The 64121-nt window shown below is 41.9% G+C and overlaps 2 protein-coding genes and 2 non-coding genes across 5 annotated transcripts; 3 read left to right on the top strand and 1 right to left on the bottom strand.

Moving 5' to 3' along the window:
- Positions 1-812: 812 nt before the first annotated feature.
- LOC141424403 (U6 spliceosomal RNA) lies at positions 813-916 on the bottom strand. The gene has a single exon (XR_012449340.1). It is a non-coding gene; the product is annotated as a U6 spliceosomal RNA (small nuclear RNA).
- Positions 917-13311: 12395 nt separating this feature from the next.
- Positions 13312-26514, top strand: Nanognb (NANOG neighbor homeobox). Its single transcript, XM_074077844.1, has 5 exons — positions 13312-13383; positions 20413-20427; positions 22378-22431; positions 24238-24439; positions 26177-26514. Exons 1-5 carry the CDS (start codon positions 13312-13314, stop codon positions 26512-26514), a joined length of 681 nt encoding a protein of 226 aa, XP_073933945.1.
- A 5359-nt stretch (positions 26515-31873) lies between these two features.
- On the top strand, positions 31874-32031 carry LOC141424339 (U1 spliceosomal RNA). The gene has a single exon (XR_012449289.1). It is a non-coding gene; the product is annotated as a U1 spliceosomal RNA (small nuclear RNA).
- A 7218-nt stretch (positions 32032-39249) lies between these two features.
- On the top strand, positions 39250-44643 carry Nanog (Nanog homeobox). Of its 2 annotated transcripts, none has more exons than XM_074075319.1 (4): positions 39250-39400; positions 42258-42526; positions 44064-44150; positions 44263-44643. In XM_074075319.1, the coding sequence occupies exons 1-4, from the start codon at positions 39250-39252 to the stop codon at positions 44641-44643; spliced, it is 888 nt and encodes a 295-aa protein (XP_073931420.1). The 2 variants fall into 2 exon arrangements, with proteins under 2 accessions (XP_073931420.1, XP_073931421.1); XM_074075320.1 differs by having other exon boundaries at positions 44314-44643.
- Positions 44644-64121: the final 19478 nt, after the last annotated feature.

Genomic DNA, 64121 nt, shown 5'->3' on the forward strand with positions numbered 1-64121 from the left:
TAGCTACTCAGGAGGCAGCAGAGGTCAGGAGGTTCACAGTTCAAAGTCAGCCTGGGCAAATAGTTCGTGAGACCCTATCTCGAAAAAACCCTTCACAAAAAAAGGACTGTCGGAGTGGCTCAAGGTAAAGGCCCTGAGTTTAAACCCCAGTACCACAAAAAAAAAAAAAAAAAAAGAGAGAGAGAAAGAAGAAACGCACATCTAAAAAAAAACAAAACCAGAAAACTACTACCTCTGACCACTTAACAAAGAGTAAGACAAAAGTTGGTTTACCTCTCTATGTATTCCATGCATTTCACAAATAAAAAATATTTATAAGATTTTTAAAAACCATTAGATTAATATTTAAGTTCTGGCTGAATACAGAATATACAATGGACTCTGAATGAGTTCAATTTAACTGAAAGAAATTTATGGAGTTCAATATAATAAATAATAATACCCAGGGTTGGAAGCTTGGCTCAAGTGGTAGAGCACCTGCCTAGCAAGCGTGAGGCTCTGAATTCGAACCCCAGTACTACCAAGTAATAATAATAATCATAATATCCACACAACAACATGACAACCTGATACCTGTTAGGTGCTTATCAGGCCACGGCCTGACTGCTCCAGGTGTGTTGAATTGTTTGGTTATCTCATAATGGCTACCCTGTCTTTGCCTCCATCCTTAAAACAAGGAAACTAATCCATAATTGGAGTGGTGAATTGACTAAATTATATTAAGGCAAAAATATTAATTATATTAAGGTTAGACCTAGTGGACAAGGGCAAGTAGTTTGGGTTTTTTTTTTTTTTGTTTTCTTTTGTTTTTTTAAAATATGGAACACTTCACGAATTTGCGTGTCGTCTTTGCGCAGGGGCCATGCTAATCTCTGTATCTTTCCAATTTTAGTATATGTGGTGCCGAAGCGAGCACGGGCAGGTAGTTTATCTTAAAGAGTTACACAAGGAATCTTTAAAATAATGGTGATAGTAATGTTAATAAGTGCTATTTAAGATGTATTGCTATAAAAAAGTATAAATAAGGTCTCCATACTAAAATGTCAAATTATAAAACATACTTGTAGTATTACATAAAGTTAATTATAAAAACTTTATCTGAAATAAAGTTAATTATAAAAACATAAATCCTAGCCTGATGCCAGCAACTCACATCTGTAATCCTAGCTACTCAGGAGGCAGAGATCAGGAGGAGAGAGGTTCGAAGCCAGCCTGGGCAAATAGTTCCTGAGAACCCATCTCAAAAAAAACTATCATGAAAAAGGGCTGGTGGAGTGGCTCAAGGTATAGGCCCTGAGTTCAAACCCCAGTACTGCAAAAAAATATAGATAGATAGATAGATAGATAGATAGACACTAATTCCTATGAAAACCACTCTTATCCCAGGAATTCTGTTTTCCCCTCACAGCATCTCTGGACTTGAAACTCTGACATTTGCATAAATTATTTCAGTTTTAAAAATTCTTTTAGAGATGGAGCCTGAGAAAGTATTCGTTATTTTCTGAGGGGCAGGGAGGTTTGGTGGGACTGGGGTTTGAACTCAGAGCTTCACACTTGGTAAGCAGGCACTCTACTGCTTCAGCCATTCCACCAACCTCAAATTTTTAAGTTTTATTTAATTTTTTAATTGAATATTTTAATTTTTAAATCTTTTTTAAAAATTAAATAATTTTTAAATTTAATTTTAATTTTTTAAATTTTCAATGCTTTTAAAACATTAGATTAAAGGAAGCAAAGATTTTCAAATCTTTTTTTTTTGACAATAAAAGCAATCCTTTAGAGCTATGTGGGTTTGCATTATATTGTTATGCGTGAAAGGAAAAGAGAACATGCCAAAGCTCTTCTGATTAAAAGCACAAACAACAAAATGACCAAAAAGTAGAAAAAGAAGACTCCATTTTGCAAGAGTTAATGACAGCCTGGACCAGGGAAAGTGAAGATGGTGATCAATTCAAAACATGTTGGTGAGGTGACTCCACAGACTTGATAACAGATTGGAAAGGGAAAATGGGAGGCAGCGATGATTCCAGGACAACTTCCAAGTTTCAGAATGTGTGACCAGATGGCCAGGGTTGCCTTTCATGACAGAGAACACAAAGCTGATGGATGGCACATACAGTCTATTCTAGAGCATGCAGTGAGAAGAAAACTTCTCGGTTAAATATTCTTACAATTCCAACTTATGTGTTGTTTGCAGGGGATGAGGAGGCAAATAAGAACGAGGAAAACGTGCAAAGAAGCTGGAGGAGAGCCAAGTGTCCTGGTTGATTCAGGCTGCTGTAAGGAATACTGGAAACTGAGTATCTTGTGACAACATAGATGTATTTTCACAGTCCAGGAGGCTGGTAAGTTCAAGTTAAAGGTGCAGGCAGGTTCATTGTCATACATGAGCCTTTCTGCTCATACATGGTGTCTCCACTTCTGCCTTCAAATGGTGGAAGGATGAGCTAGCTCTCTGGGGTCTTCTTTACTGGGGCACTAATCCCAATCCTGAGGGTGGACCCTTCATGACCTAAGCACCTCACAAAGGAAGGCCCATCTCCTGACACCATCCCCACCATTGGGATTTCATTTTCTCTATTTCTTTCTTTTTCTTTTGGTGATACTTGGTTTGTTTTAGGGGGGATTTTTGTTGTTTTTGGTTTTGGTGGTACTGGGGTTTGAACTCAGAACCTGGAGCTTTCTACGCAGTTGTTCTACCACATGAGCCACACCCCCAGGCCTTCTTTTCTTCTTTTGATGATACTTGGAATGAACTCAGGACCTTGCACTTGCTAGGCAAGAGCTCTATCACTTGAGTCATGCCCCAAGTCTTGAGGGTTAGGATTTCAACAGATGAATTTTTTTTTTTCATTTTTCTTTTATTATTCATATGTGCATACAAGGCTTGGTTTATTTCTCCCCCCTGCCCCCACCCCCTCCCTTACCACCCACTCCACCCCCAACAGATGAATTTTGAGAGGTGGCACAAACATTCAAACCATAGCACCGAGTGTTAAGGAAGCCAAAAGACAAAGTAAAGTCTTACATCGCTTCAAAAATATCTAGCTAATCAGGAGGCAGAGATCAGGAGGATCAAGATTTGAAGCCAGCCCAGACAAATAGTTTGTGAGACCCTATCTCAAAAAAAAAATCTTCGCAAAAAAGGGCTGGTGGAGGGCTCAAGGTGTAGGCCCTGAGTTCAAACCTCCATACCAGCTGGCAGAGTGGCTCACGTGGTAGAGCGCCTGTATAGCAAGCATGAGGTCCTGAGTTCAAACCCTAGTGCTGCCAAAAACAAAAAAAGAAATAAGACATAGCTAATCAAACCTCCATACCACCAAAAAAAGAATTTCAATGCCAGGCATTCTAGTGTGTAACTATAATCCCAGGACTCTGGAAACTGAAGCAGGGGTATCACAATTCAAGACTAACCTGGCCTATATAGGGAGACCCTATCTCAAAAAACAAAGCGAGCAAAAAAAAAAAAAATCCATATATTTGCAAAGTAACCATATTCAAACATAGTAATAGTTTTTCAGCTGATAAATTTTTTCACTCCTGTGTTTGCACTAAATTAGTCAATATTTTGTTGTATTTCACAAAGAAAATCATGGTATACAGATCTCTGCACCCAAAAATGTAGACAGAGTTCTGTAGGTTTGTCTCAGTGAAAATGAAATTTTATAATAAGGCATCATTAGTCCCATATGCATATGGGTAGGGGTATGATAACATCTATTATTTTATATCTTAATGAGGATTAATTAATAACGTCTTCTTTTTTAAATTTTTTTATTCATATGTGCATACAATATTTGGGTCATTTCTCCCCCCTCCCCTCCACCCCCTTCCTTACCCCCCACCTTCTCCCTCTCCCCCTCACCCCCTCAATACCCGGCAGAAACTATTTTGCCCTTCTCTCTAATTTTGTTGAAGAGAGAGTATAAGCAATAACAGGAAGGACCAAGGGTTTTTGCTAGTTGAGATAAACATAGTTATACAGGGAGTTGACTCACATTGATTTCCTGTGCATGTGTGTTACCTTCTAGGTTAATTCTTTTTGATCTAACCTTTTCTCTAGTTCCTGGTCCCCTTCTTCTATTGGCCTCAGTTGCTTTAAAGTATCTGCTTTAGCTTCTCTGAGTTGAGGGCAACAAATGCTATCTAGTTTTTTAGGTGTCTTACCTATCCTCACACCTCCCTTGTGTGCTCTCACTTTTATCATGTGCTCAAAGTCCAATCCCCTTGTTGTGTTTGCCCTTGATCTAATGTCCACATATGAGGGAGAACATAGGATTTTTGGTCTTTTGGGCCAGACTAACCTCACTCAGAATGATGTTCTCCAATTCCATCCATTTACCAGTGAACGATAACATTTCGTTCTTCTTCATGGCTGCATAAAATTCCATTGTGTATAAATACCACATTTTTTTAATCCATTCATCAGTAGTGGGGCATCTTGGCTGTTTCCATAACTTAGCTATTGTGACTAGTGCTGCAATAAACATGGGTGTGCAGGTGCCTCTGGGGTAACCTGTGTCACATTCTTTTGGGTATATCCCCAAGAGTGATATTGCTGGATCAAATGGTAGATCAATGTTTGGATTTTTAAGTAGCATCCAAATTTTTTTCCAGAATGGTTGTACTAGTTTACATTCCCACCAACAGTGTAAGAGGGTTCCTTTTTCCCCCGCATCCTCACCAACACCTGTTGGTGGTGTTGCTGATGATGGTAATTCTAACAGGAGTGAGGTGGAATCTTAGTGTGGTTTTAATTTGCATATCCTTTATTGCTAGAGATGGTGAGCATTTTTTCATGTGTTTTTTGGCCATTTGAATTTCTTCTTTTGAGAAATTTCTTTTTAGTTCACTTGCCCATTTCTTTATTGGTAATAACGTCTTAATGATTCTTGTAAGAAGTACACTGGTGAAGAGGTTTTCTAGAAAGTTTCTTTGATCCATGCAAAAGGAAAACAAAGACCAACTTTACCTGTCTCAGCTTCCTGGAACTGTTCCTTGGGGCTGGCGGAGTGACTCAAGCAATAGAGCGCCTGCCTAGCAAGCGTGAGGCCTTGAGTTCAAGCCCCAGTACCACTAAAAAAAATATATATTTGTATATATATATGTATGTGTATATATATATGAACTGTTCCTTGAGCTGAGTGATAGAGTGTCTACTATACTTGTGAGGCCCTGGGTTTGATACCCAGCCCTGCAAATCACTTCTTTAAGAGATACAGGCATGTCTTGAGTACTGAGTACACCAGACTTGTTACATTTTGGTTTTATTTGTTTGAAACAAGGTTTCACTATGTAGCCCAGGCTGGCCTTGAACTTGTGACCTCCAGCCTCAGCCTCCCCAGTGCTGAGATTACAGGTTTGGGACATTGCGCCCAGCTAGACTGTCTCTCACTATTTCCATTGTATATATAGTCATTAATGTTGACAGCAGAAGGGGCTATGTTCAATAAAAAGACAAAATAAATATCCCAACAAGTGGTAAATATCTTTGGAAAAGTTAATTAACTGCTGCCTCCCTACATCTAAACACCAAGTGCCACTGTCCCTCACCTCCAGTGGAATTTCCCAGAGTCTGTTGATGTAGGTAGTCCAGAGATAATTGACTCTGAAATGCTATTTGAACAAAATGCTTCTTCTTTTCTCTCTCTCTCTCTCTCTCTCTCTCTCTCTCTCTCTCTCAGGACACAGTCCAGAGTTAGAGCACTCACTCACGTAGCATTCCGAAGACCCTGGGTTCAATCCCCAGCACCATGAACAAACAAACAAACTAAGCATGTTTTCAATCTGAATGGCTGGTCCAGGAAGACAGAGCTGATTCCAGAAGACCAAAAAGATAAGGTTCTCAGATAAAGCTACCATTGTCTGTGAGAAAACATAACAGACTGGATTCCAAGGTGGCCCAACAAACCTAGATATGATTCTTCTCCTTGAGTGTACTTCTTAGATGTGGGAGAATAGGTCGCCTCTCAACAAGTGGGAGTTGGTGTGACTCAAGAGTGCCTGCTCAGCAAGCTCAAGGCCCTGAGTTCAAACCCCAATACCCCAAAAAAAAAAAAAAAAAAATTGGAGCCGGGTGCTGGTGGCTCACGCCTGTAATCCTTGCTACTCAGGAGGCAGAGATCAGGAGGATCTTGGTTTGAAGCCAACCCAGACAAATAGTGCCAAGACACTATCTGGAAAAAAAACCCATCACACAAAAGGTCTAGCAAAGTGGCTCAAGGTGAATGTCCTGAGTTCAAGCTTCAGTACCGCAAAAAAAAAGAAGAAGAAGAAGAATTGAAATGCTGTTGTTTTCTTGTTTAATGATTTACTATCAGATATCACCTATCAGTAGGTCATCCTCCCATCACATACACTACTTTCAGAAGATTCTAGCAGTCTACACATTGATGGGGAAGAGAAATATTGATGATGTCATAAGCAACAGTGAGAATTATGGGAGCAATGTTCTTGGGCCATCAGAGAGGGTGAGATCAAGTGCAGGGCAGGGGTATTACCTGAGAGAAGTGTGTGAGTTCAAGCACACACAGTGGACAGTTCAAGCAAACACAGATTTTCATTAACATGAGGATAATTTTATTCTTCCAGTCAATGTTTCAAAATATATTCTATTTCGATACTCCCTCCAAGCAAGGATAGCCAACCAGTACAAAGACAGGCAAGAGAATATGCTAATTGTGATAGCCAGTTTCTGTAGCTATGACAAAATGTCTGAGAAAAAATCATTTAAAGAAGGAAAGAATTTTGGATCACAGTTTCAGAGGTTTCAGTCCACAGTCAGTTGTCTGTACTACTTTTAGGGCTATGGGAAAGCAAAAGGAAAGATCATCACATATAGCAGCCAAGAAGCAGAGAGAGAGGGGGAGTGACAAGGACATATATATTCTTAAACACATGCCTTTAGCCGGGCACCAGGGCTCACGCTTGGAATCCTACTTGAGAGGCTAAAATCGGGAGGATTGCAGTTTGAGGCTAGTCCAGGCAAATAGTTCCTGAGACCCCTCCATCTTCGAAATAACCAGAGAAAAATTTACTGGAGGTGAAGTTCAAGCAGTAGAACACCTGCTTTGTAAGCTCCAGCCCCTGAATTCAAACCCCAGTCCCACCAAAAAAAAAAAAAAGCCCCCAAGTGACCTACTTCTTCCAACTAGGCTCCCTAGCTCCCACCACCTCCCACAGGCCATCAAATTAGGAATCTGTCAGTGGATTAATCCACTGCTTACATCACACATTCAAATCACTTCCCAAAAGCCCCACCTCTTCACATTGCACTGGGGACCAGGCCTTCAACACATCAGTTTTGGGGAGCTAATTATATTAAAACCACAACACTAATCATTTGTTCATTGGGTCCATCACCCATTCTCTTTTGTCTTCCAGATCACAAGGCTAATGGCCCAGCACCTTTTCTTAAATAATTCATCACTCGCAAGAACAGATTTATAACACACAACTTTAGCTATTTTTTTGTGGTTTTGGGAGAGGGAGCATTTCTTCTTCTCTTTCCAAGGTTCTCTTCGCTAACGGCTTTTTATTAAGATGACCTGCGTTCTTGAAGCTGAACACAGGAATGGAGACCATTCTGGGAAGCTCAAACCTGACAAGATGAAAAATTCAAATCAAAGACAAGTTTTCAAACATCGGAGCTTAAAATCTTAGTCCTCTGACAAATGAGTAAATGCTGGTTCTGCATTTCATACTGAACTGAAGAAGCAGACAGATAGCGCTAATAGGGGAAATGAAGAAAAAAAGCCATGAACCCGCAGGCCTGTGCCATAGAACGTCTCCGGATGCTGCTCAGTGCTTCTTGGCCAGCACAGGCGTCCAGCCAGGGAGTCAGACCTTGCTGCCCGGAACTGAGTCACAGCACAGGTCAATTTGCTCCAGTTTGCCTCTCAGATACATGACTTATTACTTCTGTTAATGGTATTTCTGGGAAGATAGCTCCATGCCCTAAATTTAATTTATATCGATTAATAAAGACATGATGTTTTTATGACTATAAAAACTAAAACAGCAGCAGTTAGTACTGAAGACCTAGCGGGAAGCCATAGATTTTAACTCCTTGCTTGAACCTATTTACTTCTCAAGTCCCTGTAATTGGGCACAATTTCTCATCTCTTTGTTGCATTCTTCATGAAGGTGGAAATAGATTTTGACAGGTGCTTGAAAGCATCACGATTGGAGGTAGAGCTGTGGCTCAAGTGGTACAGCCCACGAGTAAAAGCTCCAGTGTCACCAACAGCAAAAGCAATATGTCTGAGAAATGTGAATTCAAAGAATGTGAGGAATAAGTCAGGTGTGTAGTGTGTGCCTATAATCCCTGCACTCTGGAGGCTGAGGCAGGAGAATCATGAGTTCAAGGTCAGCCTGAGCTATATAGTAAGACCCTATCTCAAAAAAAGAAAAAAAATGGGGAAAAAATTTTTTTAATCAAGTATGTTTGCATATGTGTAAAAAAAATCATGGCTATAAGTTTTAATGTCTTGTATACTAAATAAAAATACATTTTTCTTACCTGAGATAAATTAAAATGGCATTGAAATAGCACACCTACTGTATTTAATAAGTAGAGTATTAGGGCTAGGAGTGCAGCTCAGCCTGCCTACCATGAGTGAGGCCCTGGCTTTGATCCCCAACACCACAAAAAATTAAATTAAATATATAAAAAAAAAAAGTGGTGTGACCAGGTTCTGGTGGTTTACATCTGTAAGCATAGCTGATTGGGGGTGCTGAGATCAGGAGTACAGTTTGAGGCCAGCCAGGGCAAATAGTTCAAGAGACCTCCCATGTCCAAAATAACCAGAGCAAAATGGACTGGAAGTGTGGCTCAAGTGATAGAGCGCCTGCTTTGTGAGTGTGAAGCTCTGAGTTCAAACCCCAGTTCCATCAAAAAAAGAAATGTGTAAATAAGTAGAGTATTGCTTTTGACATACTGTTTAAGTAAGGTTGGTCTTTACTGAATATAATTAAGAGAAGATGGTCTTGTTGGGTGCCAGTAACTCATGCCTGTAATCCTAGCTACTCAGGAGGCAGAGATCAGGAGGATCGTGGTTCAAGGCCAGGCAAATAGTTCACAAGACCCAACCTCAAAAATATTCAACACAGAAACTGGAACTTCTGGAATTTTGGCATTGGGTTTGTTTCTTTGGCTTTTTGTTTTGGTTTGGTTTGGTTTTTGACATAGAGTCTCACAGGGTCTCACTGTGTAGCCCAAGCTGGCCATGAACCCATGATCTTCCTGCCTCACCCTCCTAAGTGCTAGGATTACAGGTGTGAAATGCCCTGCCTGGCTTTTTAATCTACTCTTTCATGGGACATGTCTTCCTATGGCATCCCAAGGAATTGTGTCCCCATTTCTAACCCACCAGGACTGGTCAAGACCTTCTTACAGGCTGGTGTGGTATCTCAAGCCTGTAATCCCACCTATTTGGTGAGGCAGAGGTGGGGGAAGCATTGCCTTTCAAGGCCATCCTGGGCAAAAAAGTTCATGAGACCTCATCTCAAACAATGGCTGGGCAGGGTGGTACACATCTGCCATCCCCAGCTATTTAGGGAAGCACAAATAGAAGGATGGTCCAGGCTAACTGAGCATAACGCAAGACCCTGTCTCAAAATTAACCAACACAAAAAGGCTGGCAGTGTGGTTCAAGTGTAGAGCATCTGCCTAGCAAGTGTGAGGCCCTGAGTTCAAACCCCATACCACCAAAAAAAAAAAAAGATTACAAATTAAATGCATGATCCTCACTGCTGAAGGAAGTATTCTTATTCTTGACAATTTGACAATTCACACTACCCAAAACTTCCAGGACTGAGAAACCGTACAACATATCCAAGTGTGAAATATCCTAAAATGGAGGGCAACCCAATGGACTACAGGTCTTACTGCACAAAGCAGTCATAACACACCCAATAGGAAGCATGCCTCATGCCTGTGGACACTGACAGCCAGATGACAGGCACTTTCCTGGAATCTGGTCCCCATTTGGCTTGTCTGGTGTTTCAACTTGCAGTCCAGAAAACAAGAATATGCAATGAGGTCCAAGGGGTATGGTCCGGTGTCAAAGCAATCGCATAGCTTTCATGGGGACCAGAGTTCAATCCCCAGCACCACTGTATTGGTGATAGAATGCCTGACATAAACAACTTCAAAATTTGGCTTTGAAGTTTATTTGGCTCACAATTTCAGAGGTTTCTGCCCACAGTCCTTGGCTCTGTTAAGTCTGGGGCTATGATAAGGCAGAACACCAAGGCAGCAAAAGCGTGTGTAGACACTCAGGGTAGACAGGAAGCAGAGAGGAATGTAGAGAAGCCAGGCAAGATACAACCCCCAAAGACAGGCCACAGTGATCTACTTTCTCCAGCCAGGCCCCACCTAACTGCTGGGAACCAACCCTTCAATACATGAACTTCATATCCAAACAATAACAACCCCCCACCTCACACACACAGTGCAATGAGGACTGGTAAACTACAGCCCTGTGCTACTGTGTGTGTTAGATCCCTGGCATTCTTGGGGCAGGCAGAAGGTCCCGAGGCTAGCACCAAAACCAGACCCTGTGATTTATGACCACTTTTTCCTCCCCTGCTTGTTTCTCCCTGCCTGATTATTTCTCGGCATGCAAAACAACTCAGGAACTTCCAGTTACTCAACTAGCCAGGCATGTTGACCTGTTCCATCTGGTGATCACAGATGATCAAAGACCAGAGACTCTCTCCCTCCCCCATGGCTTGGCCCCTCCTATAAAGCCCACTACCCAATTCAGCCAAGCCACTTCACTCTGAACCTGAGAGTGACAGCCCTGCGGTCTGGACTAATAAATCTTTCCTTTCCACACGTGACGTGGTCTTTATTCAGCAGTACCTTACAGTGTGGACACTGTCTAGTTGACTATGAGAATGTAATAGGTAAGCCCTAAGAATTTCTCTTTTGTTGCTTTTTTCTTTTCTGTTTTTTTTTAGATGCTAGGGACAGAACCCAGATCTTTGAACATTCTAAGTGAAAACTCTATCACTCTAAGCTACATCCCCAGCCCTAGGAAGTACCTTTAAACCAAAAGCAACACCTCTCGCTCAAATTATAAATTGATATAATATGATCAGTAATGTGTGGTAGGTAACTATATTATTTATAGAAACATAACATCACAAATAACACAGGAACCAGTGGATGATACTAGAGTCATAAAATGGAATATCTGCACCCATTACAACTTTTGAAATGTTGAGCCTGGTAGCATATTCCTGTAATCCCAACTACTTGGGAGGCAGAGCAGGAAAATCTGGAGTTCAAGGCCAGCCTGGGCAAAGATAGCAAGATCCTGTCTCAAAGTCAAAATACAAACAAAAGGGATGGAATGTGATTTTTGACAAAGTAGCCCATAACATGCATTGGAAAAAAGATAAGCTCTTAAACAAATGGTGCTGGGAAAACTGGATATTCACCTATAGAAGCCTGAAAATAGATCCCAGGGCTGGCAGAGTGGTTCAAGTTGTAGAGTGCTTGTCTATAAGCATGAAACCCCAAGTTCAAAACCCAGTACCACCAAAAAAATTTTAAAAAGGAAAAAAGAAAAAGAAATAGATGACAGTCTCTCACTGTATACTAGTATCAATTCAAAGAAGATTCAAGATCTTAAGTTAGATATAAAATGGTGAAATTACTCCAGGAAAAACTTAGGTAATAACTAATAACTAAGGCATAGGTAATAACTTCATGCAGAGAACTCCAACAGCTCAGCAATTAGAGAAAGGATTGACAAACAGGGCAGCAAGAAACTAAAAAGATTTTCACAACAAAGGAAACAGTCACTAGACTGAAGAGACAGCCCACAGAATGGGAGAAAATCTTTGCCAGCTGTGCGCCTGACAAGGGATTAATAACCAGAATTTACATGGAGCTCCAAAAACTAACTCACAAAGAATCAATGACCCACTGAATAAACTGAAGTATAAATGGCAATAAATACAGGAAGAAATGCTCAGGGCTGGCCAAGGGGCTGAAGCAGTAAGAATGCCTCCCTCACAAGCAGGAGGCCCTGAGTTCAAACACCAGTACTGCAAAAGTAAATAAATAAATAAAATTTAAAAATAGCTAGACGCCGGTGGCTCACTCCTGCAATCCTAGCACTCAGGAGACAGAGATCAGAAGGATCACGGTCAGAAGCCAACTTGGGCAAATAGTTCAGGAGACCCTACCTCGAAAATACCTAACACAAAAAAAGGGCTGGTGCAATAACTCAAGACAAAACAAAACAAAATTTAAAATCGTCCTTACATGTATTCTTCGATTATCTGATCGTATTTATCTTCTTAAAAAAGAAATGTATTTTTTATCTTTTTCCTGGTCGTCTGCTAGGATCCTGCTGATTCAGCCCTCATACCTAACCCCTATAAGGCATTAACCGTAGCGTCCATCACGTCCTCTGGAATAATACCTTATCTTTTGTACAAAAAAAGATTGCCAGCCCAAATAAATCTTTTCTTCTTTAAAAAAAATGCTACTTACAGACCCTTCCCAATCATATTTAGATTCCTTGCCCCTGTATTTTCATATATTCGCTGCTGACACAATTGTTTCAATTACTAAGTATTTAGGCCAAAAAAGTGTATTCCTAAAGCAAAAATTAGGGCGGACATGAGGAGAAAAGTCACGGCTGCAAGGACCTGAAGGAGCTCGACGGGGCTCGGCAGGGCTCGGCGGGGCTCGGCATCTGCTCGGCTATCACTCGACAGCGTTCGGAGGGGCTCGGCGGGGCTCGGCGAGACTCAGCAGGACTCGGCGGGATTCGACGGGACTCGGCGGAACTCGGCGGGATTCGACGGGACTCGGCGGAACTCAGCGGGACTCGGCGGGACTCGGCGGAACTCGGCGGGACTCGGCGGGACTCGGCGGGACTCGACGGGACTCGGCGGGCACCGTCTCCCTCCGCCTCGCCCACGTCAGTTTGTACCGCTTCTCCTCGGCTCTGGGTTTTTCTCCTCTCTCCTGGAGGCGGCGGGGGCTGGAGATCACAGGCGGGGACTGTCTGAGCCGCTCCGGGTGGGGGACATTGACCCCCGAGCCTCAGCAGGGGGCGGAGCCCTGTACCCAGGGACCATGCTCATCTCTTCAGCTACAGCGTCACCCGCGACTCGGGTGGTAAATGGTGGTGGCCGCCACCGTCCACAGACAGGTTTCAACCAGCGTGACCTTACTGCTGTGTAGACTTCTGTGCGTGCATAACTATCAGCGCGAAACATGAAACACAGTAGACGGAGCATTGAGTCCTTCCGTCCCATCAAGGTCACCTTGGCACCTGACTAAAGATGCCACGTTCCAGTTCCAACGTGGTCCTCGTGCTTATTGGAAATAAAAATGACTTGGAATCTAGCAGAGAAGTAGAAAAAGAAGGTGAAACTTGCACATAAGAGTAAAATAAAATAAAATAAAAAGAAGGTGAAACTTTCGCAAAACCTGGACTTACCTTCATAAAAACTCCTGCTAAGATTGCTTCCAAATGTGTAAACGACTGGTTTTTTAGTCAGTCTTGCTATGTAGCCCAGGGTGAGCTCGAACTGGAAATCTCAGCCTCCACAGTGCTGAGATTACAGGTGTGCACCACGAGGCCCACCTGAAGAGGCATTTATTAATTCAGCATTAGAAATTTATGAAGAAATCCAGAGTCTTCGGCATTAGTAAGGAGACAGATGGCATTCACGTTAGCCGTCAGCATACTGCTACTGATGAAAAACAGGGAGGCCATTATGGAGGACTAGAGGCCTGGGTCTGCTGTTAAGTGTAATCTTTCTGCCTAGCTGCCCACATGGAACTCCTTGCTCACTCCCTCACTGTCTCTTTTGCCAACTAAGACGTGAAACTACCTGAAATAGTGAATAAATAGTCAATACTCACTTAAGACAGATTTTGGGGATTATCTTCAAACCTGCTTGCTCTTGATTTCTAGGTCCAATGATGTAATTGTGTACCACATTACATATTTATTGCCAAATGTGCCCTTTAACTATGAATTGAATTGTATTAAACACGACAGATTCAAAAATAACACCTTGTTATGTACCAAGTAGAAAATTAAGCTCTGGAAATAGACTTGTACTAGACCACATCCTAAAGCTGTGGGATTCTTGAGTTTAAAACATTTCTCAGCTAGGTTCTTTTGTTTGTTTGGGGTTTTTTGTTGTTGTTTTTGGGTTTGTTTTGTTTGGTTTGGTTTGGTCATAGTGGAGCTTGAACTCAGGGCATCATACTTGCTAGGTAGAGACACTACCACTTGAGCCACTCCACCAGCCCTGTTTTGTGTTGGGTTTTTCCCTTTTTTGTTTTGTTTTGTTTTGTTTTCTCTTTTTTTTTTCTTTTTATTTTTCTCTATTCTGTGTTGGGTTTTTCAAGATAGGGTCTTATGAACTATTTGCCTGCACTGGCTTCAAACCTCCTTCCTCCTGATCGTTCTCTGCCTCCTATCTGGATTACAAGAATGAGCCACCAGCACCCAGCCAGTGTTTGACATTTTTAACCACTCCTGCATGTTGACCCAATCTGTGCCCCCCAGCTGCCTCGTATACGTAACTACAATAGGCAGCATTGCCTGCCCCACCCTGACCTCTGACCATCCCACCCACAATCCTTCACTACATCCTGTCATTCTGCCCAATCACCAAGTGTAAGTGCTCCTCCAGTTCTGTCTTTGGCCTGCTTCTTTTTTCAGTGTTGAAAATCTTGATAATCTCAACTATTCTGGCCAGTTTACCAGGTACAGTGACACATTGACCTTTTGGTCAATGACATGCCACACATACACAGTGGTCATAGAATTACATCTATGTAATCTATTGTATCCATTTTTGTGTGAGTACATGCTATTATGTTCACACAACAAAATCATCTAAGCAGACATTTCTCAGAACATATGCTCATCTTTTTTGGGGGAAGGGGGTCTGTACTGGGATTTGAACTCAGGGCCTCATGCTTGCTGGGCAGGCACTCTACCACTTGAGCCACACTCCCAGCCCATATGACTAGATTAATTTCAAATCATCTTCATAATGGCCTTTGCAAGCTTCCCTTCTCTCCTGAGCCCAAGTACTGTTCCCCTATAATTGTCTCAGAGACACCTCATGTTCACATGTTGAAAACTTGACCTTTTATTAAAACCTACTTAAAGCAAAAAAAAAAAAAAGGAGTCATTCTTTTTTATTTTTATTTTTTTTAATTTTCTTTTTTGCTTCTAGGGATCAAATCCAAGGCGTCTTGCATGCTAAGCAAGTGTTGTACCATGGAGCTGCACTCCTAACCCAGAGCCCTTTAGCTTGACTATTTTCCATTAGTCACCATGTTTTGTTGATTTTACCTTCTGAATATTTCCCCAAACATTTTTCCCTTGTTGGTCCTCATCCACTGTGATTGTTGCTTTCACAATATTGTGAAAATTGTCTGCATGGTTGCTTTGATTTGGATACAGTTTGAGAGTTCCCCAAGGCTTCTTGTTTCCAAATTAAATCCCTGTGCAGTGGTACACATCTGTAGACCCAGCACTTCAGAGGCTGAGGCAGGAGAATCACTTGAGCTCATGAGAAAGAGACCATCCTGGGCGACACAGTGAGAGCCTGTCTCAAAAGGTAAACAAGAGCCAGGCACTGGTGGCTTGTACCTGTAATCCTAGCTACTCAGGAGACAGAGATCACAGTTCAAAACCTGCCCAGGCAAAATAGTTTTTGAGACCCTATCTCAAAATATCCCATCACAAAAAAAGGGCTGGTGGCTGAGTTCAAACCCCAGTACCACAAAAGGAAAAAAAAAGTAACAAGAAGCCATGTGTTGGTGGTTCCTGCCTGCAATTCTAGCTGCTTTGGAGGCTAAGAATAGAAGGATTGACATTCGAGGCCAGCCCCATCTCCAAAATAACCAGAGCAAAGTGAACTGGAGGTATGGCTCAAGTGGTAGAAGGCTTGCAGAAACCCTGTGTTCAAATCCCAGCAGTACACACAAACACACACAATCAAAAACCAATGGCCCAATACTGCCAAAAACCAAGCAAACAAAAACCAATGAATATATCCTAATGGTGAAAAATTGTACAGTGGAAATACTCTGACTAAGACTTTGAGAGGTAGGGCTTTGGAAGGTGATTGGGATTGCACACGTCATTAGGGTGGAGCCTCAATGATTGAATTCTGGTGGCTATATAAGAATAGGGAGAGAGGCCAGAAGAGACATGCCAGCGAACTCTCCTTATCTTGTCATTTGATGTCCTGAACCCTCTCAAGACTCATCAGCAAGAAAGGTGGCACCACATTTGGACCCCTTGATCTTGGACCTTCAGAATTGTGAGTCAAAACAAACCTTTGCTTTATAATTCACTTAGAGTGTAGGATTGTTATTAACAACAAAAACTGTATGATAGCATAAGTCTATAATCCCACCTACTCAGGAGTTTTAATCAATCTAGAGTTTGAGGCCAGCCTGGGCTACATATTAAGATCCTGTCTCAAAAAAACTCAAAAAACGAAACAAAGAACAAAAAGAGTGGTTCGAGTGGTAAAGCACTTGCCTAGCAAGCATGAGGGCCCGAGTTCAAATCCCAGTACTACAAAAAGAAAATAAAAAGAGAAGAAACAGGGCATAGGGATACATGGCTATAATCTCAGCCTGGGCCGAATAGTGAAAGAGAGAGAGAGAAAAGAGAGAGAAAAAGAGGTGCCTGGTTAATAGATTTTGAAAGTTTATTTTAGTTTTTTGTAGCACTAGGGTTTGAATTCAGGGTCTCTCACTGAGTCACAACTCCAGCTAGAATAACATGACAATTTTTGATGGCAACAGTAACCACTGACTGCTGAGTCCAGTGGTGGTGATTTCCAGTGCCACTGTTTTTGCTTTATCCGCAACATTTCTGATATATGACCTTGGCTGTAGTTAACAAAATTCTCTTGATTCTTTTTTTTTAAATTTTTTATTATCATATTACTGCTGTACTGTAATTTTGTGACATTTACAAAAGTGCTTATAGTATATCTTAGGGTTCTTGACCTTTCAAAGGGCAAAGACTTCTCTGGCTTTCCTGTCAGTGCTTTAAGCAGTCAGCACAGTTCCTGGGTAGTCTTTTCTAAGTTGGATAGCTTTTCTTTCTCTTGTTTTGAGTAAAGAATCGTCTCTGGGCTGGCCTCCTTTTTTGTGATACTTTCTCTGGGATCTGGGCTCCTGTGACTCAAGCCTGTAATCTTAGCTATTTGAGAGACTGAGATCAGGAGGATTGAAATTTGAGACCAGCAGGGGCAAGTAGTTCACAAGACTCTATCTCCAAAATAACCAGAGTTAAATGCACTGGAGGTGTGGCTCAAGTGGTAGAGTGCCTGCTTTGGAAGCCCCAAGGCCTGAGTTCAAATTCCAATTACGGACTGGCAGATGGTTCAAGTGGTAAAAGCTCCTGCCTAGTAAGCGTGAGGCCCTGATTTCAAACCCCAGTGCTACCACAAATAAATAAAAATAAAACCTATAAAGTGGTGAGCACCTTCTCTTGGGACCCTCTCAGCTCTGGGAGTTCTATTCTTTGCTATTTTTCTATCTTAATAAACTCTCCCACTTTACTCAAAACGATAACAACAACAAAATCTCATGAGAAACAGGAGTTTCTTGGCCTTGAACCAAATCCCCAACTCATCTTTTTTTTTTTTAAGGTGGGACTGGGGTTTGAACTTAGGGCTTCACACTTGCAAAGCAGGCACTCTACCCCTTGAACCACACCTCAAGTCCATCTTTGCTCTGGTTATTTTTGGAGATAGGGTCTCATGAATTATTTCCCAAGGCTGCTTTCAAATGTCAGTCCTCCCGATCTCACCCTCCCAAGTATCTATGATTACAGGTGTGAACCTGGCTTTTTTTTTTTTTTTTTTTCCAATTTGGTAGAACTGGGGTTTGAACTTCATGCTTTACTACTTGAGCCATATCTCCAGACCTTCTCTTCTTCCCACCACCTTTCCTTTTATTTTTCCTTTTGATCCTTGGTTCCTTGAGACTGTGTTGACCTTGGACTCCTCCCACTGATTTCTTAGGCAACTGAACCTACCTTATTACCCAAGGAGACATTCCTGACCAGTAGAAAACATCCCCCAAAATTTCAGAGAAGAAGCTAGTAATGTTGGTTCTTTCCTGGCCTATAGTTTTACGATAAATGGTGAGGACAGACTTAGGGTCCTCCAACAGGAGCCATTCAGATTGTGACATCCCCAAGACTAGTCAAGGGGCTCACAACTGTAATCCTAACTTACTTAGGAGGCTGAAATCAAGAGGATGGTGGTTTCAGGCCAGGCTGGGCAAAACAAAGTTAGTGAGACCCTCCCTCAACAGAAAAAAGCTGGGTGTGGTGGCTCACACCTGTCATCTCAGCAATGACAGAAAGCACAAAATAGGAGGCTCACAGTCCAGGCTGACCCTATTTCCAAAATAACCAGAGCAAAAAGGGCTAAAGAGTAGAGTACCTGCCTAGCAAGTGTGAAGAGCTGAGTTCAAAACCCTAGTACTAAAAAAACAAATCAAACAAACAAACAAAAAAACCCAGGACTTTACTACTCTAATGGCAGCTGACTACTCTCCTGTCACTTCATTCTTTTGTCCTCTCAGCTTATTTCCCTCAGTATTGTCTTACCCCTTTCTTCTGTTCAAAACAGGTTTTTAAACACTACACTGGCTTCTTCTACCCACCCCCTCTTAGGACACAGGAAGAGAGTTTTGCCACCTTGAATATACTCCATCATACCGGGCAGGTGGACTACAGCAGGGGAGCCTCCTAGATTGCAGATTCCTGGGTGCCACCCAACACCTGTCCACCAGAGTCTACAGCTTTTATTGTGTGTGTGAGGTACTGGGTTTGAACTCAAGGCCGACACTTTAAGCCACTCCACCAGTCCTTTTTTGTGATGGGTCTTTTTGAGATAGGGTCTCACTAACTGTTTGCCTGGGGCTGCTTTGAACTGTAATCCTCCTGATCTCTGCCTCTTAAATAGCCAGGATTACAGGCATGAGCCACCAGTGCCTGGCAGAGTCTATATTTTAATATCTCTAGTGCTTTGTAAAAGTTTAAGACATTTCCATGTTTTCTGTGGTGGTGACATTCACAGGTTCCTGGTCCTCTTTGTGTAAAGATATGTTTCTTTTCTAAGTCATTGAGAAACAGGTCATTGCATGTGGCTTTCCTCAATCACTTCCCCCTGTGCAGTCTATGTGGTTACAGGACCCCAGAGGCCTCTATTGGAGGTGGTGTAACCTTTGAGAGTTGTGGCCTATTAGGAAGTCTTCAGGTCACCGGAGTGTGCCTTTTAAGGGTGTTGCAGGACCCTCTCTCCCAACCTTCCTGTTTCCTTACTCAGTGCAAATGGTTTGCTCCACCAGGCACTCCACCATGATGTGCTGCCCTTGCCTGATGGAGCCACCCAACCTTCCACTGAATCTTCATAAGCTAATTGTCTTAATTAGAGTAATGTGAAGCTTACTGATGCACCCTCTCATAAAATTACCTTGTCCATTTGCACCCCCACCTGCTGGGGTTTGAGCTACAGGTCAAGGGACTCTGTCATCCTTTTTCTTCCTCCTCTTTTTCTTTTTTCCGCTTAAGGCCCACTACTCATGAGCCTTGAACTTTTGCTAGATCCTGAGATTTTTTTTCTTCCTTTCTCTCTTAGCCTATAAACTTGCTCAATTCTGATCTTACAAAAACACAACAAACCAACAAAAGTCTCACCCAACTCTCTCTTATTCCTGAAAAGAGGTTGTCTATATTTCTTTACCAACTTTCCCCCAGTGCCACAGAAAATATACATTGAATTGTTTTCATGCAAACACACACACACACATTTGAGACAAGTCCCACTGTGCAGTCCAGTAGCCCAGGTTGGCCTCAAACACAAGATCCTCCTGCCACAGCTTCCCAAGAGCCGACCAGGATTATAGGCGTGACCATCACACCTAGTTAGATACATTTTCATGCTTTAATGTCCCCAAAGATGCAAACTCTGAACTTCAAGTAGTCCTCCCCTTTTTCCTCTTTTTCAGTCAGGTCTAATTGTGCTAGTATTTTCACTGGAGAAAAACTTGTCTGTTTTCTTTTCTCTCCCTTACTTTCTTCTTCTCTTTCCTGTCATTTTGGAGTCTGACCTGGGGGAGGTGGGCAGATTAAAGAAAGAAGGTAAAGCCCCACCTTCTTTTTGTGGTGCCATGAGTATCCCGTGGGTATGGCAGAGATCACAATTTTGGATTGGTTTCCCACTGCACCCAGACTTCTGTTGTTTTTTTTTTTTTTAATGTATGTATGTATTGATTTATTTATTGACAGTACTGAGGCTTGAACTCATGGCCTTAAACTTGCTAGGCTTGCGCTTTACCACTTGAGCTATTCCACAGCTCTTCTGTTGGTTTTTAAGATACCTGCTCTATGGGTGACTTTTCCATGTATTTGCTGTATGAGAACTATCTTCTTACTGTGGAGCTTCCTGTCAGCCCCAGATTGTGGCAGTCTCTGTCCCTTTTAAGAAGATCATGCCTGTAATCCTAGCTACTCAGTATACAGAGAACAGGAGGATCTCGGTCCAAAGCTAGCTTGGGCAAATAGTTTGAGAGACCCTATCTCGAAAAACCCTTCACAAAAAGGGCTGATGGAGTGGCTCAAGGTGAAGGCCCTGAGTTCAAACCCCAGTACTGGGGGGAAAAAAAAAGAGCTGCTGGGCTGGGAGCTAGTGGCTCATACCTGTAATCCTAGCTACTTGAGACCAGGAGGATCATGGCTCAATGCCAGCCTGAGGAAATAGTTATAAAGACCCCCAACTCCAAAAAAAAAAAAAAAAACAGAGCAAAATAGACTGGAGGTGTGGCTCAAGCAGTAGAGCACCCAAAGCCCTGAGTTCAAATCCCCCTCTTACCAAAAAAAGAAAAAAATCTGATAGGATATATGACCTGACCTGTGAGACAACTTGTTGCTCCAGCAAAGAGTTCTGCAGCTGACTTACCTGTTCTGCCTGCCTGCAAAACCACCATTTCAGCCACCATGGACAGCTCCTAATTGCCTGTCTCCATTAGACATCGTCAAGCACATACCAGATGCCAGGTCTGTTCACACAGAAGTCAAGCTCTGTGAGCGATTGTGTAGTCTGTGATAAAGATGGCAAGGTCTCAGAAATAGAGTGGACAGAGAGTGCACCCAGTGTTTCCGAGCTCTTGTCACCACCAGAGAAAGAATTCAGAGGCAAGGTAGAAGAGGGAAGTTTTATTACAGAGCAAAAGTACACATGTGGGTGAGGTTCTTTCTTGGTCGGCTTTATACTAAAGCCAAGGAACATGCAGAAAATTAAATAGCAGTTTAAGTTTTGTTTTGTTTTTGACTACGGTAATTTGACAAGGAATATTTCATTTCTTTGTCATGTCAGGATGTGGATTAGAAGGTTAGACTGTCCCGCAGTTCAACTGTTCTTGTTTTTTTTTTCTTCTTCCAACACAAAGCCCAGTTTGACAGTTATTGATGTCTAAATACTGTTTTGTTTTTACTTTCCTTCTTGTGTTACTTCTGTTTGTTTGTTTTTAGTGGTACTGGGTTTGAACTCAGGGCCTCATATTTGCTAGGCAGTCGCTCTACCACTTGAGCCACTCCACCAGTCCATTTTTTTGTGATGGGTTTTTTTCAAGATAGGATCTATTTGCCTGGGCTGGCTTTGGACTGCAATCCTCCTGATCTCTGCCTCCTGAGTAGCTAGGATTACAGGCGTGAGCCACTGGTATCTGGCAATTTTCATTTCTTTTCCTTTTTTCTTTCTTTTCTTTTCTTTTCTTTTTTACAGTTCTGGCTATCAAACCCAGGACTGTACCACTGAGCTACACTTCCAGCCAGTTTCCATATTCATATGAAACTGTTTCTAGGGTCATACTGGTCTATTTGTCTACTTTTGTACACCACACTATGCTCTAGTAGTCAGTATAGCATTCTAAACACATTTTAAAAAGTAAATTCTATTGTGTATATTTAAAGTATACTTCTGTGATGTGAATGGATGCATACAGACAGTTACAGAGTTGCTGTAGGGAAACAAATTAACACATCCATCAAGCTCACATTGCTTGTTCAAGTTTTTCTTTGTGCAAAAGCAGTTAAAATTTCATTTAGCAGAAATCTCTAACATAATACAATTTTATAACCCATTGTCCTCATGTTGTACATTAGATTTTTAGACTTGTTCATCCTACAACAAATTTTGATATCTCACAGAATAATTTTTAAATTCTATTATTTTCTTTTTTGTGGTTCTGGGAACTGAGGTGGAACTCAAGACCTGGTGCAAAAACTAAATAAATAAAATAAAGATAAGGACCTGGCACAGATCTATAATCCCATCACTTAGGAAGCTGAGGCAGGAAGATCTGAGTTCCAGGACATTTTGGGCTATGTACTGAGAGTCTGTCTCAGAAAAACCAAAATAAAACAAAAAGGATTTCTGTCACTAAATTGATTAGCAGAAACATTTAGCATAAAGGTTATGGATTAGCTTGGAGCCAGTGGCTCACACCTGAGGCAGAGATCCCACAGATCTGAGCAAATAGTTCCAGAGATGCTATCTTGATAAAACCCAACACAAAGGCAGGGGTGGCTGAGTGGTTCAAATGGTAGAGCACCTGCCTAGCAAGCATGAGACCCTGAGTTCAAAACCCAGTGCTACCAAAAAAGAAAAAAAGTTACTGATCAGTGAAATCAGCTTGGATCTTTGGCTTTGGCAGCCATTTTACTAATCCCATTAGCAACATTAGCCGACTTTGGTTCAAAGCAGAATCAATGTCTTTCCATCTTTAGACTTAATACTGTGACTTTCTGATACATTCGAGTGGGGACTCCATCTGCCCCTCTACCAATGGACTTCCTTTCAATTTAGTGAAATGAATGATTTCCCAGAATGAGAACTGTCCAGGTTATTCAGATATAATATAAACTGTGAAGCAGAATACATGTTTGTTTGGGTTTTTTTGTTTGTTTGTTTTTGGAGTTTGAACTGGCTTCATGCTTGCTAGGCAGAGTCTCTACCACTTGAGCCATGCCTCCAGCAGAATATAAGAAAGAATACATAAGAAAACATAGCCTGGAGTCATGAGGAACAGCATTCAGGAGACTGAGGCAGGGAAGATCAAGAGTTTGAGGTCAGCTCCGGCTATGTATTTTTTCAAATTAGAGATGTAGGAAATGAAAAATCCAGTTATTTACTTCTAAAAGCCTTGGATATGCTTCTTCAATAATATTCTTTTTACCTCTTTCAGGACTTTTCTTGGGTGAAATTGTCTGGTGCAAAGGATTTATTTTCTATAAACATTAGAGCCCTGAGAAGAGAAAACCCAAAGGAAAGCCATCATGAGCCTATCTAAGCAAGAACTGGATGCTGGTGACGACTTTACAAAATCAAAAAGTTGGGGTAAGTGAAAATTAAGTAGAAATCAAACAGTAAGCAAACTCATTGCCTCCTATATATTACTGTATTCTATTACTACATTTATTTATTTATTTATTTATTTATTTATTTATTTATTTATTTATTTTGCAGTACTGGGTGTGAACTCAGGGCTAGGCAGGCACTCTACCACTTGAGCCACCCCACCAGTTCTTTTATTTTGATTTTTTTATTATTATTTTTTTTTTTTGAGATAGTCTCGGGACTATTTGCCTGGGCTGGCTCTGAACCAAAATCCTTTTGATCCCCACCTCCTCAGTAGCCAGGATTACAGATGTGAGCCACCAGGCACTGGGCCTTTTACTGTATTCTTAATCATTCTTGTATCTATAACCATTCCTTATTACTTTCCCATGTTTTGCTATAAGTTTTTAAAATTTCAGATCTTCGTGGGGTGTAGTGCAGTGGTGGTGTGCTTGTCTAGAAAATTCAAGGCCCTGGGTTTGATTGTCAGAACACAGAGGAGGAGGGGGGAGTGTCCAAAATGCCAAATCATATAAACTGCAGCACTGAACCCTTAATTCAGGCCTTCACACTTGCTAGGGCAGGTGCTCTACCATTGGAGCCACTCCACCAGCCCTGTTTTGTGCTGGGTTTTTTTAAGATAGGGTCTCGAGAACTATTTCCCTGAGCTGGCTTCGGACCTCGATCTTCCTGATCTCCGCCTCCCAAGTAGTTAGGATTACAGGCATGAGCCACCAGCGCCCAACAGAAATTCTTTACTAATTGCCTCTAATTTTAGGTCACACTGGCACATCCCCTTCACAGAACAGCTGGACTGGCCTGAACCACAATGTAAATGTACCTCTGGAGGACACAATCAGCCACATGAGCTTTGAAAAGACCCTAAGTTCAGTTTTGCAGTTTTTAGCCCATGATGAACAGTATATGGACTACCTGCAAAATCCCCAAGGCACAAAGACACACAAGAAAGTCTCCTTAAATAACTCAGATGGTACTCAGCATTCAGGTAAGCTTGGGGTTTCTTTGTTGTAATTTTCATTAATTTATTTGAAAGCACTGCCAGTGCATGTGGATCAAACAGTATGGAAGTCTATAGCATAAAGTATAAACACCCCCCCTTAATCACTGGCTGTTTCACTTCATTTGCTCTTTATAATCACTGTTAAAGTATGTGGCTGTCATTCAAACTCTCCTTCATGTGTGTACAACATTCTTTACATCTATGAACTGGGTATGATGGTGCATGTCTGTAATCCCAGCAATTCAGGAGGTGGAGGCAAGAGGATCTCAAGTTCAAGGCCATATTGGGTTACATAGTGAGATACTGTTTCAAGACAAACAACAACAAAAATCCACATTAGAAGCTGAGCATAGTGGACACACCTGTAAGCCCAGCTACTGCAGAGGCTGAGGCAGGGGTGTCACTCTAGCCAAGAGGTTCCAGACCAGCCTAGACAACAAGATCCTGTCCCCCAAAAAAAGTACTGGAGATATAGCTCAATGGTAGACCTTAGAGTGTTTTCCTGGCATGTGCCAGGCCTGGGTTCAATCTGAAAGAAAGACAGAAAGAGAGAGGAGATGAGAGGAGAGGAGAGGAGAGAGGGAGAGGAGGAGAGAGAGAGAAAAAAAGAAAAGATCCTGACGCTGGTGGCTCACACCTGTAATTCTAGCTACTCAGGAGGCAGAGATCAGGAGGATCTCGGTTAGAAGTCAGCCCAGGGAAATAGTTTGAGAGACCCTATCTTGAAAAAAACTTCACAAAAACAAAACAAAAACAAAAACAATAGGGCTGGTGGAGTGGCTCAAGGTGAAGGTCCTGAGTTCAAACCCAGTACCAAAAAAAAAAAAAAAGAGAGAGAGAAAAGAGAAAAAAAAAAGAAAGAGGGTTGGAGGTGTGGCTGAAGTGGTAAGAATGCCTGCATAGCAAGCATGAAGCTCTGATTTCAAACCCCAGTGCTGCCAGGAAAAAAAAAAAGAGAGAGAGAGAAACAGGCATCTCATGCCTGTAATCCTAGCTACTCAGGAGGCAGAGATAAGGAGGTTGGTGATTTGAAGCCAGCCCTGGGCAAATAGTTCTCAGAGACCCTATCTCAAAAGCACCCTACACAAAACAGGGCTGGTGGAATGCCTCAAGTGATAGTATGCCTGCCAGCATGAGACCTTGAGTTCAAGCTCCAGTACCACCAAAAAAAAGAAACACTCAAGCATATTATTTTACAACTGTCATCTGTTCCTTCATGAACATTTTTATTGATTTTAAGTTTAGTTTTTCTTTTGTCCCAGGTCTTTCCTCTCTGCCTTCCACCAATGTACAACACTGCTATCTTTTTCTTTTTGGAGGACTGGCATTTGAATTCAGGACTTCACACTTGCAGAGCAGGTGCTCTACCACTTGACCCATAGCTCCAGCCTATTTTATTCTGTTTATTTTAGAGATGGGAGTCTCAAACTATTTGCCCAGGCTGGCCTTCAACCTTAATCTTCCCCCTCTCAACCTCTCAAGGAGCTAGAATTATAAGCTATAAGCGTGAGCCACCAGTACCTGGTCATTGCTATCTTTTTGAAACAGGGTCTTTCTATGTAGCCCAGGCTGGCCTTGAACTCTTTTTCCTGCCTCAGTCTCCCAAGTGCTGGGATTGCATCAACATTGATATTTTGTAACAATCAAATGTATACTCACACTGAAGAATGTAGATTATGATCTAAAAGTCAAATTTAGCCATGGCTTGGTTTTACCCCGCAGATCTTGTACAAAATCAACCAGCTACACTGTGGGTTCAAACTCTAGAGCAATCAAACCCAAATCATAGTCAAGATGAAGGATCCAGAGAGCAGAAATGGAGAGAAGATGGAGAAAGAAGAGGAGGAGGAAAAAAAGAACAGGAAGAGGAAAATAAACCAGAAGAGGAATTGAAAAAGGAAGAGAAAAGAGAAGAGGAGGAGTTATGTCCCAGGAAAACAGCAGTCAGCAAACCCCTCATGCACACTCTTTGGGAAAAGTTTAAGTTAAACCAATGCCCCAGAGCACAAGATTGCCTGTCACTCGCATTTGAATTTAATATCACAGATACACAGGTATGACAACATTTCTTCACTGAGCAGTGGTCACTCATGGAGTATTGTTACTCACATAAACAATACCCTTGTTCCTCTATTAATCACCTCACCCATCTCATTTTTTGCAGATATATCGATGGTTTTGTATAAACAGGATGAAATACAAAAAAGAAATGTCTAACTGGAAGCATAACAAAAAATATAAGAGGTAAAAAAAAAAAAAATTCCCACAGGGATTGAACCCAGGACCTGGTAAATGCTGGGCAAGTGCTATACCATTGAGCTACACTCCCAGCTATTAGATTTTTGTTGACTGCACTATAAATGAAAAATTTTGTTTTGTTTTTGCAGTACGGGGTTTGAACTCAGGGCAAGCTTGCTAGGCAGGCACTCTGCCACTTGAGCCACTCTACCAGCTCTTATACACTCTTAATATTCTATTAAAATTCCAGTGTGATAATATTTATAGTGTTCTTGCTCCTTTTCTACCTTCATAACTTTCTTATTTGACTTTTTTTTTTTTTTGGCGGCACTGGGGTTTGAACTCAGGTCCTCAGGCTTGCGAGGCAAGTGTTCTACCACCTGAGCCACTCCCCCAAGCCCTTGACTTTTCTGTTATTTATGTGTTTGTTTATTTATTTGAGGTGCTGGGAATCGATCCCAGGGCTACCATGCGAAGTTTTCTACCACTGAGCTATACTCCAAGCCCACCTCTTTGACATTTTCAAAAGTGTTTTAAGAAGACCCTCTTATTTCCCAAATTGATATATTTTGATGAATGTCAAATGCATGGACATTGTTGAGAAGCTTTTTATGACACTGTTCTCATGTATAAATTTAACTCTGAAAGGATAAACAGGAATTCTGTGGGGAGCCAGATGTGAGGATGCAAAGATGTAAATTTTCTATTTTTAGCCTCTTGTGGATTTACAATGCACATTCATTAATTTTATGTAAGACAAAAATCATAAAGAAATTACCAAGCTCTGTGGCAATGAATTTAATGGATTCAAAGCATCTCCAAAAAGGACCTTCTGCCTTGTTCTCTACAAACCTGATAATGCCCCCGGAAGGGTGACTTTTTTTCACTCTTTGTTTTTTTATTATTATCTTATAGTAATTACATAGAACAGCAGTTTCTTTGTGACATTTCCATACAGGCATATGGCATAATTTGATCATATTAACTGTCCCCCATTGTCCTCACTTCCGCTGATCCGACTGGATGGGTGGGTGGTTTTTTTTGTTTGTTTGTTTGTTTTTAGACAGAGTCTTAGGAGCAGGAGAACTGAGGAAATTGAAGGCACTGGTGTGGTGATTGAGGTAATTACCATAGCTGTCTCTGAGGTTGCACTGAAGCTATGGAAGGACAGCATGAAGCAGCTGGAAGGGCAAAGAAGTCTGGAAAGGTTGGGGAGTTCGAGATTTCTGGTGAGCTAGATTTTGGCCATAAGAGGGTGAAGTTTGGTGAAAGTTTCAGATCTAGAAAGCATGAGTGTGACAGGGTTCATCCTTATGAATTATGAAAATAATACCAATGTCAAAATCTTTGATAGAATTGGGGAGTGACCAACGTAGTGGAAGATAGTTTCATCCATCACTTCCCCTACTTTTATTTGAGCTCTGATTTATTGTATCATATTCATGGTCAATGGTGTTATCTCATTTTCACTTCCCTCCTTACCCCAGCCTGGGCTACATAGCAAGGCCTTGTCTCAAAAAAAAAAAAGGCCAGGCCCTGGTGGCTCACTCCTGTAATCCTAGCTACTCAGGAAGCAGAGATCAGGAGGATCTCAGTTCGAAGGAAATAGTTCATGAGACCCCATCTCAAAAACTCTCATAACAAAAAAGACTGGTGGAGTGGCTCAAGATGTAGGCCCTGAGCTCAAACCCCAGTACCACAATAAATGAGTGAATGAATGAATGAATAAATAAATAAATAAATAAATAAATAAATAAAATGTGGAGGCTAGAGGCATGGTTCAAACAGTAGAGCACCAACCTAGCAAGTGTGAGGCCCAGAGTTCAAACCTTAGTATCACCAAAAAAAAAAAGGGGGGGTGGGAGGGGGCAAGAGAAAGACAAGAAAAGAAAGAAACCTAAGGAAGTATAAGGACTGGAGGTATAGCTCAGTGACAGAGTGTTTGCCTATAGTGCTTAAGGCCATTGGTTTAACTACTAGCACCACAAAATAAATAAGGAAGGCTTGGGGCTGTTTTTTGGATGGTATTGGGTTGAACTCAAAGCCCCATGAAGGCATTCTACCACTTGAGCCACTCTGCCAGCTTTAAAAGAAGGGACCAAACTGGAGTTGTGGTTCAAATGATAGAGCACTTGGTTTGCTAGTGTGAAGACATGAGTTCAAATCCCAGTCCTACCCAAAAAAATGATGGGAGCTAAAACAAGGGAGGGAAGGGAGGGAGAGAGGGAGAACAAAAGGAGGGGGAGGAGGAAGAGAGGGAGGAAGGAAAGAAGGAATTCATGGTGTGGTACAAAAAAAAATAGATATATAAAACTTTTATGAAGTAAAAGCACAACAATAAAGGAAAAAAAAAAAAGAAGAAAGAAAACCCTAGCCAAGTCAGGCGCCTGTGGCTTATGCCCATAATCCTAGCTACTTGGGAGATTAAGATTGGGAGAACCATGGTTCAAGATCAGCCCAGGCAAAAAAGTGTGTAAGACCCCCATGCCATCTCAAGGACAGCTGGAAGTTTAAAATAGGAGAATCTCAGTCCAGGCCAGCCTGGGCAAAAAGTGAAACCCTATCACCAAAATAACCAGAGCAAAAAGGACTGGAGGCATGGCTCAAGTGGTAAAGAGCCTGCCTAACAACTGTGACTCCCTGAGTTCAAATTACAGCCCCATCAAAAAAAAAAAAAACCTAGCTGGTGACACACAGCCTGTAAGTCCAGTACTCAGGAGGTGGAGGCAGCCTGGGCTACCTAGTGTTCAAGGCCAGCCTGGGATACATAGTGAGAGTACCTCAAAAATTAATGAAAGTAACCAGGCGCTGGTGGCTCTATGTCTGTAATCCTAGCTACTCAGGAGGTAGAGATCAGGAGGATCTTGGTTCAAAGCCAGCCCCAGACAAATAGTTCACAAGATCCTATCTTGAAAAAACCCCAACACAAAGTAGGGCTGGCAGAGTGGCTCAAGTGGTAGAGTGCCTAGCAAGGGTGAGGCCCTGAGTTCAAACTTCAGTACTGCCAAATAATAATAACAATAAATTAATTAAATAAAATAAATAAGTTAATTAAAGTGACCATGGCCTGGGAACACTGATTCAAGTTACCCTGAGTGACATGTTCCTCTAAATTATTTTTTAGGCCATGTGGCTATCAACTCTTTTCAGGAGCTGGGGTTGTAACTTGGCAGTAGACTGTTTTCCTTGGCAAGTGAGCGGACCTGGGCTCACTGTAAAAACAAGGAAACAAACACCACCACTACTCAGTGTATCTCAGATATATCGCTTTCTTTTTTGGGGGGCAGGGAGATAGGATTTCATTATGTAGCCCAGGTAGGCCTCAAACTCAGAATGCTCTCACCTCAGTCTCCTTCCCAAGTGCTGGAATTACAGGTGTGTCTATTGATGAGCCTTGCTCTTTCCTCCTTTTCTTTTTTTTTTTGCAGCACTGGGGTTTGACGCAGGGCCTCACACTTGCTAGGCATGTGCTCTTACCACTCCACCAGCCCTTTTTTTGTGATAGGTTTTTTCGAGATAGGGTCTCTTGAATTATTTGCAGGGGACTGGCTTCAAATTGTAGTCTTCCTGCTCTCTGCCTCCTGAGTAGCTAGGATTACAAGCATGAGCCACTGGCACCCAGCTGATTTATTCTCCTTACCCTACAGGATTTTTTTTTTTTTTTTTTGGCAGTGGGTTACACTATAAGAATTCTACCATGCCTCCCCTATACAAGTGTGTGACCCTTTGTTCAGCTGTCTTTAGACATTATAAGCCTGATGATTTCATATCATTCCCTGTTTAAAAACTCTTCAGTAGTAGTTCCATAGTGCTTTTAGAATAAAACCCAATTTTAATTTTATTTTTTGAGGCAGAGTCTCACACTATGTATTTCAGACTGGCCTTGAACTCACAATCCCCCTGCCTCGGCCTCTTTTTTTGGTGGCACTGGTGTTTGAACTCAGGGCCTCACACTTACTAGTCAAGTATTCTACTACTTGAGACACTCCAGCAGCCTTTTTTTTGTGTTGGGTTTTTTTTGAGATAGGGTCTCAGAACTATTTGCCCAGGCTGGCTTCTAACTGAAATCATCATGGATTACAGGTGTGAGCCACTGATGCCTGGTCGTTTCAGCCTCTTAAATACAAATGCTTTCTTAAATTTGAATTTGTTTGTTTGTTTTGGTGGTACTGGGGTTTGAATTCTAGGCTTCATGCTTGCTAGGCAGGTGTTCTACCACTTGCCATTCCTCCAGCCCAAATCTGAATTTCTGTTGGTTTTTTTTTGCCGGGGGGGGGGGGTGCGGGGGCAGTACTGGAGTTTGAACTCAAGGCCTCCCACTTGCTAGACAGGTGTTTGACCACTTGAGCCACTCCTCCAACCCTCTTTAATTTTTACATGTTTATTGTTTTGCAGACAGGGTCTCACTATATTGCCCCAAATGACCTTGAACTCCTAAATTCAAGTGATCTTCCTGCCTTACTTGGCCTCCCAGGTACCTGGGACTATAGGCATAATGGCACATGGCTTGAATTTCCTTTTCAATTTCAGGGTACAATGCTCTTTTAGCTCTTTTACATGATTAAACATTTACAGGAGAAAACTCTTGCTTCTCTTCCTCTAATCCCTTTATTATAGCTAGGCTACTATGATGTCCTGAAATATTCTAAGTATAATATTTTTGTAGAGCTGCTGCTGAAACCCAGGGCCTCATACATGCTAGGCCAGCACTTTGCTACTTGAGCCACACTCCCAGCCACTAAGATACTAAGATGCAACATGATGAGGGCCAGCAGTTTTATCTTGCCCTATTCTAGTTAATTAGAGCAACAGCAAAGGTCAAGATAAAAGAATTAGCACTAGTGCTGGATTTTTCATTTACCCTCTCCAACACCATCACCATTAACCATCCACCTTACTAACCACAGTCTAAGAACTACAGTCTAAGTTATTCCCTCCCATCCCTCCAGGGGTGTTTTTTGTTTTTGGGTTTTTTAACCCAACTGAAGTGACAAAGAAGTCCCTTTTTATCTTGGGTCAAAGGTCCCCTGAGGGTAGGGTGGGAAAGAGGGAACAACACTACTGCTGATAACAATAGAGTTGTTCAAATCAGGGCCAGGACTGCTCTTGACCACTTTGTTTGATGGTTTACCCTTCTCAACTTGAAGACCTTAGAATCTGATAAAATGCAATTCACAATTCATACTTACCTGGCAGGGGAGATACCATGATCACGAAGGTGGCTTTCCCAGGGCAAGGCTTACCCATTGCACTCCGGATGTGCTGACCCCTGCGATTTCCCCAAATGTGGGAAACTTGACTGCATGATTTGTGGTAGTGGGTGACTGTGTTCGCACTCAAAAAAAGAAAAAGTCACAATTCAGTCTTTGAAGATTCAAAATCTGTAATTAAAAATCTGGAGGGTGAATCCAAGTATGATATGTTTGATATAAGAACTTTTGTAAATGCCACAATATACTTCCAGTTCAGCAATTAAAAAATAAAAATAAATGAGTAAAAATAATTAATAATAAAAATCTGACAAATCCAAAACCACAAGGCAGGAATCTGCTTTTTTTTTTCTTTCCTATCTTTCTCTCTCTTTTTTTGAGAGCCTTGTATTTCAATAATTTTATGAATGTCACTATTTTAGCTCCTGAAGCTAATTCATTAATTTGGTAAATATATATACATATATATATATACACATATATGTATACATACATATATAGGGGGCAGTACTGAGGTTTGAACTCATGGCCTCATACTTGCTAGGCAGGCACTCTCCCACTTGAGCCACTCTGCCAGCCAGCAAATACGTATTGAAATTGTTTTCTCCTACTGTGGAGCACTGTATTCTAGGATTATGCTTCTCGTGTTTTATGAGTACAAGAATTAGAAATTCTTCAGACAGATTTCTGGACACTGCTCCCAGAGATTCTGATTTAGCAGACCTGGGGCAATACCCAGACCAAAGATTTGCTGTCTCACAAGTTCCCGGGCAGTGCTAACGTCAGTGGTAATTGGACTGTACTTTTAGTAGCATTGTACTAGGTTATGGTAACATAGAACCTCAAAGAGTGACTTAGTCTGGCAATGTGGTCATGACTGTAATCCCAGCTCTTGAGAGGCTGAGGCAGAAGGATCTCAAGTTTGACACCAGCCTGGACAGCATAGTGATACTTTGTTTCACAAAAAAGGTAGGTGGAAGAGGCTATTTTAGGCAAAAATACATTTTAAAAAGCTAAACTAAAAGTACAAAGTGGTAAGTGCTGTAGGAAGGGTTAGGCCTTGGGTGCCAAGGGAGTGTAGGAGCGCCTAACTCCTTCAGAGAAGGGGACTGAGGAAGGGGAAATCTAATTTGTGCCTCTTTTTTTTTTTTTTGTAATGCTGGAACTTGAATCCAAGGCCTTGAATATGCTAGGCAGGTGCTCTACCATGGGGCCATATCCCCATTCCCTAATCTGTATCTTGAAGAATAATGAAAATGAACCAAGCAAGAACTGGAGAGAAAAGCACTCAAGACAGTGGGGTTAACAGGACAGAGATTTTCCAGAGCTTGAAACTGAGCTGAAATGCAGGCAGAGGGAGTGCCTGCCTAGCAAGCACTGGGGGGATGAACCCAGGGCTTGGGGCAAGTTAGGCAAGTGCTACTGTTTTGTTTTCAGGTGCATGTATTAACTATCCCAATTCATTTATTAATTTAATTGCACCTTGTGAACATGCACAAAATATACACACAAAATTAGAACTTTATCAATACTAAATGTACACTCAAGGCTCTCCAAATGATGTGAAGGGGAGCATGACTTTGGTTTTTTTTTTTGGTTGTGCTACTTTGCAAGTGTGAGGCCCTAAGTTCAAACCCCAGTACCACACAATTGAATATGCATTTTCAAACTCTACAGAATTCTTCTACCCCCATTCCTTATAAGATTTTGACGTATTTCTTTCTTCTTTTTTTCTTCAGTACTGGAGCTTGAACTCAGGTCCTATACCTTGAGCCACTCCACCAGCCCTTTTTTGAGATAGGGTCTCTTGGAACACTTTGCCTGGGCTGGCTTCAAACCTGATCTCTGCCTCCTGAGTGGCTAGGCCTACAGGCATGAGCCACTGTGCCTGGCTTGACATATTTCTTCATGGGGGCAAGATATTTTTCTCTTATGAATCACTGAACCAAAATCCAATTTCCTAATTAATTTACTATAAATTAGATTAAGCCCAATAACCAAGTTTGAAGAAAAAGTACTCAATTAAAACACAGAAAAAAAATTGTACTACTGAAAAGTAGTACATGATAAAACACATATTACAATGTTGAATGTTTTCTTATTAAACCAAACTATTTAAATTTTACAGTTGAAATTTAATACAGAGAAATGTAGCTCATGCCTGTAATCCTAGCTACTCAGGAAGCAGAGATCAGAAGGATCACGGCTCCAAATCAGCCCAGGCAAATAGTTCAAGAGACCCTATCTCAAAAAAAAAAAATCACAACAAAGGGCTGGTGGAGTGGTTTAAGGTGTTAAGGTATGGGCCCTGAGTTCAAAACACAGTACCATTAAAAAAAAAGTTACATATATGACTCTCTCTATATAAAACAAGAGAAAGCATGGGCATATCTTCCCCAATTTTAGAAATAATCTCCTGTGTTTAATCTATGTAGTTTGGAAAGAGAAAAAAGTGAAGGCCAAGTCAAGGGATCCAGACTGGAGAGACAGCCTCAGTGAAACACTGCCACACAGGAGGCTCCCTCCCCCAGCAACAGACTGGCAGTTTTTAATTGCACTGAATTGCCATTTAATATTTAAATATCCCATAGATATGTGCCGATTATGATGCCAGTGTGTCAACACAGGCAGGGTTGTGTCTGCATACAAACCTTGTTTCTCCCTCAAGCCCATTCCTTTTCAACAAATAATGAGGGTCTCCTTTCTGCCTGGTTCTGCTCTGGAATTGTCGTTCTCATACAATAGCACCCATGGCGGGGGCGGGATTGTTGTAGTGCTGGGGATTGAGGGGAGCTGCCTTCTCAGGCTAGGCTAGAGGACACTGACACATTTTGTGGTGAAGCCTAGTAATTGTGTCTCTATGAAGCTCTTGGTGATGCCATGATGATGGTGTACGTACTGTACTCTTCTAAGTTAAGGATGCAACACTAAACAGATAAGAAGCAGAGCTGGAGATGTAGCTCAGTGGTAGAGTGAGTGCTTGCCTAGCATGCACGAGGCTCTAGGTTCCTCCTAAGCCCTGCAAAAGAAAAAAATAAAAATCAGGTGGAGGACAGACTGGGAGGCATCATAGAGAAGGCAAAAAGATGTAAAGGAGGTGAGAGATCAAACTGGTCAGATTTCTAGGGGAAGAACCAACTACAGAGAGACAGAAGTCAAGGCTGCTGCCCTGGTCCTGGGACAAGCTCTCCTGGCTTGTTCAGAATGAGCTGGGAGGCCAGGTTCATGGGGGTGGAGAGAACACAAGGAGCTAAGACCAGGTGGCTTTTGTAATTCAACTGTTTGACTTTTACTCTGAATGAGAAAACCAAAGGAGAACTGTAGAGAAAATGTGACTGTCTTTTAAAAAACCAAAAATAAACAAAACAAGGCTGGGTTTGGTGACAAGTGGCTGTAGTCCTAGCTACTCAGGAGGCTGAGGCAGGAAGATTGCTTTGAGCCCACAACTGGGGTTCTAGACCAGTCTGGGCAACATAGTAAGGCCCTGTCTTTAAGAAAATAAGACAAAAGGAGAGATGATTGGGAAGCTGGGGGGCAAACAGGGAGAACAGTTGGGAAACTTGGAATATCCAAATGATATGGGAGAAAAATGAGTGTCACATGTCACAAAGGGACTGACCCTTTTGCCAAGAGACGCAGTAATCTCAAAGCCATAACACTCCTATAACACACACAGTAACAAGAGAAATAGATACATGAGCACTGTGGGCATGGCTCAAATGGTGAGTACCACCACCAAAAAAAGAGAGAAAAGTCCTGTGACAGGGTAAGTAGAGAATGTAGATAAAAAGGTTTGGGACTGGATGCCAGGGGCTCATACCTATAATCCTAGCTACTCAGGAGGCAGAGATCAGGAGGATTGCAGTTTGAAACCAGCCCAGGCAAATAGTTTGAGAGACCCTATCTTGAAAAAACGCAACACAAAAAGGAGCTGGGGGAGTGGCTCAAGGTGTAGACCCTGAGTTTAAACCTTAGTACCACACACACACAAAAAAAAATTAAGCTTAGGTACCCTCCATGTTTTATATAATATAGGGGATGAGGAAGAAACAGAAAGGAGACTGAGAAAACCACTAAGATAGTAGGAGAAATGCTAGGAGAGAATGAACTAATAAGAGATTTAACTTGAAGCTCAGTCTTTTTACTAACTATGGTTACTCCTTTACTTTTCAGGTTTCTGGGTCCTCATTTCCAAAGTCCTACTTAACATCCCCAAACTATATTTATTTATTAAAGCCACAGTGATCAAACAGATACACATTTCAGGCACTAAGCTAGATGCTAGTTAAGGTGGCTACAAAAGTGGACAGACCAGGATGTGATGTAGGTGACAGCTTGCTCTACTTCAGCTGCTGTGTGGTCTTCCTAGAGGGACTCCTTTCCCACTGCATTCTTGTCTTTGAGCTTTTTAACAACAGAGTTGGAACCCAGGGTTTGCTCTCAAATTGTTAAATTCCTGAAATTCCCTTCCACAGTCTCCCTATATTTTTCCTTCCTGGCTCACCTAAAGTCTTCCACTGTCTTCTGACTCCCCCTCCTTGCCCCACCTCTCCACTTTGTACTCTGACCAAGCAATGCAACCTCATTCTTTTTTCAGAACTTATCACACACTACACTTGTCTTTGGGGTCTGTTTTGATCTGTGCAACCAAATTGTGAGCTCATTTTAACATACCCCTCCTCCACTCCCTCAGCCCATTCCAACACAGTCTTCACCTTATTCAAATGGCTTTCCTTGGGGAAGAATGTAGCAAGCCTGCCTTGGAGTTACCAGCCCCCTTGTCTTTGGTCTTTCACCCCAGAAACTCTCACCCTAGACAGGGATGGGGGCAGGGGGTGAATTCATTACAGGCTCTTATGCAAAGACCCCTTCAGCAAAGAACAAAGCTTCTGTACCTGCTGCGGGTAACCTCAAAGATGAAGTGGTCTCAACAGTCCCTGTTTACCAAACTGTGCTGTGGAGAGCCAGGAAGTCAAATTTTTCCTTTTAATTTATTTTTATTTTTTTGGTGTACTGGGGGTTGAACGCAAGGCCTCAGGCGCTTGCTAGCAGGCTCTATATAATTTGAGCCATGCCCCCAATGCCCCCAGCAATTTTTTCTTGTTTTAAAGAAATTATATTCTAGCTCTAATGACACAGTAACTATCTGCTTTGAAGCACAATATACCCAACTCTGCTCACTTCCCTGATGCCTCTATTCTTCCTTTTTACCCAGAATTACTTCTCCTTGGTTTGAACCTAGCCACACACCAACTCTTACTAGTTGGCATCTTTATTTGCATTGTAAACAAAAATCAGCTTGTGTGGGACAATGTCAGCAGCTCTGGACTACAAGTAGCCGAGTATAAGGGCAATTAGTCAAGTCTGTTCTCAGTGGGCTGTATAGCAAGCCCCTATCTCACAACAGCAAACAGAAAAGAGTCCAAAAAAAAAAAACCAGAAAAGAGTCCAGTCTTAAAAAATATGTAGTAGGGATTTGCTACGAGTTTGCTTTCAGGGGTGGGAGATTGGAAAAGAGGTAGAAATTTTAGGTTTCTTGAACGTTGGGTTTGAGAATGGGGAGGAAAATGGAAAATTATGATTAATATATTAAATATATGTTTGGTTTCTTTTTTTTTCCTTTTAGGTTTTATTTTTAATTCTCTTTTTTTGGGTGGGATTGGGGATTTATTTAATTCTTATAAAAGACTTCTTGAAAAATTAGAAGTCTTTCAAATACATTCTTTTACATTTTACTAACTGCTATCTAAACCTTAATGTTCTGTTTATTTAGTGCTTAACTAGAAAAATACAACAGGCCAAATTCTTATTATCATAGTGCAATAATAACCTTTTTCAATATAAGATAAAACAAATATTCTTCTGACATATTATCTTATTGGAGGGCTTATATTTCATCTACATATTGTTTAAAATATTAATATCTCTTGAAATAGAAATTGCTGGAACCCATTTTTTGGGGGGGGTTAGTACTGGGGTTGAACTCAGGGCCTTCTCTCTTGCAGTTCACTCCACCACTTGAATCACTCCACCAGCCCTGGAACCCCATTCTAAATATTTTCTTCCTTTGATAAATATGGCCCTTATCCCTAAAAATTGGTGGAGCACAGAACGGGGTGGTGTTGAAGGACATGACAATATTGCTGAGCCAGAAAAGAAAAAGCTACAGGGGGTTGGGGGCAGGGGGGAAGATATTTCTCTTTATCCCTCTCCTTCCAGTTGGATTGCCTTAGATCTCATTTTCCTCCATGAGATTTCATGGCTTAAATCTAATCATTTTATATCTAGTGATGGATGTAAGAAGCTGCTGTTTTTAATTCTATCATGTTCCGTTGTAATCTAATGAAAATCACCACCAAAAAAACAAAAAGGTAATTTCAAACTTGGGTGTTTTGGAATACAGAATTCCAACAGAATTTTATCTAACAACCACCATTTGTGACCACTGACGTGATAAATATGAAAATTTAACATTTTAATTCCTACAACAAGGGGAAGAGTGTGTATTTAGGTCCCTATTTATAAAGAAACTGTGACTTAATAAAGTAGCCAAGCCAAAATTCTACCCAGTAACTTGTATATAAGAACTAATTTAAAATTTTCCCACAGTACAAAGTAGAGGCATAATTACTAACAGGATACAAAGGTGCCGTCAGTCATCAGGTCACAGGTCCTTTCTTCTGGCTTCTGTGAAAAAACAACCAGGAAAGACTTTCTTATCTTCGTAAAAACTGCAACACAAGAAGGAACTAAGATGGGAGTTGACAGGAGGACCGTGTTTAGCATCACCTGATCCTTCGCAACGTGCCCTAGGTGTTTTATGACTGCAGGGTAAATGAAAGAGGAAAATGAGCAGTTGACATTTCTAGGAATTGGAGGTGCATCGACTTCAAGGTAGAAACACAGCGAATCTGTAAGTATTTAGTTAGTGAGTTTATTTGGTCCCCTCGTTCTGTGGCCCCAGTTTTCTGGTTTCCCACCCAGTCCAAATTACTCCACAGTTCCTTTTGCATGACAATAGCTTTGGTGAGCCTGGCAGACGGGATTAACTGAGAATTCACAAGGGTGTGGGGAGGCGTGGGCTGCCTGGAGGGGTGGGCCTAAGGGTGGTAGAACCTACATTATAAAAATCTAGAGACACCAAACCTTCTGCCTGTGGCTTGATTATTTCATCTTACTGAGGGCAGTAGTCTTGCCTTGTGGCTTCTTGGTATTTTTTTACCTGTGAGATCTTCCTTTTCTTTCTTCAGTCTTCCACTTAGACACTTACATTTTAATGCCTTAGGCCTCCTCCCTTTTTTTTTTTTTTTTTAATAACATCCATTGATTTCTCTCATTCAGAGTAACATGAGTGTGGATCCAGGTTGCCCCCAAAGTTTGCCTTGTTCTGAAGCACCCAACTGTAGGGACTGCTCGCCAGTGCCCTTGACTTATGGGCCTGAAGAAGATTGTTCGTCTTTGCCAATGTCATCTGCGGAGCTGCTCCACACAGAGACTGGTAAGAGAAAAATTTGATCTTTGAAAGGTCAAGTTCCATAGGGGAAAGAGAGGAGGAAAAAGGGGCTGAGGGCTCATCACCTTCTTGAGAAATTATAGTCATTTGACATACACGGGTGTCGTTATCAACCCTTTGGACACCCCTCTTTGAATTGCAACTTGGTGGCATATACCCTTTCAACTAGGTCCCAGGTCTCAGGAGTTGTGGACAGAGAAAGGACGTAAAACTGAGCAGTTTGGCTGTAATATGTATTTTGAGAACCTAAATGCTTTATAGACACCGTGTAAATTACAGTAATTAATCACTCAATCACTATAGCATTTAATTACTGTAACTTAACACATCTTAACACAGTGCTGGGCCCCTGGAGTGCTCATTTGCCAGAAGACCTAACCTCTGAGTTTAGGGGTGAGCATCATATTTTTGGCATTTGTATTACACAATTAGTGTACAGTGTATTCAGTTTTATGCAAGTGTGTCTTCTCAATCACACTAGCGGTTGGCTCTCTCTCTCAGCCTTTGGCTATGCAGGTGTTATTTATTTAGCAGTTCTGATTTGGTGAGCAGCTGGTGTGTTCATTTCTCCTAAATCCCAAACCAGTGTGACCCAATTTTATGGCAAAGACAACTCCAGAATGTTTAAATCTTCTGACAGTCAAATGAAAAGTGTCTAGAGGTTGGATTTGAAACACATTTTGGCTTCACAACCTGTGCCTTGTACCAGGGCATCTAAGTTTATCAACATTGGCTAAATAGCTTAAACTATTTGCACTATGACTGTAACTACAAGAGATAGCTGTGGAAAAAGAAAACACTGATGGCTGTTGTACATATTGTATGTATGCATTGTGGGAATCAAACCCAGGGCCTCACGCATGCTAGGCAATAGCCTTACCACTGAGCCACCCCTGCCGCCCTCTCTCCCCCCTCCCCCTAGCGCCCCAGGCCTGGTGACTCATGTATTTGAGCAGTATGTTTTAAATGTTACCCTGCTTTTCTAAAATTTTGGGTTAATGTCTTTGCCTTTATAAAATTTCAAATGTTGACAATAGTGGTGCGTTGTGAGAATTTGTTTAAGAATGAAATGAGCCAGTGGGCATGTCCTCAATGAGCCAGTGGGTATCAATGGCTGATTTTTGGGGCATGCCCTACTTCTAATGTTTAGTTGAAGGACAACATCCCTCCACCCACCTTTTTTTTCTTTTTTTTGGAGAAACTGGGGCTTAGCAACTTCTCTTTTTATAGCAGGAGATGGTGGGTGTTTGTTGCTTTAAAGCCTGCCATTTCTTCCAAGATGACAGGACATAGGTATATATTTGGCTGGAGTTGAACAGCAGCTGAGTGCAATACTTATTCAGGTGGCTATTGAAACTCCATAATGCTGGGGTCATTGCCTAGTGGTGGGGAGGCCCTGGGTTTGAAAACAAAACTCTGGGCGTGGTAGTACTCTCCTGCAAAGCTCAGCAGGAAGGATGAGGCAGGAGGATCCCGAGTTCAAGGGCAGTCTTGATCTTTCTGCCTCTAGGCCAGCTTGAGCTACATGGTGAGACCCTCCTGTCATCAAGAAAGGTGGTTGAGCTCAAGTGGTTGAATGCCTGTCTAGCAAGTCTGAGACACTTGAGTTCAGAAACGGTTGTGGTGTCTCCCCTACTCAGTAGGCAGAGACAGGTGAAGCTCAAGTTCCAGGCCAAGTTAGCCAAGCCCTAGCTCAAAAACCAAATAAAAACTAAAGGCTGTGGGTGTGATTCAAAAGGTGTGGAGTGCTTGCTGAGCTAGGGCACTAACACCAGGGCCTGGGTTCAAGCCCTCGTAACACAATAAATGAGTAAATAAAAAAGGGCTGGCAGAGTTGCTAAAGTGCTTAAACACCTGCCTAGCAAGCATGAGGTCCCGAGTTCAAACATCAGTACCACAATAAATAAATAAGTAAATAAATTGATTTTATTTAGTACAAAATTAAAGTGTGGGGGCCTGGGATGTACTTCAGTGGTAGAGCACTTGCCACATGTGTAAGGCCCTGTGTTTGATCTCCAGCACCACAAAGGAACAAACAGAAAAACCTAGGAAAAAAGTCATTATACTAGCCCAGCTTCTTAGGCATAGATCAGGAGCATCACAGTTTGAAGCCAGCCCAGGCAGATAATTCTGGAGATCCTATCTCAAAAATATCCAACACAAGAAAGGGCTAGTGAAGTGGTTCAAGTGGTAGAAGGGCCTACCTAGCAATCCTAAGGCCCTGAGTTCAAACCCTAGTACTGCCAAAAAAAAAAAAAAATTATGTGCCAAGTCCTCTGTAATTAGTCAATTTGATTCATTTTTTAGGCTGTCACTATGTTACCTAGGGTGGCTTTGAACTCCCTCCAGACTCAGCCTCTCCTGGGTGACTAGGATTCAGACATGTACTACCCTGTTCCACTCTGTTGGTAGCAGCTTTAGTCTTCTACCGTAATCTTTTGTTTATTACTGTTGGAGTACTGGAGTTTGAACTCAGGGCTTTGCACTTAACAAGGAAGATGTTCTACCGCTTGAGCCACTCCTTCAGCCCTGCTACTCGCTCAATCTAATTGTGTAATTTTTAAAGTTATTTATGAAAGGCCCAATTAAATAGGTAAAATGGGAGAGACTGGAGGTGTAGCTCATATCTTGGACTTGCTCTGAGTCTATCCCTACCACTGCAAAGAAAAAAAAAAACCATAAAATAGAGGCAATGTGGAGATATTTATGTCACTTCTTGATTGTTACTGTGTAGAAGCTGACAAAGTGGTTGGATAAGAATTTATTACCTAGGTCTAGGGCTGTGAAAGCAATGTGTTTGATATGTAAGTGAGAAAAGTGTCATTTTGCTTATTCCCAACAGCCTCTCCTCTTCCTTATGCCATGGACCTGCTTACTCAGGACAGTCCTGATTCTTCTACCAGTCCCAAGGCCAAACCACCAGATTCGGGTTCTGGAGAGAGCACAGTGAAGAAGGAAGATACTAAAGCCCAGGTCAAAAAGCAGAAGATGCGGACTGTGTTCTCCCAGACTCAGCTGTGTGTGCTCAATGACAGGTTTCAGAAGCAGAAGTACCTCAGCCTCCAGCAGATGCATGAACTTTCTGGCATTCTGAATCTTACCTACAAACAGGTAGGGTTGTTTGTTGTTGCAGGAATGTAAAAACAAAACAAGGCTGATGAGGATGTACTTCTATGGGTATTGGTGTCTGTGCACCCTTCTGTAAATAATTTTAAGATGGAAATGGGATCTTTTCATAACTAATTTCTTTTTTGTGTGGGGTTGGCAATTGAACACAGAGCTTCCTTCCTTTCTTCCTTCCTTCTTTTTCTTTAGACAGTCTCACTATTAATTAGGCTTAGGTTTGCCTCATTTGATTTCCCGCCCCAACCTCCTGAGTGCTAGGATGTATGTAACTCCACCTTCCTGATTATAGGAGAACCCCTAATCAACATTTGTTCTCATTAAAATAATAGCTGCACGTTTTTAGGTTGCATCTGTGTGCATCCACTAACTAATAGGTCAGTCCATTTTTGTATACTTGCTAGCCATGGTTTTTATTTATTTATTTTTGCGGTACTGGGGCTTGAACTCATTGCTTAGGGTCTACACCTTGGACCACTTCACCAGCCCCTTTTTGTTACAGGGTTTTTTGAGATTCGGTTGGTCCCGAGAATTATTTGCCTAGTCTGGTTTTGAACCATGATCCTCTTGATCTGCCTCCTGAGGAGCTAGGATTACAGGTGTGAGCCACTGTTACCCAGCAGCCATGGATTTTTTTTGTCAATTGACTTATCCTGTGGGGGTGTGTGTGTCTGGGATTTGAACTTGGGGCTTCACGCTTGCAAAGCTTCTCCTGCTTGAGCCACATCTCCAGTCAGTTTTGCTTGGGTTATTTTGGAGATGGGGTTTCCAGAACTATTTGCCAGGGCTGACCTCTGACCTCAAACCATGGATTCCCCCCTGATCTCAGCCTTGCAAGTAGCTAGGATCACAGGTGTGAGCCACCAGTACCCGGCTCTCATTAAATTTTATGAAGTATTATTAAGGTGCAAAAGACATTTACTCAATCAAATAGTTTGTTTTTCTATCTCTGGTGGTAAATATAAATGTGCTTGTGGGAGTGGGGGGGAGCTACTACAGACAGGTTTCTTTAATGAATGACCTCAGTAAAACTGGTGAGAAGGGAGGTCAGACATTAAGTGTAATGGGCCTTAAATGTCAATAACCAGGTTTATTAAACAAAAACCAGGCAATTGAGCATTCAGTCATGGGACATTGGTTCAAGATTTAAGGGACGACTGTTAAGAAGTTCAGAGTTTTAGCCAGGTGCTGGCTCATGCCTATAATCCAAGCTACATGGGAGGCTGAGTTTAGGGAATGGCAGTTTGGGTCCTGCCTGGGCATATAGTTCTCAAGACCCCATCTCCAAGATAACTAGAGCAAAATGGACTAGAGGTGTGCCTCAAGTGGTAGAGCACCTGCCTTGCAAGAGCAAAGCCCTGAGTTCAAACTTGAGTACCACACACACACAAAAAAAAACCCTCAGATTTTTGTTCCTCACCTTTAGAAAGTTGTAGCTGGCAGGAAGAAGAGTTACAATATCCTTTGATTCAAAGCACATCTGTGTTACTTGTGTTTTATAATTGCTGTCACCTTTTGCTTACAGGTTAAGACCTGGTTCCAAAACCAGAGAATGAAGTCTAAGAGATGGCAGAAAAGCAAGTGGCCAAAGAATGGCAATGGTGTGACTCAGGTAACAGGAAGCTTTCACTCTTCAGTTCTCTCTCCTTCCCTCTCTCTGATTTTCTGATGCGTACGACTGCAGACACAGTTCTGAGTTTCCCTGTGCCATTGTTCTCTTTCAGAAGGGTTCCGCACCTCCAGACTATCCTGGCCTCCATTTGAACTGTAGCCAGGGGTGCATGGGGAACACACCTTCAAACCCTCCTGTGCGGAACAGCCAGGCCTGGAACCCAGCTTGGAGCGACCAGGCCTGGAGCAGCCAGTCTTGGAGCAGCCATTCCTGGAGCACTCAGACCTGGTACAGCCAGGCCTGGAACAGTTCATTCTACAACTATGGGGAGGAGCCCGGGCAGCCCTACGTGCAGTTCCAGCAAAATTACCCTGTCAGTGATTTGGAGACCACCTTGGAAACGGCTGGGGAAAGCCTTAAGTATTTTGGTACCTCACAAGCCTTGGATTTATTCCTCAATTACTCTGTGAATATGCAGCCTGATGACATGTGATGACTGAGTTATTCAGATTCAGTCAGCGCTGTGGCTGGATTCCTTTCTTCCTCTAGGATTTTTGTTTTAGAGCTGGGGTGGGGGATAATCGGAGTCTAATCAATAACCTTAACCTGCTACAGACAAGATGTCTCTGGTTACTGATAAGTAGTTGTAATACAGGTTTGGGGTTTTGTGTGTGTGTGTGTGTGTGTGTGTGTGTGTGTGTGTGTGTGTGTGAGTGTGTGATACTGGTATTTGAATTCAGGACCTTACACTTCTAAGACAGGTGCTCTACTGCTTGACCCATCTGCCAGTCCTTTTTTGTGTTTTTTTTTTTTTTTCTTTATGGTACTGGGAATCAACCCAGGGCCTCTTGCATGCTAGGCAAACACTTGACCACTGAGTTACATCTTCAGTCCTGGGATGGGTATTTTTGATAGGATCTTGAGAAATATTTGCCTGGGCTGGCTTTAAACCTCCTGATCACTGCCTCCTGAGTGGCTAAGATTGCAGGCCTGAGCCACTGGTGCATGGCAAGTTTGGGTAGTTTTAGGATGTAGAATCTGACTTCTCAAGTGTAGGAAGTAAGAAAGTGCAAAGATGTATGAAGGACTGTTCCCATTGTTGGAGGATGGGGCACTTTATCTATTAAAAGGTCAACTGTGGAGGTGAAGGGTTGAGCTACAATGTGACCAGCTGATCTTCTCTACCCCTTGGGCTCTGTCTTTCAATACAACCACTATTTTGTTCATTAATATTTGTAGAAAGATGTTACATCCTTGACTGCATCATGATAAATATCAGTTTGACAATCAAATAAAATACTGGTTTTACATTTAGTGGTCTCTGCACTTTCATCTAGTGCTCAATGAGTAAAGATTTGGCCAAATATCGTGCTCACTTTTTCTCCCTCTCTGTATATTTATGTATAATTTTTTTTTCTTTTGGTGGGACTGGGGTTGGAACTCAGGATTTTGTACTTGCAAAGCAGGTGCTTTGCAGCTTGAACCACACCTCCTGTCCATTTTGCTCTGGCTATTTTGGAGATGGGGTCAGCCTGCTTGCCCAGGCTGCCTCAAACCTCAATCCTCCTAATCTCAACCTCCCACAAAGCTAGGATTACAGGTGTGAGTCACCAGTGCCCTGCTGTATGTGTATGATTTGTGTGTGTGTGTGTGTGTCCTATACTAGGGACAGAATTCAGAGCATGCTAGACAAGTGTTCTACCACTGAGCTACCTCCCCAGCCTAAGTCACCAATTTTTACAGTCTTAGAATTCCAGCAGATTGAAATGTAACTTTAAGCACAGGATCACAATCTTGTTTGCCACATGCCTTTTTCTTTTACATGTGAATGAAGGACAAATTACAAGAGAAAATTAGAGCTTTCTGCCCAGTGCGGGGCAGGGGGTGGGCTGCGCGGCGCATGTTTTGATGGGACTGCAACCCAGGACCTCTGACATGCCAGGCCTGATCTATACTCCTGGCTTATTTTTTTCCAGTATTTTCTCCAGTATTGCAAAAAAAAAAAAATCTTGTCTTTATGTCTTTACCTAACTGTATATAACAAAGTACCCATAAATTTGAGGAAACAACTGAATGTTAAATCAGTGTGGAAATATCAAAACCTTGCCATGCTCCTTACCTGCTGACTGCTGCTTGTCTTTGCTTTCCATTAAATTCAGCTTCAGCTATAAGACGGTAGGGTTCTTATCCTTGGAAACAGTGTTTATTTCTCATCCTGATAAAGGTTGGTGTGGCAGATGCTTAAAACGAGGGCTTCCTTCATAAAAGGTTTTGGAGTGAGGGGAGTTTGAACTCACCTCTTTGCACTTGTGAGGCAGGTGCTCTACCACTTGAGTCAATATGTCCAGTCCAAAAGGTTATTCTTGTAGATAAGAGGAACTTTTTATTCAATTAATGAAACAGGAATTGACCAGGGAATACATTTTCAGAGTGTGTAATGCTTCTATGGAATGAACCTGCAAAGTCTCACCCAGCTTGGGGATTAAACCTAGAGCTTCAGCTTCCTGAAGTGCTCCTTCCTCCAATGTGGTAGAGCCCCTTGGAGGATGTGAAGTATGACTGCAGGCTTAATGAGAAGGCTGGAGATTTAGAATTTATGGGAGGTTTGGCTAGTGGCTAGTGGCATAGCTCAAGTGGTAGAAGACCTGCCTAGCAATCACAAAACCCCAAACTCAAACCACAGTATCGCCAAAAAAGGAATTTAAAGAGGTTAAAAACTGGGAATGCTTTAGAATTAGCACAGAAAAGTGCTAATCTGGTGTAATGCACACTTGTGCTATGTATTGTCTTAAGAGTGTCCACTTTGGCTGCAGGAGAGAAAGCGAAATTCCTGTAGCTCATGAGGCAATTGGATAAGGTACTGGTAAATCTAGTAAATTTAGGTAAGTAGAACACAGGGAGGATGGGTGAGGAGGCACCTAATCCTCAGTCTAGTACTAAACACAGCAGAGGCACAGCATCCGTAGTTTACGCATCCCCTGACACACATGTATCCCTGCAGTCCAGGTACCTCAGGTGGGTTCCTCTTAGTGGCCAGAAGTATTGTACTGCCCCAGGTCACAGGGCACATTTGCATAATGGTTTAGGGCATTCCTTCTGTAGAGCCCAGCAGTTGGGTTCTTGTGACCATTACCACACCATCAATGGAGATGGTTGGTACATCAAAGAGATGGGTCATATCAACATTGTCATACTTCCATTCTATCTGGAAGTGTGTTAAGCTTCTATCGTGAGTGTGTGTGTGTTTCTGAGGATCCAATCAGAACCTTGTGCATGGTGGGTAAGGAAGTACTCTACCACTTAGTTACCCCCTCAACCCTGAGTCTTTCCTTTTTTCCTTTTTGGTGTTGGGATCGAACCCAGGGCTTCATGCATTCTAGGCAAGCGCTCTACCACTAAGCTACATCCCAGCCCTCAAGCCCGTGTAAAGACAGCTTGATGTGTGAGCTATGGTTTTTGAAAACTTTCTCTTAGTTACTGCATGTGGAATGATGGTACCATTACATTCAAGTAATTTCCCAAGGTTTTTCTTTTTTGGGTTTTTTTTGGCAGTACTGGAATTTGCTTGAAAACTTTCTCGTTAGTTACTGCATGTAGAGTGATGATATCATTACATTCAAGTAATTTCCCAAGGTTTTTGGTTTTTTTATTTGACAGTACTGGAATTTACTTGTGTGTGCTCTACAAGTTGAGCCATGACTGTAACCCTCCCAAATGTTTTAACATTTAAAACAGTAGACAACATTTTTAGGGTCACAGCATTTCCACCATCCACCCAGGGTGGGAATAGTTTGAAAGGCAGCACCGCCTGCAGTTTTACCTAGAGGCTTCACCCCAAGGAACCTATTCAAATGCTTTATTTAGGTGGCCTTAGTCAAGTAACTTCCTGTGCCAGAAGCTTTTGTCGGCCCCAGTTGAGTTCTTTATTTAACAAATTCTCTTTATCTTCCGCTTGGGGCAAAGCCCACTTGGGTGCAGCACTATTTACCTAGGGTTCTCCCCCCTCTGTCTGGCAGTTGTCTGCCTTTACTTTGGAGTTTGCAGTCATGGCCTTTTTTTTTTTCCCCTGTAGACACCAGGTTTTCTGAATAGTGAGATTATTCAAAGCAGAATTAATCTTGTCCTTTACTGGAGAACAAGATGCTTGAAGTAAACTGAGCAAGGCCTATCCTCTCACTTCTGAGCTTTGAAATTTAGAAGCCCCAGGCAAATTCAGTCCAGTGTATCTTTTTCCTTTAAGTTCAAAAGGAAAGGGAGGTTCACAAGACAAATTGAATTTTAAAACTAAAATGTAATTTTGGAAGCAATATCCACTTCCTCTTGGAAGAATGAAGATAAAGCAAGGTTTCCAAGGGAAGAGGGAGGTGAGAGGACAGAGAATGGCAGGTGAATTTATTTCCTTTCCGTCTCATCTCCTTGTATCATATTAGTTAATAATGTTGGTGATCCCATAGCAAAAAAACAAGGGATAAACTGAAAAGCCTTAAATCAGTTTTGCACCTCTCCTGATTCTTTTGATAACTTTTTCAAGCCTCTTATTTTCACCTAAAGCTTACACAGAGTGAATTTTGCTTTAATATTTATTAGTTTTGTTTTCAAAAAATGGACCTTTCACCTTCTTAGGTATTAAATAGTTTTGAACAGTAATACTGGATCTTATGTGGTTTTTTTCTTACTCTTTTTCTTTTTAAGACAGGGACTTAACCACATAGCTCAAACTTGAGGTCTTCCTGCCTCCACCTGTGAGTCTGTGATTACAGACTTGTAGGCCTGTGTCACCATGTGCAGTTCTCAAGCCAATTTTCGATTCTGTTTATGAAAGCATTTCTCCAGAGCTGGTAGAGTGGCTCAAGCAGTAAGAGTACCTGCCTAGAAAATGTGAGGCCCTGAGTTCAAACCCCAGTGCTGCCAAGAAAAACCCACTTTTCTAGCCAGGCTTGGGTGGCTCATACCTGTAATCCCAGGTGTGATGATACCAGAAGTATCATTACAATTAGTCTGACACATCTTTCCATGTTTAAAAACATCTATGTCCTTAGCTGGGTGCTGGTGGTTCACACCTGTAATTCTACCCACTCGTGAGGCAGAGTTCAGGAGGTTTGTGGTTCAAAGCCAGCCTGGGCAAATAGTTTGAGAGACCCTATCTTGAAAAAAACCCATCACAAAAAAGGGCTGGTGGTGTGGCTCAAGGTGTAGAGCTGAGTTCAAGCCCCAGTACAGCAAAAAAAATTAAAATAAATCAATGTCCTCACCAGGTATGGTGGTTACACACCTACAACCCCAGCACTCAGCAGGAGAGATAGGAGGATGATAAGTTTGAGGCTAACAGGGCTACACAGAGAGACCTGGTCTCAAAAAGGAAAAAAAAACCTGTTGTATCAAAGTAAATAGTCATTGTCTTTTAGTTTTCTGTAATGATATCTTGTTTTAATATTTCATGGATAGCTTTTTTTTTTTTAAGGAAATGACAAAAGTCACACTGAGAAGATGCTAATTCTAAAGAGAAAACATTTCATGTCTCCCCTGTTCAACTACCTGAATTTCTTCCTTTTTTTCATATCAGAAATGTTTTGATTTAAGTGCTGATTTTTGGTGTTGGGGGATTGAACCCAGGGCCTTGCACATGCTAGACAAGTGCTCTATCCTAAGCTGCTTCCCCAACCCCTCAGAAACATGTTTTGTTTTGAGACAATATGTAGCCCAAGCTGGCCCTGAACTTGCCATCCTTTTGCCTTGGCCTCCCAAGTGCTGGAATTATAGGAGGTTACCACCACTCCCAGCTTCTGGAAAAAAAATTTTGAAGGATTTATTTTAGTATAAGAGGGTGAAGTATGGAGAAGGGGAAGGGATGGAGAAAGATAAAAACATCTCTGCTTCTTACACAGGAAATGGGGGCATAGACTCCTGAATTTTTTTTTCTGGCAGTACTAGGATTTGAACTTAGGGTTCATGCTTGTTAAGCAGGCACTCTGCCACTTGAGCCACTCTGCCAGCTCTCTTCTTGTAATGGTTCTTTTTTTTCAAGACAAGGTCTGGCAAACCATTTGCCCAGGTGATCTTCTGATCTCTGCCTCCTGAGTAGCTAGGATTATAGGTGTGAGCCACTGGCACCCATCTATCATCCTGGATTTAAAAACCTGTTCCAAATAAATTTAAATTTTGACATGAAAAGAGGTTGCCTTTTAGTATTGCAATTAAAAGGCCCAGTCCTTCAAAAAAAAACAAAGCAAGAGCGGTTCCTTGGTGGCTGTGAATTTTACTATCTCTTCCCTAGGTTTTCACCTGTTGATGGTAGGAAACAATAAATGGTGCCTCCATAAATAATTTTTTCCAAAAGCAAATAGTGAAAAAGGAAAAACAAACTTCCCTGCTTTCTCTTCAACTTTTCTTCTGAAGTTTTAGCATGATGCTTTTAAGTAATAGGTGCCCCAAGTCTTTCTGCAAACCCAAATCTATCCCCTCTCTCTGTCTCTCTCCCTTTCCCTCTGTTGCCAGCCCCCGAAAAAACCAAAACAAGCATTTAGTTTTGTTTTATGCTCAGAGTTCCTGTGCATCACACTCAAACTAAGCCAGCACCCTACAACAAAGCCACACCCCAGCTCTCAGTTTGATTGACTATTTTGGCGGTATTAGGATTTCAACTAATACCTGCAGGCACTCTACTGCTTGAGTCACATCCTCCAGTCCTGTTTTGCTTTAGTTATTTTTCAGATTAGGTCTCACAAATTTTTGCCCAGGCTGCCTCGGACTGGGGTTGTCCTACCTACGCCTTCTTCTAGCTGGGATTATAGACATGACCTGCCAACTCTGGCTTCTTTTGCAGGTTTTTTTTTTTTTTAGTGGTCCTGGGGTTTGAACTCTGGGCCTCCAGCTTGCTAGGCAGGTGCTCTATGGCTTGAGGCATATCCCAGCCCCTAGCCCTCAGAATTTTAGCATCATTTTTTCCATAGTTTATTTTTTTCCTCACTGGAGTTGTTCCTTTGGCCTTGGGTCTGTCCTCTTATACTTCCAAACTCGACATTTCCGTTTTCTATCCCTTGGGTCATAAAGGGATAAGAAATAGTTACTAAGTTTAAAAAGCAGCAGAATTCATGCAAAGGCCCTGGGTTCAATCCCTAGTCCTACAAAGCAAATAAGCAAATAAACAACAGCCAAATTTACAGATCTTGCCCTATTGAGTTCTGTCTTTCTAGAATGAACTTCCCTCTGGTTTGTTTTTGATTTCTGCTGGGTCCCCTGAATTCACCCCCAGACAGGCACAGTTTAGCAGTCAGCTAGGGAATTGGGCAGAGTTCATATTCAAAATTTTGAATCTTTCACAGTTTTTTTGTTCTGTCATGCCCCCGGTCCTAACAGTTCTTTCTTTCTTTCTTTTTTTTTTTTTGGCAGTACTGGGGTTTGAACTCAAGGCCTTCACCTTGAGCCACTCCACCAGACCCTTTTTTGTGATGGGTTTTTTCCAGATAGGGTCTATTTGTCTAGGAGCAAATAGGTTTTGAACTATTTGCCTGGAGCTGGCTTTGAACCATGATCCTCCTGATCTCTGCCTCCTGAGTTGCTAGGATTATAGACATGAGCCACTGGCACCTGGTTACCTAACAGTTTTCTTGCTATCAAGATTTTCCCACTTGCTGGGCACTGATGGCTCACACCTGTAGTCCTAGCTACTTGGGAGGCTGAGATCAGGAGGATCACAGTTCTTGTCCAGCCTGGGCAAACAGTCCACCAGATCCCAAAATAACCAGAGCAAAATGGACTGGAGGCATGGCTCAAGTGTTAGAGTGTCTAGCAAGCACAAGGCCCTGAGTTTAAACCCAATACCACTAAAAAAACCAAAACTCTTAAGTTCAAGCCCCAGTACCACCAGAAAAAAAAAAAATCAAATGGCAACTTTGGCTGGCAGAGTGGCTCAAGTGGTAGAGAACATGCCCAGTAAGCATGAGGCCCTGAGTTCAAACACAGTTCTGCAAAATAATAACATAAAAATTTAAAAATGAAAGCACTTTTTAAAAAAACAAGACAAAACAAAAAACAACGCCTGCAATCCTAACTACTCAGGAGGCAGAGATCAGGAGGATCGAGGTTCAAAGCCAGCCCAGGCAAATAGTTCATGAGACCCTATCACAAATAAGGGCTGGTGGAATGTCTCAAGGTGAAGGCTCTGAGTTCAAGTCTCAGTACTGTAAAAAAAAAAAATCTCACATGTGTTCTCAGCTCTATCTTGGGCTGGTAGGGCTGATTCCTATCCTTGTCATCCCGCTGTGTTCCGTCACCATAACCATGAGGGCTGGGTAGCAGTCTCAGGCAAAAAGTCACAGACTTGCAAATCTTATTCTTTCTACTTGCAATGTTGTTGAGTAAACTAGGCTTTTTTGTGTGGTTGGTTGGTTGGTTGGTTTTGGTGGTACTGAGGTTTAAACTCATGGCTTCGTGCTTGTTAGTCAGGTGCTCTTCCACTTGAGCCATACCACCAGCCCCAAGAAACATCTTTCGTGTGCTTTTGAATCCTTTAAGTTTAAAGAGATTTCTTTTTTGGGGGGGGGGGGATGGGGTTACTAATATCTACTCTACTGCTTTTTATATATTTTTTTAGGCTTTACTATTTTATTAATTTTTTTTAACATTCTTACATTTACTCACGTGTGTATATATTGTTTGGGTCCCCGCCCCCCATTGAGGTTTTTTATTTTGTTTTTTGGTGTAGTGCTGGAATTGAGCCCCAAGGCCTTGGGTATCCTAGGCAAGTGCACTATAACTGAGCTACACCACCAGCCCCAAGAGAGTTGGAACTGCGCCCAGGGCCTCCCAGAGCATTGAGTCTGCTGGGAGCCCTCTACCAAGGGAATCACATCCCCAACCCTTTCGTTTGTATTTTGTTTTTAGATTGCATCTTTGTAACTTTGTCCTGGCTGGTTGAATTTGAGATCCCCCTGGGATTATAGGTATGCACCATTACACCCAGCTCCAAGAGTTTTTTGCTTGTTTGTTTATCTGTTGTTTGGCAGAACTGAAATTTAAACTCATGGCTCCATACTTGTGAAGCTCAACCACTTGACCCATGCCTCCAGTCCCCAAGAGGTCTTTTAAATGTATATTTCATCCAGTTTTTATCATTACCATCTCTTGAAGCATTCCTGCGACCACCTCATCCATTACCATTTTATTTCCCTGGTTTTATAAATTAAAATATAAATCCTTGGACACTTAAATAAGTTGCAACTAGCCATACAACTATCATGTAGAAGATTCTAGCTTCAAATATAGGACAAATATCCCACAGCAATACTTCTATATCGAATATCCTAGAAATATGGGTGATGGTATAAGAGGTACTTAAAATGCTTTTGCTAAAGAGCATTTACTCAGGCCCACAATTCACTAAAACAAGAGGAAAAACACCGGGTCAGTGGTTCATGCCTGTAATCCTACCTACTCAGGAGGAAAAGATCAGAATTGTGGTTTGAAGCCAGCCCCGGGGAAATAGTTCCTAAGAGCCTATCTCGAAAAAACCCACCACAAAAAGGGCTATGGAGTGGTTCACGGTGAAGGCCCTGAGTTCAAACCCAAGTACTGGAAAAAAAAAATAAATAAGAGAAAAGCCTGGCATCTCTGTCTCCATTTTGTACCTGTTGTCCTGTGCTCTGAGCCATTCTCTCCTGCAGCTACCTTGGAATCAAGGAAGGACAGGAATGATGGCAAACACCTTTATGACAAGGGACTGAATCTTCCCCTAAGGAGCAGCAGAGCCTTGAAGGACAGACCACTCCTGCAAATGAGGATGATTACCTATGATGATGTGGCTGCACCCTGGAGCAGAGGTCATCATCTCACTCAAGTGATATCAGGAATAACAACCTCTCTGGAACCCCGAAGAACCAGAATGGAGATAATGACCAACCTTACCTATTGTCCCCTGCCCTAATTCTTTGTCAATTTAAAGCTGATGTTCATCTGTGTTCCCCAAAGGTGGCTGAAGATGGGACATGCCTTTTCCCATGGCGTCTCCAGGGCTGTCCTTTCTCTCACTTCATCATGTCTTTTATTTGGCATACAGGAATGAGTGGCAGCCCCTGACATGTGGAAGCCCAGGAGTTTGGGCCCGGGGTCTCAAAACTCTGATTTCAATGGGATGTTTCAGAACCCCCACCCCCATGCTGGGGCTTTAACTCCAGGCCTCCTGCATGCTAGGCAAGCATTCTGCCACTGAACTACACTCCCAGCTCACTGTCCCAATTTCCTGAAATCACTGACTCTTATCTTTTCTGATATATTTATCAGGCTGAGGGCAGAATAGATGCAGTAGAGCTTGGAGTTGGAGGTCATGGCACAGACTTCTGCACATGGAAGTCCCTAGACAAAGTGAGGGCCTCACCCCAACTTGGCCTTAGCTTTCTTGGAAGAACCAAGAACCTAGGCAGCAGTTGAGGGAAAGCTAGACAACATTATATATAATTTCCCTTGAAGCACAGTTTTGCCTGGACCATGGCATTGTAGCTTTTTGTGGTTTTGGCTTATAGATAAACAACTTTCCCCTGCATCCTCACATGGTCTCCCTCTGTGTGTGTGTTCATGCCTGGTCTTTTTTGGCAGCAGAGGGGTTTGAAATCAGGGCTTCATATTTGCTAGGCAGGTGCTGTACCACTTGAGCCTCTTTGCTAGCCAAGAAATTCACATTTCTTGTTTCAAAATTTCTTTTGATTTTTAAAAACAATTCTAATTTTTTTGACCATCCTTGGTCAAAGTCATGTCTGTGAATAAGGCAGACTTATTGTACTTTCATAATCATTATATTCATATAGTCAATATTGTCTATTGTGAAACTTCTAACTCATTTTTAAAAATTAATTATTTGCAACTCCCTATTTTCTTTTTCTTTTCTCTCTCTCTCTCTTTTTTTTTTCTCTTCGGTATTGGGTTTGGACTCAAGGCCTATACCTTGAGCCACTCCACCACATCTTTTTTGTGATGGATTTCTTTGAGATAGGGTCTCATGAACTGTCTTTGAACCACAATCCTCCTGATCTCTGCCTCCTGAGTAGCTAGGATTATAGATTGCAGGCATGAGCCACCAATGCCTGACTCTCTTCCTTTTTTTTTTGAGACAGGGTCTCACTATGTAGCCCAGGCTGACCTGAAACTCAAGATCCTCCTGCCTCAGCTTCCTAAGTTCTGGGGTTACAGGTTTGGAGGCTTGGTAGTTCTTAAATTTTGTTTTGGGAGTTCTTTTCTTCTTTTTCTTTTTTTTTTTTTTTGTGGCACTGGGATTTGAACTCAGACTTCATGCTTGCTAGGTAGGTGCTCTTACCACTTGAGCCATTCCATCATCCCTTGTTTTCCTTTTTTTATTTTTTTTTTTTGGTGGAACTGGGGCTTGAACTCAGGGCCTTCATCTTGAGCCACTCCACCAGCCCCACTTTTCTGTAGGGTTTTTCGAGATACAGTCTCAAGGAGCAAACTACTTGCCCAGGCTGACTTCGAACCTTGATCCTCATGATCTCTGCCTCCTGAGTAGGTAGGATTACAGGTGTGAGCCACCGCAGCCAGCCATATTATGTTTTAATTATCTATTGTTTTTTCGTTTGTTTGAGACAGGATTTTGCTATGTAGCCCACTCCAGCCTTGAACTCAGAGCCTCCTGGCTCAGCCTCTGGAGGGCTGGGACATAGACACGCAAAACCGTGTACAGATTATAGGTGTTGTGCAAACACCACCTTTTCTTAAAGTATATTTTGTCTAATATTCTACCATTCTATTTTGCACACATGACAATCAGGTTTTTAATCCTATATCAGTCCAACAAAATCCTCCTGTCAAGGTCACTAATGAAAAAAATCACAAATGGTCTCCATAGTACTAAGTCAAATAACAAATCTTAGTCCTTGTCATTTGTCTGTGAGGAGGCAGTCTTTCTGACTCTAAGTCATGTATTAAGATAAAAATTCGATTTCAGAAAAGATGTTTCATGTTTGACTCTTGTGAACAAACACCAAAAGGTCTTTAGAGCTGTGAGTGTTGAATGTTTTTTTGTTTTTCTAAACACTGTACTCTTTATTTCCAAATGTATATTTGACTTCACTTTCCTGTGGTACTGATTTGTTTTGTTTTTGGTTGAACTCAGGGCCTTGTGCTTACTGCTTGAGCCACTCTGCCTGCTGTGTGGGTTATTTTCGAGATATGGTCTTGTTTTCTGCCCACGCTGGCCCTTAATCCTATTTGTGCCTCCCCAAGTAGTAAGTGGGATGACAGGTGAGTGTCACCATGCTCAACCATTGATTGAGATGGGGTCTTGCAACCTTTTTTGCCTGATCTGGTCTCGAATCATGATCCTCAGGCCTCGGCCTCCCAAGGAGCTAAGATTACCGATTTGAGCCACAGCACCAGGCTGATACTGGAGATTGAACCTAGGTTCTCACACATGCTAAATAAGCACTCTACAATTTCAGACACTTTCCCAGCCCCTCCCCATTTTATTTGGTAAAGAATATAAATTTATTTGGTTCACGGTTCTGGATGACAGGAAGACCAAGCACATGATGTTGGAGTCAGCTTGGCATCTAGTTAGGGCCTTCAGGTTCTTTCTTTTTCTATTTCTTTTTCTTTTTTTTTTTTTTTAGGTGGTATTGGGGTTTGAACTCAGGGCTTCACGTTTGCTAGGCAGGCACTCTAACAATTGAACCCCTTTGCCAGCTCCAGAGCAGGCCTCTTGATCTTTTTCCTGATGTATGCTATATCAATACTATTTCATATGTACATTATCAGTGTAACTTTCGGTAACCTTTCTGGTGTTTGTCAATTTAGATCAGGCCCACCTTTCCCTCACCTGCTGAGTACCAAATGACTAATCTCCCACACTGAGACCCATGAAGCCCTTTTTTCTCTGAGGCACGCTTTCCATGAGGCAAATCTGAGAGTGGGTCTCTGGCATGTCCCTCCCTATGAAGAAGAACTGTAACTTTAATTTAAAATTCCTGCCAGGAATGCAGAGGTGGTCCAACATATGAAAATCAATAAACGTAATAAACCACATTAACAGAAGCAAAGACAAAAACCACTTGATCATCTCAATAGATGCAGAAAAAGCCTTTGATAAGATCCAACACCATTTCATGATAAAAGCTCTAAGAAAACTAGGAATAGAAGGAAAGTACCTCAACATTATAAAAGCTATATATGACAAACCTACAGCCAGCATTATACTTAATGGAGAAAAACTGAAACCATTCCCTCTAAAATCAGGAACCAGACAAGGATGCCCACTATCTCCACTCCTATTCAACATAGTACTGGTTTTCCTAGCCAGAGCAATTAGGCAAGAAGAAGGAATAAAAGGAATACAAATAGGTAAGGAAACTGTCAAAATATCCCTATTTGCAGATGACATGATCCTATACCTTAAAGACCCAAAAAACTCTACTCAGAAGCTCCTAGACACCATCAATAGCTACAGCAAGGTAGCAGGATATAAAATCAACATAGAAAAATCATTAGCATTTCTATACACTAATAATGAACAAACTGAGAAAGAATATATGAAAACAATTCCATTTACAACAGTCTCAAAAAAAAATCAAATACTTAATTGTAAACCTAACAAAAGATGTGAACGACGTCTACAAGGAAAACTATAAACTTCTGAAGAAAGAAATTGAGGAAGACTACAGAAAGTGGAGAGATCTCCCATGCTCATGGATTGGTAGAATCAACATAGTAAAAATGTCAATACTCCCAAAAGTAATCTACATGTTTAATGCAATTCCCATCAAAATTCTAATGACATTCATTAAAGAGATTGAAAAATCTACCGTGAAATTTATATGGAAACACAAAGGCCACGAATAGCCAAGGCAATACTCAGTCAAAAGAACAATGCAGGATGTATCACAATACCTGACTTCAAACTATATCACAAAGCAATAACAATAAAAACAGCATGGTATTGGCACAAAAACAGACATGAAGACCAATGGAACAGAATAAAGGACCCAGATATGAAGCCAGACAACTATAACCAACTTGTCTTTGACAAAGGCGCTAAAAATATATGATGGAGAAAAAGCAGCCTCTTCAACAAAAACTGCTGGGAAAACTGGTTAGCAGGCTGCAAAAAACTGAAACTAGATCCATGTATATCACCCTATACCAAGATTAACTCAAAATGGATCAAGGATCTTAATATCAGACCCCAAACTCTAAAGCTGATACAGGAAAGAGTAGGAAATACTCTGGAGTTAGTAGGTATAGGCAAGAACTTTCTCAACGAAACCCCAGCAGCATAGCAACTAAGAGATAGCATAGATAAATGGGACCTCATAAAACTAAAAAGCTTCTGCTCAACAAAAGAAATGGTCTCTAAACTGAAGAGAACACCCACAGAGTGGGAGAAAATATTTGCCCGCTACACATCAGACAAAGGACTGACAACCAGAATATACAGGGAACTTAAAAAATGAAATTCTCCCAAAACTAATGAACCAATAAAGAAATGGGCAAGTGAACTAAACAGAACTTTCTCAAAAGAAGAAATTCAAATGGCCAAAAAACACATGAAAAAATGCTCACCATCTCTAGCAATAAAGGAAATGCAAATTAAAACCACACTAAGATTCCACCTCACCCCTGTTAGAATAGCCATCATCAGCAACACCACCAACAACAGGTGTTGGCGAGGATGCAGGGAAAAGGAACCCTCCTATACTGTTTGTGGGAATGTAAACTAGTACAACCACTCTGGAAAAAAATTTGGAGGCTACTTAAAAAGCTAAACAATGATCTACCATTTGATCCAGCAATACCACTCTTGGGGATATACCCAAAAGACTGTTACTCCAGAGGCACCTGCACACCCATGTTTATTGTGGCACTATTCGCAATAGCCAAGTTATGGAAACAGCCAAGATGCCCCACTACTGACTAATGGATCAACAAACTGGTATCTATACACAATGGAATTTTATGCAGCCACGAAGAAGAATGAAATGTTATCATTCACTGGTAAATGGATGGAATTGGAGAACATCATTCTGAGTGAGGTTAGCCTGGCCCAAAAGACCAAAAATCATATGTTCTCCCTCATATGTGGACATTAGATCAAGGGCAAACACAACAAGGGGATTGGACTTTGAGCACATGATAAAAGCGAGAGCACACAAGGGAGGGGTGAGGATAGGTAAGACACCTAAAAAATTAGCTAGCATTTGTTGCCCTCAACGCAGAGAAACTAAAGCAGATACCCTAGAAGCAACTGAGGCCAATAGGAAAAGGGGACCAGGAACTAGAGAAAAGGGTAGATCAAAAAGAATTAACCTAGAAGGTAACACACATGCACAGGAAATTAATGTGAGTCAATGCCCTGTATAGCTATCCTTATCTCAACCAGGAAAAACCCTTGTTCCTTCCTATTATTGCTTATACTCTCTCTTCAACAAAATTAGAGATAAGGGCAAAATAGTTTCTTCCAGGTATTGAGGGGGTGGGGAGGGGAGAGGGAAGGGGCGGAGTGGGTGGTAAGGGAGGGGGTGGGGGCAGGGGGAGAAATGACCCAAGCATGTATGCACATATGAATAATAAAACAATAAAAATTAAAAAAAAAAAAAGCCTGGGATGCTGCCCTTGGTCCTTTGTAGTAAGCATTCTGCTTACCTCCCATATTGGTTCTCATAAATGACAATTTGTTTATTTATTCTCATTTGTTTCTTTTCCCATAGAAAATCAGCATAGTCTTGGAAGAATCTAGAGCAACACAGACCCTGAGACAAGCACAGACGGGTTCAGCATTTGACCAAATGAGCTCTTTTCCTTTCTTCAGATGCTGTTGTGGGTTGGACATGAAATGACCCCAAAGGCTCAGGTGTTAAAGCCTTGGTCCCCAGTGCAGTGTTCAGAGGTGCGATTGTTAGGGAGTGATTGAGATTAGTCCAAGAGAGATCTGACCTGATCAATATATTAATCCATAAATGGAGTCATCATTTGGCATTATTAGGGGGTGGTAGAAAGAAAGATGTGGGCCAAGTTGGAGGAAGCAGGTCACTGGGGGCTTGCTGTGAAAGGATGTCTCTTGTCCCCAGCCGCTCTCCCTCTCTCTCTCTCTCTCTCTCTCTCTCTCTCTCTCTCTTTCTTCTCTCTCTCTGTCTCCTGCGTGCCATGGGGTGAGCAGCTTTGCTCTGCCATGCCTTCCTCACCATGATGCCTTGCTCAGACCCAAAGTAATGGGTCCAGCCAATCATGGACTGAACCTTTTGAAACCATGAGCCAAAAGAAATCCTTCTTCCTTTGTATTTCTCAGGTATTTTGTCACAGTGATGGAAATTAGATTGACATAAATACCCAGAAAACTCCATACTCAGAAAGGCACTGTCATCTTCACTTAGGGAATCAAAAGCTAATCCTCTTTACTTGTCTGAATGTCTGGTTTCTTTGTTATTTCTTCTTACTTTGGCCCCAGAAACATTTAACATACCCTTAGTGGGTTAGGAGAAGTCCCCTTTCTAGCTGTAGTGCTTACTCTAGGAGGTCAGGATGGGAGCCCAGTCCCACTTAATCTCATTTTAGATTTTTATGTTCTCCTATGAGTAATTTGTAATTGGTACACCAGAAAAACCAAATTGGTGAGCTTTTGTTCCTGAATTATGCTATGGTCTAGATATGGTTTGCCCCTAAAAGTTCATGTCCAGAAAATTTGGTCCCCAGCGTGGTGATGTGGAGAGGCAGTAGAACCTTTTAGAGGTAAAGACTAGGGCTGGTGGAGTGGTTCAGGAAGTACCTGCCTAGTGAGTGTGAGGCCCTGAGTTCAAACTCGTTACCACCAGAAAAGAGAAAAAGGAGGAAGTAAACAGTAGTGGGAAGAAGTGATTAAGAGGGATTAATGCTTTTTTTCTTTTTCTTCTTTTGGCAACACTTTGCTTTTAAACTCAGGGCCTCTCCCTGCTAGGCAAGTGCTCTACCACTTGAGCCCACTCCACCAGTCCAGTGCTTTTTTTACACACTAGACCCTTGATATCTGCAGGTACGTGGTTCCAAGGAGACAGCACTGAGGACATACCAAGCTGCTCAGCGTGCACAGAGCTCAGTGCTGTCCTGGATGCTTGACTCATTTTCCGCGTAACACGGCCCAACTTCCACTAAAGACATTCAACAAATCTCAAATCGTCACTCCTTCCCTTCAGTTAAGCGCATACGTATTCTTTTTTGGCTTGAAAAGATTACCATAACTTCCATCTTGCTTTTTTGGGCACCATTTACTTTTTGGGAGGCATATATTTACAAAATTAAGGTCAGGGAAACACTTAACAGATCACACAATGATTTATACACAACTGACGACAACACAGGACTAAAAGCTTCTTCCATCAATTGAGGTGCGTAAGGCACGCACTGAAATTAAAATTTTTGGTTTTTGAAATTTCTTTTGATTTTTAAAAATTAATTAAGTTTTGACCGTTTGGTCCAAACCGCTTGTGGCAAATCTGCAAATGAAACAGGCTTACGGTGGTAGTTTCTTCCTCTGGGAAGCCTGTGAGATTGGATTGTTATAAGAACCTGGCACCGGCCCTAGATCTCCCTTGCTGCTTTGCCTGCACACGCATCCCTTCTGTACATGTCTGGGTTCCTTTCTACTTTTCTGTCATATTATAAGGCAGCCAGGGGTTTTTACCAGAATGCCAGAATCACGCTCTTTGGATCTTCCAGCTCCCAGAATTGTGAATTAGATAAGCCTGTTTGTTTTATAAAGTACTCAGCCTTAGGTTTTTTTGTCATAACAGCACAAAATGGATGATGGCAACTTTCTCATTTATGGGGCACATTTTCCAAAATGTATGCAAAGCCCTAAACATCAAATTGCAAACACTGATCTGTGCCACCGGCAGGGCCCTGACCAGGTAGAATGGAAACTATAACAAGAGTTAACCAACAAAATGTGCTACAAGAGGAGTAGGGACCCCATAAATGGCAGGGTAATGAATTGCGGGGCTCAGGCCATATAAAGTCAACTTGCACCTAAGGAGATCCCTCCTTGCGGTGTGCGGAGACACATTGTCTCCTTCTCAGTCTCCTCTTCTTTCTCTTCCTTTTCCTCCTCCTTTTTCCTCATTCTTCCTCTTCTTTCTCTCCTCCTCCTTCCTCCTCCTCTTCTTCCTCTTCCTCTTTCTCCTTCTTCCTCTCCTTCCTCTCTCTTCCTCCTTCTTCCTCTTCCTCTTTCTCCTTCTTCCTCTCCTTCTCCTTCCTCTTTCTCTCCTCCTCCTTTTTATTTTATTGGTTTGTTTGATTGTTTTGATGTAACCAGACATCAAATTCCTTCCACTTTAGTATCCAGAGTGCTGGGACTGTAGGCATGCCCCACCACCCCCAGCAGCACACTGTGTTCTTCTTTTCAAGGAGTCATTTCTATTTGAATTTTCTCTTAATTTTACTTACTGAGTTTAAGTGCATTTTATTTATTTGTTGTGGTGCTAGGGACTGAACCCAGGGCTTACATATACTAGACAAGCACTCAGCAATCACATCCCCAGCCCTGCATTTTACTTTTAGACCATCTATGTGGCATATATATATATTTTTTTTCTTTAAAAACAATGCCTCCAAGCCTGTAATCCTAGCTACTCAGGAGGCAGAGATCAAGAGGATTGTGGTTTGAAGCCAGCCCAGGCAAATAGTTCCATGAGATGCTACCTTGAAAAACCCTTCACAAAAATAGGGCTGGTGGAGTGGTTCAAGGTGAAGGCCCTGAGTTCAAACCCCAGTACCTCAAAAAAAAGAAACAAAAAAAACCAGTGCCTCCATTCCAAATGAATTATAATCAAATAAACGAAAGTCTCTTCCCCAGATGCCACCAGTCACAAATGGGGACTTATACATTCTCATGTTGATGACAAGCAGCAGCAGTTATGATGACAAGGGATAAAATCAAAGTAATTGCAAAATTTATTCCCATTTTTTCATTTCATCCATAAAGAAAACCATACATAGGGTCACACCATCCTCCTGGTAGTCAAGGATTCATGTTTTCAAAGATCTGGTAGTTTTTATGTTTGTTTGAGACAGGGTCTTGCTAGATAACCCATGCTGGCCTTGAACTCAGGATCCTCCTGAGTGCTGGGATTAAAGGCATGCACCACCATACTTTGCCTTTTTCTTTTTAGACAAGGTTTCTAAAATTCTTCTGCTCAGGGGATCCTCCTACCTCAGCCTCCAGAGTGTTTTACCATATGTGGTTTCTGAAATCAGTGCTTGGTTTTGTTCTGCAGCTCTTGTCCCAAAAGGTTTTATTCTTTCTGGCCTCTGTTTTGTTAAGTTTTCCTTTGATTGATTTTGTGCAATCTTTGATGTACTTCCTGTAGGCTTCTTTTGTGGCATTGATTGCCTGCAAGTGATGGTTCAGGATGAGATCAACACCAGTGATCACTGCTCACAGCACCTTTGTCCTGGGGGCCTTCAGCAGAGGTTTTTCACAAATGGGTGAGTCATCACTGGCCAGCTTCCCTCTGTCTCTAGGCGCAGCACGGCCGAAGCTCCAGATGTCAGCCAACAACTCATCACAGCAGATGTGGTCCTATACACAACAATCATGTCTCTAGCTGGGCACAGTGGCTCGTGCCTATAATCCCAGTTACTTGGCAGGCTGAGATCAGAAAGATCTCAGTTCAAGGCCATTCTGGGCAAAAAGTTAGTGGGGATCCCATCTCAACCAATAACTGGGGATGGTGGTGTGTGCCTGCCATCTTAGCTGCATAAGAAGCATAAATAGGAGGATGAAGAACTAGATGGATTTGGCAAAAGCTCACCCTATCCCAAAAATAACCAAAGGAAAAAAGACTGGGGCATGGCTCAATCGGTAGAGCACCTTCCTAGCAAGCAGGAGGCTCTGAGTTCAAATCACAGTACCACCACCACCAAAAAAAAAATAAATAAAAAAGATGGCATTGTCACTATAGAAGGATCGCAGTTCTAGCTTAGCAGTTGTTCAGAGTCGTTAAG

This window comes from Castor canadensis, chromosome 6 (assembly GCF_047511655.1).
Source record: "Castor canadensis chromosome 6, mCasCan1.hap1v2, whole genome shotgun sequence".
NCBI classification, from domain to species: domain Eukaryota; kingdom Metazoa; phylum Chordata; class Mammalia; order Rodentia; family Castoridae; genus Castor; species Castor canadensis.

Excerpts from the sequence above, each read along its gene's own strand:
- Nanog (XM_074075319.1), top strand. The coding sequence starts at position 39,250 with ATGAGTGTGGATCCAGGTTGCCCCCAAAGTTTGCCTTGTTCTGAAGCA. Across the intron at positions 39,401-42,257 it reads GCTGCTCCACACAGAGACTG|CCTCTCCTCTTCCTTATGCC; the intron begins GTAAGAGAAAAA and ends TATTCCCAACAG. Across the intron at positions 42,527-44,063 it reads TGAATCTTACCTACAAACAG|GTTAAGACCTGGTTCCAAAA; the intron begins GTAGGGTTGTTT and ends TTTTGCTTACAG.
- Nanognb (XM_074077844.1), top strand. The coding sequence starts at position 13,312 with ATGCCACGTTCCAGTTCCAACGTGGTCCTCGTGCTTATTGGAAATAAA. Across the intron at positions 22,432-24,237 it reads TTTTGGGCTATGTACTGAGA|AACAGCTGGACTGGCCTGAA; the intron begins GTCTGTCTCAGA and ends TCCCCTTCACAG. Across the intron at positions 24,440-26,176 it reads AGATGGTACTCAGCATTCAG|ATCTTGTACAAAATCAACCA; the intron begins GTAAGCTTGGGG and ends TTTACCCCGCAG.